Here is a 62,140-nt window from a genome sequence, read left to right on the forward strand (position 1 = left end):
TATCTCCAGCTGCGGGCAGCCGCGCTGGTTTCTCTTTGTTTACTGCTAGTAAAGAGCTAGCTAGCTCTAGCTTTAGCTGCTAGCATCTCCGGCTGCCTCCAGCTGGAGACGGCGTGGAGTGATATGAAGGCAGAGAAAACAGTGCCAAGCGTTTACAAGGTCTGACTTTTTCGTGGACAACGGTTTTGTGATGCAAATATATCACTCTTTCGAACACATATTGGTTTGAGAAGAAAAACGCTTTATTTTCGTGCCCCCAGCAAACGTGCCGGACTACTTTCCTCTGGACCCAAAACTCCGCTCACTGGGATGCCACACAGATTTATGTCAAAAATCCCCAACTATCGCCTTAAGTCAGAAATCAGAAAGATTTTATTGGCCAGGTTTGTCAAACTAGCAATTTGACTGCGGTTAGCCGCTCTCAGCTGGAGGATAAATACACCTTAACAATAAGAATAAACAAGTTCTTACAATAAAAACAGAAAACTGAAACCTCTTAAAAAAAAAAGAGATAAAACTAAAACCTCAAGAATATGTCACATTTATATGGCTGAAAGGTGCAAACGACAGGTTATGGAGAAGGTGTAGTGCAGTTGTTCTGAGACTCGGTCATGAAGTAAAGTCATTAAAAGGGTTAAAGTTACCTGTGGAGGGTCGAGCACGCGACACTGAGCTCAGCGCGCAGGTGGTGATGAGCAGGAGCGGATCCATGGTGTGGACACGAGAAGCATGGACGGACCTGTAGCGGCAGCACAGTCGCTCCTGACGGCGATGAATGAAGAGGAAGGAGGAACCGCAGGGTGAGGGGGACACCGGGTGAGGAAGGCCGGGCAGGCGGGACTCCTCCTACCGCCTCGACTGGTCCGTGTTGTCATTTTCTAACACCCCGGAGTCAGATGAGAAAAGTGAAAAGGCAAATAAAAACACACACGGTCATTATTCCAGGAGTTCAGTGGCTGATAACCTCCACATTGTTTCAGCATGTATCCAGACCGGGTATGTAGAACTATGTAGAACTACAGGACAGAAGCTGCGGGGAGTCCGGTTCAGTGAACTCAGCCAACAAGATCAGATTTTATTTAAAATCTACAACCTCTTAACGCAACCTGCATGTCTATTGAGGTAATCATTTTGAGACAGTCATTCTGCTCTTAGTCTCCCACAGTGTGATCTTTAGCCCCTTATTCTATTTTTAAAGATGACCAAATAATTCCCCAGGTCTGGGATAAAGAATATGTTTGTATTCTATTGTATTGTTAACTGGCTCAATAACAACAACCAAAATAATTAGTTTGAATTGACTGAAAGTCTTTTATTTGCCCCACAGAGGAAAAATGCAGTGTTCCAGCAGCACAGAGAAAAGAAATAGAAATAGAACAGAAATGTGAAAAATTTACAAAGCCCAACCATACATAGAAAATCAAATGGAATTTAAATACAAAATTAGAACAGATATAATTGAATAACGGATATAAACTGACAGAAATAAATATAATTTAAATATAAATGTAAAACAGATATAGATTAAGTATAATTTACAGATAAATCCAAGAGAGATAAATAAATAACAGATAGAAATGAAATATAATTTAAATATACATTTAAGACGGACGCATATGTACAATATAATAGAAAAATGTGAGAAACACAAAAGGATGTAGGCTACTTTATTGTGAAGCATAATATTTATTGTACCAGACGTATTTTAGTGCCACTTCTTCCATTAAGGAGTCTGGTTTTAGATGAGGAGTAAGTTTTCTCAGTGAACAGTTGTTTCGTTGATCGGTGTCCAGCCAGATGGGCTGTGAAAAGTGTCAGTGATTGGAACCTGCTCTCAAACTGCTGAAGTCATGAAGATTCTGGCGGTTTTTTACATACAGATGAGTTTACTGCTGGCTGCTGAACACAAACACGTCCTTACAGTTCGCTGCTTCATCACATTCAACCTCAAACAGCAGAAATATCAGGAGATGGAGATCAGAAAACCCGTAAAGGGACCAGAGAGAAGCTTGAGTGGCGTGCTGGCTCCTGTGGTCTGTTGTCGGGCTGGAGGAAGAGGTTATTGTCTTATCGCACAGCAAACGCCTCACCTTTCATTAAACCACGAGGACTGAAGGTTCAATATGGCAGGTCTACAGAGATATTGTTCATTTTTTACACACACACCCTGCACTGGTCTCACCAGCAGATCAGTTACCCAGTCAGTCAAACACAGGCCCAATAACACCAGGGAAGCCAGGACTCGTACTCGCAGTTGACTGAGCCTCAGTGTGAAACTGTAACAAATATAAAACACCAACGAACACAAACTAATCGTAAGCAGCGGTCCATATGGGCTCCATAACACAACGCTCCAGGCCAGGTCTTCCTCTGTCTTGCTGGATCCGTCTGTCAGAAAAGGGGATTAGTGCCTCAACAAGCAAAAATACAACCTGCAGAACTGTCAGTGTGTGCAGTGTTTTGTTATAAAATCATGCAGCGGTATTGTGTCTCCTTCAAGCTCGGGTACTCAAAAGTACTTTTAAGAGCAAAAAGTTTTTCAACGACTCACTTGCTGCAAAGCTGTTAAACTCAGAATCATTTATGTGGAATCTACTCCAACACAGAGAAACACTTCATCCTCACGTACTTCACTGTGGTCCCTCAGGAGTCGGACCGGACCCTCAAGGTTCAGACGTCACACTTCTCAGCTTGAATTTTAGACCAGGATTAACTTCTAAGCTACGCCGTCACAAATCCTGCTCGAAGGCCCGACTCGTAATCGATGCTTTTAATAGTTCTTTTTTAAAAAGCACATCAGGCAGCAAGAGCTTCTCCCTGTACAGGTGTTGAGTCACGGTGACACATCCAGGGAATACAGACGAAAGTAACTTAGCTCGTCCTTTAAGTCTCTGGCAGTTCAATGAATCTAAACAATGAAAAGACAAAAATCCGGACACGGTTCATTCAGTGAAGCTCAACGAAAAACCCTCCACATTAAAGACAGGATTCTTGTGCTCCTCGGATAAATAACTCATGTTTACACCGACACATTCAGTTTTCTCTCCTGTTTCTCTTCTGAGCTGCTGCTGACCCTTGACCCTTGACCCTTGACCCTGACCCTCGTTCTGCCATTAATCACAAGTCTAAAATGAATCAGACAGCCTTCTCTTAATTAATCATAATTAATGTGATTAAAACTGACAGCACTAATATATATGCAAAGAAAATATAGAAACTCGTTAACCTCCAGAAAAATGTGTTCAATGTGTTTTGTCAGAACAGAAGAACAAAAAAAGGCATTTCTTGTTTGTTTCAGTCTAAAAATGAGAAAGCCATCTGTTCTGAGGAATTCAATTATGTCGATTTAACAGAAAACACACTAAGAAAGGCACCTTGCTCCATGAAGAAAAGCTTCTGATGACAAATTCTGTTTCAATGGAACATTTTATTTTTTTCTTCAGTGACAACAGAACCGTCCCGTTTTAGCTTCATAATAACTTATAAAAGATGATTCCAGCTTTATTGTAACATCAGATTTCCAAGTCCATCAGAAGTACAAAAGCACAGCGAGGTGGTCAAGTTTGTTTCTCAAGCACATTTAAAAACGAGCCCAGTTGATCAAAACGCTGTGCAGAGCTGCATCATTGCCTGATATACACTGAATGGAAAAATCCATGTAACAGAAAATAAATACGAGGATAAAACAATAAAAGCAAGACAAAAGAGAAGGAGAGAGACACAGAAGCCCAGATTAGGTTTAAAGTGCTCAGCTGACTCCAGTCCGGACCGGCAGGCTGTTCAGTTCAGGAGCTGCTGCTGCAAAGGAAATGATCCAGAAATGACCAGCAGCCAGCGCGGCGGGCCGCTGCGTTCTGGACCACCTGGAGGGGGCGCACTGCAGCTTCACAGAGATCTGATGAAAACGGAGGAAGTGACCATCTGGAGCGAAGGAGCTTGAACAGTAGAGCAGTGAGCAAACAGCAGAGGCGAAGGTTTGATGCCAACTTTAAACTGATGGTTCAACGCAGCACTGCTGAGATATATCAGACTGAATTATTAATGCTCAGGAAGTTGAATAGAACTTCAATTTGATGGTTATGTTGGAGCCCGGACTTCCGTCCCGCTGACTCCACCCGGTTCTTTTATTCTATGCTTGGTATAAAGAATGCCAAAACAACTGACTTCAGATTGTTACCATTTATTTAAGTACAGCCAGATGTAATGCTCAGCTGGACCTTACAGGGAAAGATACAAAGTATTTCGCCCCGAAAGGATCCTGATTGTTGATGAATCAGAGTTTTTATTCCATGTTCTTCTGGGCTGGGCCCCGACAGATAGGTTGGACTTTGTTCGCAATTGGACAATTTGGTATTGATGTCAGCTGCCAACCGAGAGCTGACATCCTTATCCGGTATGTTCTGGAACACTAGTGAGTGTGTGTTGGTTTCTCCGGAACGTGTGGGTATGTTTACACCTTAGCAGAGCATCTTATAACCTTGGTGTACTTCTCTCAGGAAAGGCCTAATATACAGTTAATACAAATATTCCATAGTAGTAGTGCTAATTAAAGTATATCCCTAACAGTTCCCCCCTTTGATATGATTTCATCATATCACCAAAAAATGAACGTGTGTGATTGTGTGTGAGTGCGTATGTGTGTGTGTGAGTGGCAATGTGTAAGCCGAGGTAGGTAAAATAGCCTGTCATCAATCCTCTATGACGTAGCCCCGCCCCCTCTCGGTACATTCCGATCTCAGACAGGATCCTTCACCATCCCAAGACATCTGCGACTATGTGTAAGCGTGTTGAAAAGGCAGTTAAGAGCAGCAAGCGTTCTTCATTGCCGGATGCGTATGTAAATATGCATGTGTAGGGAAAGAAGATGAAAAGAGAAAAATTTAAAAGGACAAAAATAAGAAGGTAAAAATAAAAGAGAAAAAACAGCAAGCGTCCCTTCACTGATCTGGGCCTGTCTACCTCCGTACTGACGGAAAACCTTTCCTTCAGGAGCTTTGAACCCTTAATTACCACAGATCACAGCTCCAGCAATTTGCACAATTTTGTTTATATGAAACAATAAGCATGCAAGCTATTTTCTAATGTTAATATATAAAATTAAAACTTATATTAAAGACTTTAATGCTAATCATTTTTAATCATTACAAGTATCCAAAAATTATCTTATTCTTAACATTATCATATGTAGTTTCTCAATCATTCCAAGTAAGATCTGTTCTCTAATAACTATGAGATTTGTATTGCTATTATTTACTGATTCTACCGATCCGGTGGTTGATTTTTCCCATTTTATGATTATTATTATTATTATTTTTTTTATTTTTTTTTATTTTATTTTTTTTTTTAATCTCCCAGAAAACAAAATATATCTAATGATATAATTAATTTCCGTTTTAAACAGTGACTTTAATTTCAATATAAATGTAATTTTTCTGATTTTCTTTTCTAGTGATTATATCCTTTTTCGTAAATTAATATATGTACCACTAAATCAAACTTAATCTAATTGAAGGAGAAGAGAAAGAGAAAGAAAAAGAGAAGGTGTGTAACTGAATCAACCCATTAATCAACCTCTAAATCATCATAAAAATCATCCCATAATTTAATCATTTAAAAAGTAATTTAAAAATCATCCTAAAAAAAGGAAAAAAAATTTCTAACCTAAAAATCATCCTAAATAATCAAGCTCAAAAAAAAATCAAAGTTCCGGAGTTTCTACGTGTGTGCAGCGAGAATATATGTGGATATGTATTAGCAGTAGCAACGCAAATGTTATACTCAAATGGGGAGGGGCGGGGAGGTGATCTTCATCAGACGGTGTCGTCCTCTTCATCCTCTTCATCCTGATATCGCCATGGATCCTCCAGTATGCCCACTTGGTCCTCATCCTCGGGAGCGTATTCTTCAATGTCAGAACCTCCGGGCTCAGAGGCAGACATCGGTGGGGCAATTTCGGTCAATTGATAAGGTGGTGGTGGACCTCGAGAATGGCTTCCTGCTAAGGCCGAATCCATGCATCTAATGCAGAGAGCTCTGATACAAGGGATACAGCAGCACCCGCAAAGTGGCAGAACCACTATAATCACAAGAAGTGGCATCAGTACAATTTCAACATATTTCTGCCACTTTCCAAAAATGTTTCCAAACCATTCTGCCACAGGATTATGTATTCCAGAGTGTTCAGTCAATTCCTCTGACATGGCTCTCAGGCCTCCTAAGGCTCTAGTTAGAGAACCATCCGGCGCCGTATTATTCGGGATAAACGTGCAGCAAACAGTGCCAAACATGCTGCACACACCACCTTTGTCAGCCAATAGGAAATCCAGCGCCACTCTGTTTTGATATGATGTGAGGGAAGTCGCCCCCAGTTGTTCAGTAGTCGCTGCAGCAAAGTCTCTAGTGAAGTTGCTCAGTCTCTGGACATTGTAGTGCACGTAGTTAATTCTCTCTGCATTTTTTGGTGGCGTGATAAAGATCAGAATTGATTCAAAACCCGCAGCTACGTATTTCATTAACTAGTTTGTACTCGTTTGGTATCCCGCGAGGTATACCGATTGCGTCTATATAGACTGGGGAATCGGCCGGTTCTATTGATCTTTTCCTCCGTGTTTGTTCACCGGCCTGATAGTAAGGTGTGTATTTCCGGGATGCCTCATAAAGTGATTTTGCACTCGCGGGGAAAACTCTCACCGGGGAAATCAGTGACACTAGTCCGCATTTACCCTTCCAATTTGGTGCCAGGTACCCGTGGAGGGTCTTACGTCCACAATACCACCATACGTCCGCTCTGGCCACCGTTAGCCGGGTTGAATTTTTCCAGTCTGTTACATCAATCGTTCTTGCACACCAGGCACTATTGATCTGCCCGTAGTTTACTGAACCAGTCGAGCCGCGTCTTATGCATGTAACCTTAACCTGATTTGGTATAAATATCGGCGGCTTATCTTCTTTTGGGGCTATCGGGTATATATTGTCAAGAAATTTGCAGTCGGGACTCGGGTTATCTTTAGACATTATGTCCACGATGCAGTTGGTTAGAGTCCCATTAAATTCCATTGTCGTGGGTACCATTAACAAGTTTGGTCTGGCTTCAGCACACACTACGCAACTATCAGAAGTGGTTTGTTGTGCTTCAGCTCTCATTAAGTTTAACCACTCGTTGTTCTGTACAAACCCGGCTTCAAGCGCTGTTACTTTTGAGGGCGAGAGCTTCTCCGCATCGTATTCTATTATTTTGTCCGAGTAATCAATTATTGCTTTGTTTTCAGCTTTGTTTGCGGGCGGTTGGGTAATGTTTAACATAATAAGTCCGAGTGGGTCTGTACCAGCCACATCAACTCCTATGGTTAAGAAGAAGACGTTACTGATATTGATGCTTCTGTAGTATCTTCTCCACGGATTTTCCCACAAGTTTCTAACAGTTAGGATTAGGGGGTTGTGTTTGTGCCCAGTGTTATGCACCTGGCCTTTGATTAAGGTTAGTGAATCTTTTAGCCTATGAAATGCCCCGTCTCCGTCGCTGTGTGATTCGGCTGTCCAACCGTTTGGATTAGTATTCCAATACACGTGGTTCCACTCCGCACACAAATTTGGGCCAGATTGTTGAATGCACATATACACGTCGTATTTTGTCCATGTTTTCGGGGCATTGCCGCAGTTTATCACGTCGCATAGGTCGAATTGGAAGCTTTGAGTCGTATTTGGTTTTATCTTTATTTTGAGTGCCTGAGCAGATTTACTTTGGGTCTCAACGCGTTGTGGTTCCGCTGGTATGTCGTTAGCATTTCGTCTGAATCGGGGTGGGATTTGCTCTCCCTCTTCGGTTACCGTACCTGTCATGTTTTTGTGATCTATGTTTCCCTGGTTGTACCATTCCCACCAGAAAATCGGTCCGACGATTATTATGGTCAGTATAACGAGAATTATTGTTCCCTGAGACGTCGTACAGCCGAGTCGCGCAAAAGGTCCACTGCGGTTGCGATTGTCATTATTTGGAGGTTCAATGTCCAGTGACTCACGCCGTCTAGGTGGCAGCAGGTCAGCTGTAGGGTCGTCAGTCATTTTCGTGGTCAGAGTCAACTTCTGTCAGGTGTTGTCTGATGTCGGTCAGTGACCTCTCCGTGGGAGGGTCAGTTTTGGTGCACTGTGTCTTGTGCCACCAGTTGCTAAGTCTGTGAGAGTCCAGCCGGACTTTCACACTGTAGTCTGTTGTTTGCGCTACCTGGAACGGTCCCAGTCACGGCACCAATTGTTGGAGCCCGGACTTCCGTCCCGCTGACTCCACCCGGTTCTTTTATTCTATGCTTGGTATAAAGAATGCCAAAACAACTGACTTCAGATTATTACCATTTATTTAAGTACAGCCAAATGTAATGCTCAGCGCTGGACCTTACAGGGAAAGATACAAAGTATTTCGCCCCGAAAGGATCCTGATTGTTGATGAATCAGAGTTTTTATTCCATGTTCTTCTGGGCTGGGCCTGCCCCGACAGATAGGTTGGACTTTGTTCGCAATTGGACAATTTGGTATTGATGTCAGCTGCCAACCAAGAGCTGACATCCTTATCCGGTATGTTCTGGAACACTAGTGAGTGTGTGTTGGTTTCTCCGGAACGTGTGGGTATGTTTACACTTTAGCAGAACATCTTATAACCTTGGTGTACTTCTCTCAGGAAAGGCCTAATATACAGTTAATACAAATATTCCATAGTAGTAGTGCCAATTAAAGTATATCCCTAACAGTTCCCCCCTTTGATATGATTTCATCATATCACCAAAAAATGAACGTGTGTGATTGTGTGTGAGTGCGTATGTGTGTGTGTGAGTGGCAATGTGTAAGCCGAGGTAGGTAAAATAGCCTGTCATCAATCCTCTATGACGTAGTACCGCCCCCTCTCGGTACATTCCGATCTCAGACAGGATCCTTCACCTTCACAGGATCCTAAGAGCAGCAAGCGTTCTTCATTGCCGGATGCGTATGTAAATATGCATGTGTAGGAAAAGAAGATGAAAAGAGAAAAATTTAAAAGGACAAAAATAAGAAGGTAAAAGCTTTTATCATCTGGTCTCGCTCATCCCAGACCTGCGGTCCTCTGCAGACCACACTGAAGCTGGGACGTTTCCATTTGGGGAGCTGGGAGGGGTCGTCTGCTCATCTTCATCCTTCTCTCGGTCTTCATCTTCTTCACCTGCTGGGATGTTCAGGACGATCATTTCCTGGTTCTCTACTGGACTCTCCTCCTTTCTGGACTGGTTGAAAATCTCTGCAGGGAGAGAAACAAACACAGATTAAATCTCAGCGTCTGAGTTCTGCAGAGGAAGACGGCGACAGCATCGTGACAAGCGGCTGTAATCTCATGTCTGAACCCTCCAGGAGCTGCAGGCTGTGAGACGACAGAGCGAACCACTTCACCAATGCGCACACGCACATATAAACCAAACCAACAGGCAGCCTGGTTCTGCTGGTCATCATGTGAAGTCTGCAGAAGGCCTGACAGAGGTCAGAGGTCAAAGGCGGGGTGTGTACTCCTTCTTCTGCGATGCTCAAACAGGAAAACGTTTCTGTAGCATCAGGCTGCAGAGCTGACGGGTCTCCAGACCAGTCCAGGTCTCCGGTCCAGACCTTCTGGCTCAGTGAAGCTTTCAAACTGTGGTCAGACCCTTTCCTGGTCCCAGCAGGAGACGAAGGACGTTTAAGACAAAGAACGAGGAGCTGTGTTCGGGGGACTCGGCCGCAGAGAGCGGAGACGCTGCCGCTCCGATCAGCTGACCGTCAGAGAGTCCAGCTCAAACACCGACCGTCACGTTTCTGTTAGTGCTGTCAGTTTTAATCGTGATTAATCCATTGAGGTCTGCCGATTGGGTCAAAGAAAAGAACTGGAGGATAATAGTGTTTTTTCCTGACATTCGGACTGATTTATGAGGATTAGATTCTTCATTGCGATTAATCTCAACTTTAAAAAAGTTAATTGTTGACAGTTCTCCATGAATTAATCACGATTAATTGCGATCAATGCGATTAAAACTGACAGCACTAGTTTCTGTCTGAAGGTGAGAGGAAGCTGTCGGGTGTTGAACCACCCTGACGTGATGTTAAAGGGACTTTGGGCAACTTTACAAAATCTACCTCAGTGCGGCCGCGATAGGCGCTGCGGGGAACTGCGGCCACCAGCCGAGGCGGCGCGGGAGCGCCACAAACACTTCCGGTGCGCGTCAAGTTCTAGCGTAGGCGCTGCGTAGGGTGCTACGTACACGGCGTAGGAACGGCGTCGCTGCGACGGGGAAGCATGCTGAGGCTTTTACAGACTGTCCATCTTCACAGCACTGCACCAGCGATGCAGTGTTTGAGTCCGTGTCCTCGGCGGCCATGTTCTTCCTGTTCGGCAACGCGCATACAGCGTCAATTTACGTCACATCCCCACGATTGCGCGGGAAATTCGGACCCCGAACTGCAACAAATTATTTGGCACTCAGCCTGTATAAGGCAACAGACAGATACGTGGATCGGCCTGTTGTTTTAGGTTTTTAATGCTTCACGACCCGTTAGCATTGAATAAACTGGAAATACATGTGTAGTTTTTTTCAAAAATCTTGCCTTAAAGGTTGTATAGAAGATCTTTATTACTAACAAAAATGAATTAAAGCTAAAAAATGGCGTTACTAAGCTGCAGCAGCCTTGTTTTTATCATGATCAAAAAAAATAAAATAAAAATTACCGTATTGGCCCGAATATAAGACGATGTTTTTTTCCAGAAACTGCATCCTCAAAAGTGGGGTGGTGTTATAATCGCGGACTTACGGTAGATGATCAATACGCATCCGCGCCGCTAGATGGAGCCAAAGTATCACTGAGCAGAGAGCGAGTGGAGCGATGAAATGAGATCAAATGATCTGATGAAAAATGGCGGATCATCTGGAACAAAGGGGCTGAACGCTGGACAACTGAGCAACAACAGAGGAGAAGTTATGATACCAACTTTAAACTGATGGTGATCAACGCAGCAGAGTCATCAAACAACTGCCAAGCTGCAGGAGATCTGGTGGAGCAGAGCCTCGTTCTGATTGGAGAGCACAGAAAAAACACTACAGATGCTAACGCTATGAGAAAAGCTTTCCGTGGTCCTGAGAGACGCTTCAGAGAGACTGATAGAAGGATGAGAGAATACGTCTCTGAAAGACGGAAAGACGGAATGTCCACCACCAGAGCCTGATTCAGCTGAAGGCTCTGGAAAGTTATTTACATCATTTATGCAGTTTTGACCCCTTGAGGCTTCTTGTTGGTTGCTTATTGTTTCTTATTTTGAGAAAGAGAATATATTTTTTATTCAATACTGTATATTTTTTCATTTTATATCTCGTGAAATGTTATTTCAGTTGTGAGTTTTTTAGTTTAAAATAATTGTATAATAAAAAGTTGTTTTATGAGTGACCTTACTGTCTTCAGCATTTTTTTTTCCACAAAATGATCTTTGAAAAATAGGGGTCGTGTTATAATCGGAGTCGTCTTATATTCGGGCCAATACGGTAATCAACTCTGGAGGTTGTAAAATCAACATTACTTTAGCCATTCAATAACGAGGTAGCCTCGTTATCTATTGGTTTTCTAACGTGTCAATCAACCTCTCTACATTTTTAGCGTAACTGTCATGCTCCTACGCACTTTACGTACCCCCCCCCTCCTGTTGTCGGCACAACACTCCCCCATGCGCTCCACCCCACTCCCCCCATGCTAAGCTCTGCTGCCGCAATCAACACCTTTTCACATGTAGACTTGAGACAGTTTTTCTTAATCATAGCTACAACGTGCTGCCATTTGGCGAAAATGTATGTTTAATCTTAAAACAAGACTTGTATGAAAAAGTCCGGAGAGTGAGAGGAGGAGGGGGGGGTTTGTTCACGTCTGCAGGCTGCAGCGCACAGACAGACCAGCTGTGAGCTCCGAGCGTGAGTCTGCTCCAGTCCTGCAGCTCCACACAAACCTCCCCGTCCTCCTCTGATCCACCGAGAGCAGGGACGGCTCAGGGACAGGGTTTGGCGCAAGTGCAGGATTTTACTCATATTCGCTGTGTTTTGTGTTGTTCAAAAGGACAGAGAGAGCAGGGGAGGAGGGGTGTAGGTCACGCATGCGCAGCATTTCAAAAAGGACTAACTGTCACTGGATTTCTCCCTCCGTGGAAAATCCTCTATACAACCTTTAAGTCCCTTTAATAACAGATCCAAAGAGCAGGACTGGAGGGACGGGAGGCGGCGTAGTAAGATGCAGACGTGTCTCGTGCAGGCTCCGCTAAGGTCACATCTTTTCTTCGCAATTCAGGTTCTGCCCTTTCATACTCAGTCCAGCCTTTTTATACACTTCTTCTAGAAGCTATATTTTCTGTAAAGTGCGACAAAATGACGACGGCCGCAACCAGAAACCAAACATCGAAACAACGCAACACCAGCCAGGCTAGCTCTGCTACGTTAAACGCTAACTCAGGTGAACCCGAGGCCCGCACTGTGGACCTACTGACGGCAGATATGTGAGGGGACGCTTTGGGAGGCCAGCAGGAATTTATCTGTGGGGCTATTGTTAAGGAAATCAGTGACCTGAAGATGGACATAAAAAAGGACATTGACACGGCGAAGAACGAGCTAGCTTCCTCGGTTGCTAGCATACAGGCCTCGCTGACGTCACAGGAAAGCCGCATCACCGAGTTGGAGAAATGTGCAACATTTACAGGTGATACCGTCACTGAGTTGAGCGCCACAGTCGCGCAGCTTCGGAAAGAGATGAAGGAGCTGCAGACCAAAACAGAGGACCTCGAAGGAAGATCGAGACGAAACAACTTGCCCTTAGCCGGGATCGAGGAGTTGTTTGAGCAGGGCCAACCAGTGGCAAAGTTCGTGTCCGAGCTCTCGATGGAAATATTGTGTTTGGAGGAATCTCCGCTGTTGGACCGAGCGCACCGTTCTATCCACGCTAGACCAAAGCCCGGCGAGTCCCCACGGGTATTCGTCATGCGAGTTCACTATACCCAAGTACGAGACGAAATCCTCCGCAAATACAGTCAGAAACAACTCTTCTACAGGGGGAAAAAGGTCTATGTCTTTCCCAATTACACTTCTACGGTTTCCAGAAAGAGAGCAGCCTTTGAGGATGTGAAAAAGTGGCTGAGGACCAGTGAAGGCGTCAAGGTTGGTCTGCGCTTCCCTGCTGTCCTGCGCATTACATTCCCTGGGAAGAAGGAGCACCTGTTTGAAGACCCGGAGCAGACGGTGGACTATGTGAACAGCGTTCTGCAGGACACTGGAGCCACCGAGGATTAAAGAGTTTTTGATCATCATATCATGGACGTATTGTCTCAGTGGCTAAAGTGATACTTTCACATTAATCTTCTCTTGGACTGTTTCATATTGATCAGGCATGTCTAAGTTTCATTTTCCTTCATTATTCCTTTTTCAAATTGACATTCTGTTCTTATTTGTTATATTATGTGCCTGCTTTACTGCAGATGTTAATGCTCGTTTATAGACAGAATGTTCTACACTTTGCGTTTATAAATATAATGTGTGTACAGACATATGTAGCCTTCAGTTACGGACAGATAGGGCGAACCTTTCTTTCCGTTTTGTTTTGCATTGTTATCTTTATATTTTTGTTTGATTTCTCACTGACTTTTCCCCTTATGACAGTGTTTTCCTACATACGTCCATCTGGAATCCCACTGCAAAACGTTCTGTAGATTGTTTAGACCCATGTATTAATTTCCACTGCATTGTTAGTTTAGTTGTCTTGTCTTTCATTAGAAGCAGCCAGGATTTTTATGCATGTGCTCATTTTCTCTCACTTGTCCTACTGTATCACCAGTTGGGGACCGGCTGGAGAAACTGCAATTAAACTACTACAGTCTGTGTTTAAACAAGCCTAAAAGATCTTTGATAAGAAACATTTAAAGGACCTGTATCCTGCTTTTTTAGCTAGTCCAAACCCTAGAAATGGCTCTAACATGGTAACAGTTTATTTTTGGCTCTAAGGAAAAGTCATTTTGTGTGGAATAAAAGATTTTCTGGGGCTAATTCTGAAACCCGGAAGAGAAAACGCTCCGTTTCACTGAAAATCCCGCCTCTCCCCCTGTGGACTTTGACTGACAGCTACTTCAACCAATCAGAGCTTCAAAACAAATATGCTGGCTAGCTTTAGCTCTTTAGCTCTAGCTTCTCCACAGCCAAAGACACGCGAAAACATCTTTTCCTGTGAGAAACTCACCAAGCGCAGACCCTTCAGACCCTCCAGATCCTTCACACCCTCCAGACCCTCCAGACCCTCCAGACCCTCCAGACCCTCCAGACCCTCCAGACTCTTGCTCTTGCTTGACTGTTGCTTTCAGACGATGGTTAAAGTTTATCTCCGTAATCAGAGTTAGAATAAAGCAGCAACGCTGATCCCCGAGGGCCTGCGGGGGGGGGTGCTCAGAGGAGCATCTTCACAGTGTGACGTGAACGTGGGAAAACAGAGCGTTTTCACGGTGGGAGGGGCTGCCTCTCTGAGCAGCAGAAACACGAGGAAAGCTTAAACACACAGGCACAAAGGAAAAAACGCTTTGGGGCGTGTTTGGTGAGAACATAACTATATAACAAGGTTAAAACATACACAAAGTGAATTTTGCATGATACAGCCCTTTTAAGGTATCACCATTGTAATATCTTGGTAAGGCACAGTTTTCTGAGCTTTGAAAATTATCAAGTTTTTTCAAATTTATCTTTGATTTTCAAGATCTTGAATGGTTTGGCTCCTGGCTGCTTGCAAAACTTTGTCCAACAACGACCAGCGAGTTCTGTAAGATCTACTAGAATAGCTTCTTTTCATGATTGCATTATACCTTATCGTAAGTCTGCCTTTGCAACGTCAAGTAAGATAAATAACGAACTAATATGAAATGAATGTGATTTAGTGGTGTGTGTCAGAGAGAGAGAGAGAGAGAGAGAGAGAGAGAGAGAGAGAGAGAGAGAGAGAGAGAGAGAGAGAGAGAGAGAGAGAGAGAGACAGAGAGACAGAGAGAGAGACAGAGAGAGAGACAGAGAGAGAGAGACAGAGAGAGAGAGAGGGTAACCTACAGTATTTCACAGCATACTTCACAACTGTCCGCAATTTTACCGCATACAATGGCATAAAAAGCCCACATCAAGCATTTTAGCTCGCATAATCTGGGACTTAAGTACACATAATCAAGAATTTTTTCCTGCGTTTTTCTGGAGGGTCTAGTTAACATCTTTAAAATCCTTCAAGGGTATGATCTCAATTCTTTATGATGCCTTGTTTTCGTTGAATGATCCCTTTCTTGACATAATCAAAGTTAAATGGGAAAGGGATTTGGGGAAAATGGGATAAAATTTTGAATCAGGTTCATACCTCCTGAATTTGCGCTAAGCACGGACTTATTCAGTGCAAAATTGTACACAGAGTTCATTGGTCCAAAGATAGACTGGCAAAAAGATTCCCGGAAACTGACCCCAATTGCAACCGATGTAAGATAACACTAGGTACATACTTTCACACATTTTGGAGTTGCCCTAAGTTAACACCTGTGGACATGTGTTTTTAAGACGCTCTCAGATACTTTTGGGTTGACTTTTCAGCTCTTTTTGGTATAGCCCCAGACCTACAAAACCTAAATAAAAAACAGCAAGACTTTCTGGCCGATTGTCCACTCTTAGCTCGCAGATTACTGAACATTGCCTCCTTCGCACTCGCAGTGGATTACAGATATTTTCTTTTTCATGAGGATTGAAAAGATTTGTTACACACTTAAAGGGAGAAATTCAGCATTTTTGGATGCCTGGCAACCTGTTTTGAGATGTGCTGCAGAGAAGCTTGATCTGACTGTATGAATCTGATTTGTAGCATATATAATATACATCTATGCTCTTTTTTTCTTCTTCTTCTTCCATATGTGTGTGTTTCGTGTGTATGTTTGTTGCCGTTGCATATTCTTTTCTATAGGTGGGCTTATTTTTTTTTTTATTTTTGTTTGTTTCTGTTTTGTACTCTAAAACTGAAACTCAAACATAAAAGAAGTTTAAAAAAAAGAGCAGGACTGACCGAGACACGGCAGGCGGACGCCACGCTTCTTCAAGATGAAAACCAGGAAGCCTCCAGCGCCGAGCAGAGCAGCGCCGAGCAGAGCAGCGCCGAGCAGAGCAGCGCCGATGAGCCAGGGGTTTGGTCCTCCAGCAGCTGGAAGACATCACAACACACTGAACTCTAAGGAATCCTACAACAATGCAGAAACATGCTCCGGTCTCCTGAAACAGGACGCAGTTCGGCGGTCACGACAGGAAAGGAACATCAGTCATGTGATTGGTGTGTTTTGATTCACTGAGCTCATTTTCACCGGTTCACTCCTCTTTACATCACTCTGTACATCTCAGTCATTCCCTGAAACCCTGGACTCACTGGCTCGACTGTGCTCTCTAAGCTGTTGTGATCATTCAGTGGAGTTTTTATCAAGTGAGGGTTGTTCGACAGTCAAATGTCTCATTAATATGGTGACCGGTCTGGACTCAGGTCTGGGATGCTTTGGTCGATTATCACCCCTAAACATCTCATTTCCTTCACCCGCTCCACTTCTACACCCTCTATTATAACTCCAATGTCCTTGTTCCCTGACTGTTACCAAACAACACACATTTTGTTTTATCTAAATTCAGTGACACGTTTTGTATCAAACCATGTTTTATGTTGATCTCATTCTGAAGACAGTTCCTTTGTGAGTTGTTCTAGTTTCTCTCCTGTACTAAATACATTTGTATCATCAGCAAATAGAACAAAATGAAGAGTTGTGGAGATCTTACAGATGTCATTAATATACAGAATAAGTTATGGTCCCAATACACACCCCTGGGGGACGCCACACACGATGTCCACCATGACGACTGAAAATCCCCCATTTTAACAAACTGCTGTCTGCTGTGCTGGATTTATATGAAAGGTGTTCTATAAATAGGCTCTTATTTAACTTGATCTGTGTTTTATGTAGATTTATTTAAATTTGTGAAATACTTCATTACAAATCTAGAACACTGCTTTGATAGACGCCAGCTGGTGGCGTTACCTGACTGCCGTGTTGCAGTGTGTGTGGTGTTACAGCAGAGAGGAGAGATTTACCAGAAGCTGCTGGACTGGTGGTGCTGCTCGGAGGACCGGCGGTGCTGGGAACGTTCTGGATCGAACCCGTCTCTCTGCGCTCAACTACAGTTCAGACAAAAGAGAGAAAAATGTCTCAACAACCACCAACACACTGATGAGCTGTGAGGTGAGGGGAGAAGGTGTGTATGAGGAAACTCCTTCAGTTTTCTGAACGTCGTGAAGAAAATGGATTTCCTCTGATGTATTTTGTTAAGTTTAGAGAGTTTGACACAGAGTGCAGGAAGCTGCTGCTGCTTCAAGGTCAAAGGTCAGAACAGGATGGATCACTTACCGATGACATTAAACCAACAGCAGAGCTGGAGTGTTGGACTGCAGATTTGGTGTAGTCCGCTGTCAGACAGAGCAGCGTTGCTGATGTTTGCCGTCACCACACCACACCTCGGCTCATTCAGGCTGATAGAAGCTCTGGCATCGTGTTGCTCCAGCACATTCTGCTGCAAGATAACGAGATCTTCATAACATTTGGAGGTGCTGTCACATCTCCTGAGGTCCAGGGTCTGATCTTCAAGGTTGCTATTGGTTCCTGAGTCACAGCGAAGGATGATATCTCCACCCTCCTTCACCCTGACATCCTGGTTTGGTCTCCTGATCCATTCACCTGTGGAAGAGAACATATGAACTCTTTAGATCTGGTTGAGCTCTGAGCTCCACCACCAGCTTCACTCCTACAGCAGCTTTCAGAGCTCTGGCTGTGTTCTGGTTGGACCAGGTTCAAACTCTAACAACCTGTAGCTTTAATTCTAACTAGACTTGTAGTCAGGACCGCCTAAACCGAGACCAAGACACTACCGAGACCAGAGAGTCTCAAGACCAAGACTAGACCAGGACCGGTTCAGGTCAAGACCAAGACAAAAAAAAACATAGTTTTTTTCCATCCTGCATGAGTTAAAGAGCATCAGCTGCTCAGTTTAAATATGAGATTCACCACCATGACATAGATCTACATCAGTAGATGGAGAAACTCTTTCTACAGTTAGAAATTAAATGTGACTGGTGTCTTGTCTCGTATTATCTCACAGCAACGTTTGAATAATTCAGATTACTGGAGTGTTTCCTGTTTGTAACTTATTCTGTCAAGGGTTCATTTATTTAATTAATCATAGATTCAGGTTATTAGAATCAGAATCAGAATAGTCTTTATTGTCATCACAACAAGTTACCGAAGTTACAAGTTACAATAACTGAACATGTTATTAAAGTGTCATTCAGAGGAAATCCAAATTCTGTCACATAATTAAACACTTTTTTCTAGAGTAATGCAATAGTTACTTTGTCTAGTAATTAGTTACTTTAAAAATATCAGAACTCAGTTACTTTGTTGAACAGGTAATGGGTAACTATAACTAATCACTTTTTAATAGTAACTTGCCCAAGGCTGGAGATGATTTAAAGGTGCATTAAGGAGTTTTACAACCTCAAAAATACTTATTTTCCACCATAAATATGTTCCACATTTTTAATGATGTGTACAATGTGCCCTGACATATTCATTACAAGTATCTCTAACAGGCTAAATTGTCTCTAGAAAGGTGCAGTGCCGGTCCGGCACCAGCATTTTTTTAACTGTATGCAGTCATGTTATTAATAAACAACAGACAGAATTGAAATACTAAACACTCGTTTGTTGGTTTACACTCAAAAATTTAAGCAAAACCCAATATCCAATAAAAATTGTTGCACATATTACATCATCTCCATTCCATATAATATTAAAGGTGCCTTAAGGAGTTTGCACGTTTTATGCGAAACAGCGCCCCCTGCAGGCCTTGGGCGTAATGCAGCTTAGAGAAAAACTGGTCCCTGTGGCTCGCGTGCACGGAAGAGAGAAACTCCTTCCTCGCTCGTTTAGTAGCGCTCAGGTAAGATCATGATGATGATATGTACCGGATAATCTGTTCAGTCCGTCTGAAACCGCTGTGTGACCACACCGTGTGTGTCCTCCAACATGGCGATTGTTGTGGAAGGTCACGTGACCGTGACGTCTATTAGGAATACCCTATTTATCCTGCAGTATACATCCGGGAACTTCTTGCATACTCAAAATCGCATACTGCCAGTGTGAACGCACTGCATACTCAATAAGTTAGTATGAGTAGTAGGTAAGTATGCGGTTTCCAACACAGCCATACTGAAATTACCCAAGATGCAACGCAACGGACAACGGTTGCGCCAGACAGAGCTTGCGCCGCCTGGCAGCCGGCGGGTCTGGTGGGGCGGGGGGGGGGGGGGGGCCGGCTCGGGTTGGTGTTAGGGGGGGGCCTAGCTCTGCGCTCTGGGTGCTTCCCTGGAGGGTGTGAGAAACTCTGCGCTCGCCGGCAGTTCCGTCGCTGGGGTTTCGCGCCGCACCGGGGGGCCCTGGGGTCCGCTGACGGACCTCCAGAACCGACTCGGTGTGACGCCCGGGGCGGGCCCGCTCCGTAGGACCGCTGGGTGAGACCGCGCGTCACGGTCCCGCTGCCAAGCCGGTCGGCGTGGAGCTGGTCGGAGTGGCGGGCGCGGTCGCCAAAGCCCGACCGGGCCTGGAGGCTGGGCTGCTGGGTCGGTGAACCCGACTGGCACGGCCACGGCGCCGTGCTGGGCGGGGGGCCCCCCGTGGCGGGTCCGGGGTTCCTGTGTGCTCTGCTGACTCCTCCGTGCTGGAGCCGCTCACTGCGGCTGGCTTACATTTCGCTGAATTCGTCTGAACAAAATCCTAAACGGCTGGTATTCAGACAAATAAACGACACACTCGGACTCTAAACCACCACTTTGTCGCCTAATTTTTAAAAAAATCTCAAAGAAGTTATACATTTGAAGAGTTTAGAGCTAAAGTGAAATCAGCTTTAGCAGGTCGATTTCGGCTCGGGGAGGAATGCAATGCATTGTGGGTTATTATGTAGTATGCTGGAGTGTAAACGCTTTGCATACTGTCTGATGGACTGAGTAAGCAGGATGCAGGATGGACAGTATGGGTATAGAAGGATGTAGGAGGCAGTATGTGGTTTCGAACACAGCCCCGGTCTCTCCAAGACCTCCCCAAAAATCACAATTTCGGACATCTGAAGTTTGTCCAGAGTGCCGTCCAGGAGAAAATCGACCAGAGAAATAACTGGCAAGATCAAATAACGACAAGCAAACTCGGAGGAGAGAGCATGCTGCCAGCGGGTCGCCCTAAGAAATGGGTCGCCCCAAGAGTCAACAGCCAGATGATAACGGGGACATCAAGAAGTCGCTAAATTTCCTGACAGATGAGGTGTCAGCGGTTCTGACGCAGCAGCAAAAGCTGTTGACTCTCATGGAGGAGATCAAACAGTTGCGCATACAAAACGAGGCCAAAGACAGACGTATTGCGGATCTGGAACGGAGGGTGGATGATCTCGAGCAGTACTCCAGGATGAACGACCTGGTCATCACCGGTCTCCCTGTAAAGCCACGCTCGTATGCTCGTGCGGTGGTGGGAGCAACACCAGCGGAGGTGAGGCCGATGAGCTGGATACGCGCTCGGTGGAGCTGCAGGTGGAAACTTTTCTCCATAAAGGAGTTGAGCTGAACCTGAGCCATATTGAAGCTTGTCACCCTCTACCCAGGAAAGGTAATGCCACGCCCACAATAATTCTGCGATTTGCCAACAGGAAGAACAAAATAGCAGTGTTAAAGCAAGGGCGAAAGCTCAAGGGTACAAATGTCTATATGAACGACCATCTGACAAAGAAGAACGCGGATATCGCCAAAAGAGCAAGAGTCCTCAAGAAAAAGCAAAAGATTCAACAGACGTAGGTGGTAAACTGCAAAATTAAATGGGCCACCAGAGGAGGCAAAGGTTATTTCTGTTAAACACATGGATGAACTGGACAAGTATCAGTGAACTAATTACACCAGGATGGCTTCAGCGATCTATCAAGGACAAGGGAACATCTGGCACATCTTTTTTGCCATGAACTCTGATCTACACATGGAACACAACAATGAACTCTTACAAAAAATTGAAAATCTCCAACTGCTGGACTTGAATGCAGTTGAATACACTGAATACAGTAATCATGATACAGAGTCAGATATTGATCCAGATAATAACTTTCTTTCCTCCACTAACACTAATTGTGACTGTTATATCAATGAACAATATAATAATTTAGATACCTGTGATAAATTGTCAATTTTGCACTTGAACAGTAGAAGTATGTACAAACATTTTGATGAAATTCAGAACTATTTACAGACGTTTAAAAATCCTTTTAGTAATATTGCTGTATCAGAAACTTGGTTTGAAGAAGAAAAGGGAATTTGTTTTGACATAGACAATTACAACCTCAGCTGTATAAATAGACGTAATAAAACAGGTGGTGGCACATGTGCATAAAACTATCAACTACTCAATTATTCAGAGTTTATCAAAAGTAGTGGATAATGTAATTGAATGTGAACAATTGAGATTCAAATTGAGAAGAAAAAGAATCTTATTATTAGCTGTGTTTATAGGTCGCCTGGATCTAGTGTGAACATTTTCAGCGATTTAATGGAGATTTTTTGCCATGAGATTAACAATAAACCCATATTTATATGTGGGGATTTCAATATTGACCTTTTAAATCTAAAACATCACAAACCCACCAATGAATTCATTGACAGGATGTATAGTATGTCTTTCTTACCAACAATTACCAAGCCTAGTAGAATTACATCATGCAGAGCAAATTGACAATATTTTTACTAATAAATTGAAATATAACGCAGTCAATGGTCTGCTCATTTCTGATATTAGTGACCACTTACCAGTCTTTACAATATATGACTGTAATGTCTACAAATTGAAAAATCCATGTAAAGTAAGTTATAAACGGTTACGTAATGATGAGACCAATAATGCCTTAAATGAGTCACAAAACTGGAACACTATTTGTGGAGTAATAGATACAGAAAAAGCATACAATAGTTTTTTTTTTTAGAAACTTTCATGGCACTTTATAATAAGCACTGTCCCAATAGAGTAGCAAAATAAATATTTATAATGCCCCTGATCTCCAAAGGGCTGCAAAATGCTTGCAAAAAGAAGAATAACCTATATAAATCATTTCTTAGACTAAAAACTAAAGAAGCAGAGGATAAATACAAGTTGTATAAAAAAAAAGGTGACGGATAAAATAAGAAATCCTAAAAAGTTATATTATAAAAAACTGTTACTCAATAACAAATCAAACATGAAAAAGACATGGGACATATTGAACAATATTATTAAACAAGGAAAAGGAAAAGATAATTATCCAGATTATTTTGTTGATGCAAATGGAGAAAAATATGATATGAAAAAGTGTGGTTAATAACTTCAATAATTTCTTCACAAATATTGGCCTAGAATTGACTGGGGGGCGTGTGTGTGTGGGGGGGGGGGGGGGTGTTAAGCACATTTGTAGCATTTCTTTCAAGAACATTATTGTGCTATTATATGTTTAATCAGTGTTTATTTGCAGTAAAATGGTAGAAAACACTGACATATTAATATAAATCTCCCATGCATCGATTTGTGCCTCCCCACCTCACAGAACCTTTTCCCCACTAAATACAGCTGGATGTAGTGTTTTTTGTTGGTTATTGATTGTCAATATTTTATACAGTTTAACTGGTAATAAAGACTGATTAACCATATCACATATGGGGAGGGGGGGGGGGGGGGGGGGGTCGGTTGTTGTCGCCATTGTACAAAAACTCCAAATAAGGAATTTGAGTCATAATATGTTCTTCTTTTTTTATTTCTAATTAGACCTGGGCAAGATTACATTTCTTAATCGTAATTAATTGCACCCCAATCCTGGAGTTAATCGCGATTAATCGCGATTAAAACGGCTCATTTGAAGTCTGCCGATTCCATTTAAAATGTGTGTGTTACATAAATACATTTACAATTGATCAAAAATGATTTATAATGACTTAAAATACCAAGTCTTTACCAAGATTGCCCCCCAACGCACGCACACACCAATAGCAGAGCAGATGAAAAATGGAAGTTTCTTATGAGCACTCACTTCCTCAAACTTCATTCTATCTCCAAGACAGCCTAAATTCAGTCACGCCGAATTCTGCCTATACTTACCTTTATTAAACCAGATTGTGTGTTGAAGGGAAATGTACTTTATTTTGCGTGTTTTCAGCGCCTGAAAAACGCCCAGCTGGCCGAAACGCTGCACCGACAAAACTCGCGATTTAACTCGCGACTTTCATTTTCTTCATATTTGCACTCCTTATTTCAGTTTGTGCCTCATACCAGCATTTTCCTCGTGATTTTTCTGATAATTCGGCCGAGACTAGGGTTGCCAACTCCCAGAGATTGAAATAAGGAACGCCTCTCGCGGGCAGCTGAAAAAAACTGGGTTTTTGGGGGGTGAAGAACGCATATATAACAGCATTTTGCCACAGTTATACCTATTACAGACTATAAAAACACATTAGGCTACTGCATTACACCTACAATAACTCATGATCAGCTTGATCTGTTTGTATTTGAGGCCTACAGTGAGACAGTTATCATTCAAGTATCATCCATCATGGACAGCAGCTCTCAGCCACTGCAGCGGACGGCAGAGCAGCTCAGCAGCTCCTTCCGTGGCGACTGAGTCACCCTCAGTGCAGGAAGGAGCTACCACAGGTCTCTCATCCCCACCGCTGTCAGACTGTACAGTTCTACTGTGTAGAATATGAGCAATAATCCTGGACATTATAATATCCTGCCCCCCCCCCCTTTAAGAAATTCAGCAACACTTTATCATCCATTCACTCTGCTATATCCATTCACTCCAAGAAAACATATTGTACATATTATATCATACTGTATAGTTATATATTGCATCATATATTGCATATTGTATTGTATATATTGTATATTTCCTGTTATATTTTTAAGATTCAGGTTGTACATTCAGTTAGATCTTAATTGTCTTCAGCTTCTATTATCAATCCTACTATGATTTGCACTATTACTTGTTAATTATTGCATCATTCATTACTTTTGCACCCTGCTGTGGGTTCTATGAGCCTATACACCTGTACATTTCTCCACTGTGAGATTAATAAAGTCTTCTATTCCTATTCTATTCTATATTTATTGCTAAATGTGCAAAATAACATCAAACAGCTGGTGTCTCTTCTGGATTTTAACATGTTCTTTTTTTTATTTTAAACTAAAAAAAGTGCAAAATCAAAACTGAAAAACCTAAACAAAAAAACCAACAAGGTTCCGTTTCTAAACTGAAAACACACCACAGTCTGCAGCAGCAGACACAAATCAATGAACTAAACATGATATATCCGATATGGAAACGGCACAAACTGACATGTCTCTGGAAGCCATGCTGCGTTGCTGTAATGTTTTGATTTACTTCTTCCCATGCACTCTGTGACCAAACTGACTACTGGCCAATGAACTGCCGTAGCCTGCTAGGAACGGTCTTTTTTTGACCAATGAGATAAGAGCGATTCTGTGTTGTCAAGCCATCTCTGTCAGCTCATTGGTCACAGAACGTCAGAGAGCCGGTGAACAATTTACCGTAAGTTTACAAAAAAAGCGCATATTCCATTGCTCACGTTTTGACTCTCACAAAAATACGGAACAAAGTGCGTTCCTTTTCAACTCAATACGGAACGCACACTTTTACATCCAAATAAGGAACGATTCCGTTTTTCAAGGAACGGTTGGCAACTCTAGCCGAGACCCACACCGCTCCGTCCACACTTCAAATGAATCGCGCGTGTGCAAATACGCCGCTGCTCACTCGCTGACAAACCAAGAATCAACAGAAGAAAGTTCGTTTGTAGTTCTTTGTACTATTTGTAGTTTCATTTGTCCGCTCACCCGGTATATTATATATTTGCTCCCGGTCTGTGAATCGAAGCACAAGCACGAGCACGAGCATCCCCCCCCCCCCCCCCCCCCCCCCCCCCGCGCTCTTCATACAATCGGATAACTGCATCCACTCAAAGCCCACAAAAAACACCATGAAGGAAAAAAGGACTTCATCAGCGTTATCTCGTGAGTCACAAAAAGCCGGGCATTCACCCGAATAAATATTGGATCTGCGTTTGATTCATGGAGGGAACTTCAGCTGCATTTGGGAGTGAAAACGGATGCTGACAAAAATTATATAATATGTGCTGTGGTCCTGCAGTAATCCGCGACGTAGTGAACAGCATGAGCATCCCTGGTGCAGCGCTGTGAAGCCGGACAGTCTGTAAAATGTTTGTGCGCGCTCCCGTGCCGCCTTGGCTGGTGGCTGCAGTTCCCCGCAGCACCTATCGCGGCAGCACTGAGGTACATTTTGTAAAGTTGCCTTAAGTCCCTTTAAACTTCAAAGTCATGTGACAAAATCAAAACAAATCAATGAAATAATAAAGGTAATATCCAGAGATACAAAGAACAGGAGAAAGAGGTAAAAAAAGCTGTGTGGCTCCACTCCACTTGCCCAACTGTCTGTCTGATGCAGGACAGCTACACCCAAAACCAAAATTAATTTTTTTAAAAGGCAATTAAATTTGCAAACTTCCAGAAAACCTCAGTTTACTCCATAACACCCAACAAACCTTATCCATATGGATTTTAAACCTTAGCTTATTTATACACATATTTTCAAAAGTAATTAACCACAACATGAGCTGTACCTAATCACCTGTGAATATTTTAACCTGTAATTGAAATGGCAATTTTCACATTGATAAACTCAAACTGTATTTAAGCTCCTACATATGTTGGTGTGGATTTTGTCACAATCACTTCAGTACATGTAAAATGTTTCAGCAGGCTGAGTCCACATGAAAACACATCTCCAGCATTTATATAAAAACAAACAAGAAAAGGCCAGAGAACTTCAAAATAACACATATAGATCAATTACTACCACAACTTGAGTCACATCAGACCTCAGTTACACCTCTAGCAGGTGTAAAGCAGCCGAGGAGCTGTAATGTCATGAGCTGCTTTAACGACTTTTTCCTGCTGCCTCTGCAACCGATGATGTCATTAGGAACACCCTATTAAACTAATTATAGAGCACGTTTCATATTCATAAAAAAGCACCAAGTTCTAAACAGCAAAATCAGTCATAAAAAAAAATCGCACCATCAATCAGGGTCATACACACAAACAGACACATTACCATACAAAAGAGGAAGGCACTGCATCACAGGAAACACCCCCCACTGCGGCGCACCCAGGTCCAGGCTGCCGCAGCGGAGGCTCGGTGGTGAATGACAGAAGCCGCCTCAAGGAGAAAGGTTTCCGGTAAAATGCGGGCAGGTTGGCCTAAAAATAAAACTTTTGTTCAACAGACTGTCCTGCTGGAAGAGAACCACTGTGGAATTGAAGAACCACGAAGAACATCCGAGAACTTTATCCCCCAGCCGCAACTTAAAAACCCCTCCGAGACCTCAGACAGTCCGAGACGAGAGACCGACAGACCGGGAGACCGAGAGACCCAGACCAAGACGGACACTGAGACCACAGACTGTCGAAACCGAAACGAGACCCAGACCACCAGAACAGCATGAGAATAAAGACGAAAACCCAGAAAAGCCGCACCGCAAAGATTTTAACAGTGATCACAACAGGTGTGTTAACTCACCTGAAGTCAACTGGGGAAAAGTCAGAATAAACAGGCAGATTTTCAGCATTTTCCCACTCAGCTGTGGTCCTGAATTGTCTTCACTACTGGGACAAACTGACTGCTGCTCTCTGCCCAGAATCCCGCCAAACACTGTCCTCCATTTAATTGGTGGAGAGCGCAGTAATCCCGCCAATCAGAGAAGAAAGGACTCACACTCTCTCACACAGTATCTCTGCCTCTCTCTCTCTTTTTCTGTGTGCATGCTGGAAGTGAGCGGCAGCAGGAGTGTGTCAGAGCGTGTGGTGTGTGTCATGTGGCGTTGAGCTTGTTTTTTTCTGTTCACTTTCAATGCAGTTTATTAATCACAGAGCACATTTATTAGTTTATATTGGGTTTTTTTGTTGTTGTTGTCATTTGTTTTTTGTTTCTTGGTGGGTTCTGTGGTCTGTTTGGGGGAGACAGACCCGGCCCCATCCCCGGCGCCGTGGGCCAATGCCTGCACCCCCCCTGCCCTGCGCTGCATCGCATCCCCCCGCCCAGCCAGAGTGTGTTCGAAGATCAGCTGTCTCTCCACTCCCAGGGCCGGCCCCGATTTGGCCCGGGAACCGGTTTGGTGGAAAAGAGGCCTCTGTGAGCGGCCGACTGCGGCTCCTCGGACCTTCCCGAGGAGGAGATCTGTCGTGGCCCCACAGGAGAGCACCGAGCACAGGGGGAGGAGTGGAAACACACCGGGTGAAGCAGCGGGTGGAGGCAGGGGGGAGGAGAGCGAGTCTGCCGGGTGGAGGGACACTGACACTACTGTAAATAACACCGCGGAGGTGGAGGGAGAAAGGAGAAAAAACAGGAAAAAATAGTTGGTGAAGGAGGGGAGGAGAAGCAAGGTGAGGTGGAGGGACAGGTGGAGCGGGATCAGGGTGAGACAGTGGTGGAGGAGGAGCAGGTGGAGGAGGGACAGGGGGGGGAAGTAGTGGAGGAACAGGGGGAGGAGGAGCAGGTGGAGGAGGGACAGGAAGGGGAAGTAGTGGAGGAACAGGGGGAGGAGGAGCAGGTGGAGGAGGGACAGGAAGGGGAAGTAGTGGAGGAACAGGGGGAGGAGGAGCAGGTGGAGGAGGGACAGGAAGGGGAAGTAGTGGAGGAACAGGGGGAGGAGGAGCAGGCGGAAAGGGAGAAGGGAGGAGAAGCAGGCAGGAGCGCCTCCTGGGCTGAACAGGTGGAGGAGGAGGAGATGGAGGAGGACAGAGTGGACAGGGTGAAACCAGGGAAAAGAAAGATAAAAGGCAACAATGCAGACGCAAAGAAAAGCGGTGTGGAGGGGCGGGGTCAGAGGTCAGTGTGGAGGGGCGGGGTCAGACAGTGACAGTGAGTGTGTGTCAGACAGCAGCGACATTTCTTTCAGCAGCTCACAGAGAAACAGGTCACTATACAGCGCAGACAAAATAAAAACGTTCTTACAGCAGACCAAGAACCAGCACAGGGTGAAGGTGGGGATCATTTCCCTGATCTGAATGGTTTTATTTTCTCGGCCAGGCTCCATATGAGCAACAGACAGGAGTCTGGCCTCACTGAGCAAGAGTGTTATCGTTTAAAGAAACTGGTGCCAAAAGCCAAAAAACAATTAAATGATGAAGGTGGCAGCCAAGTGTGTTTTAATTAATGTATTTGTTCTTATCCTGGTTTTAGACATCTCATTTACCATGGATGTTTTTAAGATGGTGTTTTAAACATAAATGGAGCAGAGATCTGAGGAAGAGACAGTCGGTCTATGAGACAGCCACACTTAAAGGGATAGTTCGGGATTTTTGACATGAATCTGTGTGGCTTTCCCGTCAGCAGTGTTGTTCTTCACACAGACTGACCCCTGACAGCGTCCAGTGAGCGGAGATCCTGCCCGGTTTACGTCCAGAGGAAAGTAGTCCGGCAAGTTTTCTGGGGTCATGAAAATAAAGCGTTTTTCTTCTCAAACCAATATGTGTGCGAAAGAGTGATATATGCTGGAATCATTCTCCATACAGAATTGCTTCAGCAAGGGGCGGGTTGCTCAACTATACAAAATTTTGGTTAAAAACAACAAGGATAACTCTGACAGAAAGACATGAATGGTCACTAGATCTCAATGAAGAAATTTCCCAGGAAGAATGGAGTACAATATGCTCTAGGGCTCAATCTGAGACCATTAACACCCATTAACCCATTAACATCCATACAAGTGGATAATGAGACTTTACACTACTCCTGCAAAATTGAACAGATTTAACCCTAGCATTCCAGATCTTTGCTTTAAATGCAGTGAATATCAAGGCACTCTATACTATACTCTGTGGGAGTGTGAGATTATTCAAAGATTTTGGAGTTGGGTGACACAGTATATCTCCAAATGACCTCTACCTTGATTCCTCTGTCTGCTAAATGGTGTGTTCTGGGTATCCATCCTGTTAATTGCTCCCTACCATTTAATGAAAAAAAGATGGTAAGTTTATGTCTACAGGCTGGACGTTCAATCGCTCTGTGTTGGAAAAATGTAAATGGTCCTACCCTCGACTTCTGGCTGAGAAATTTAGTTCCAGGTCTGGCTTTAGAAAGACTCACCTATACTATCAGGAAGAAGACCTCTGAATTTAAAGACATCTGGGAAAGATTTTTAGGTTTTGTCAAGCACGGTGATACAGAAGATGCTTTGTGTTATTTTGTGGATGCAAAGTGATGTGAATCTTTAATGTATCATGGGATAAAAGAAAAGATCTAATGTTGTATGCTGCCATTTCAGATTGGGAAGGTTTAGGTATTTTATTTTATTTGATCTTTGTTGACTGCTATTCTGATTGTTACATTTTTTTCTTTTTTTAATTTGTTGATAATTCAAAAAAGAAAGGCTTAAAAAAAAAAGAAAAATCACGAGGAAAAGGCTGGTATAAGACAAACTGAAATTGGGAGCGCAAATATGAAAAAAAATTAAAATTAAACTTAAATCGCATGTTTTGTCGGTGCAACGTTTCGTCCCGCTGGGCAGTCTTCAGGCGCTGAACACATGAAAAATAAAGTACATTTCCCTTCAACCCACAATCTGGCTTAATAAATGTCAGTATGAGGCACAATTCAGCATGACTGAATTTATCCTGTCTTCTCTGTCTGAGGGTCGGAGAAAAAAACGAAGTTCGAGGAAGTGTGCGCTCATAAAAAATTTAAATTTTTCATCTGTTTATGACTTGGTTGTGACTTGGTTTATGACATCAACACAGAACTGTGTCAAATTTACTGTTGGTTACCTGTGATGCCTGATTACTCATGTCTAATTGAACAAACGGAAACTGTTCTTGAGGACTTGCCTCATTATTTATGTAACACACACACATTTTGAACGGCACTGGCAGATTTCAAACGAGACATTTTAATCGCGATTAAGAAATTTAATCGTTGTCCAGCTCTCATATATATATATATATATATCAGTGGCGATTGCTCTAAGACTGCAAGGGAAGCTCAACTTCCCCTAAAATGTCAAAAAATAAGTGGTCCAATATTTACTGTTGTGTGAACATTTCATTGACTAAATATGCGCTACAACACGTTCATCTTTTGTTCAGAATCGGCTACTTATCTCAAGTAATTGACTCGGCTTTTTTCTCACTCCTCCTCGTAGCGGCACGGCGCTTTAAACAGCCGGACGCTGAGCGTCTATGTGGAAGCTAGAGTGGGTTGTTCTGCTGCAGTGAAACTGGACGCTCATTGGATAAAATACTGGGCTGGTCCCGCCCACGGACGCTCAGCGTCTCTGGGGGTCTATGGAGAATTGAGCTGGCCTGGACGCTGAGCTTCTGCGTGGTGATTGGATGATCTGTGTGAAGCTTGATTGACAGCGAAATGAGCAAATCAGCGATCTTGAAGTAAAAAAAATGCACCGAAGCGCTTCTGAAGTTTTTCATTCTGTTGTTCTGAGTTGATTCGGAGGCTTTGCTGATCCCTGGAGACTTTGTGTTTGTGAAAAACGACTAGCGTTGTGTTTGGAGACTCGTTTCGGTCACTCTGTGGTTTCTGTCCTCGACCAGCAGCTGTGGAGCTTCTCCCCTTCTCTCACACAGCCTCCAGCCTCCAGCAGCTCCAGCTGCTCGCTAGCTGCACACAACGGCAGACAATGTGAATGTTGTGGACCGGATTTTGGTGAAGCCATTTGATAGTATTCCTTACGAAGAGAAAATTGGTGTTAAACTGCATAAAAGATCAACTCCTAAGATTGAGCTGGTGCCGAAAGGTGGGGAAAAGTAACAGGTCCTTTCAGCGGTCCTGGTCTGACCAGGTGAGCTGCTGACTGAAGCGCTGTCACCAATAAAATGTCCTGCTGGCCATGCCTCTGGATGAAACTATCTCAGGGAGGTGTTGTCTGGTCACAAGTGGGCTTTGAGGATCTGTCTAACTTTGACAGGGCGTACAAAAGGCATGAAAGCTAATAGAATTTACATACAAAAAACAGATTACACATATTACAATGTATGCTGAAAATGAGCTTCCCCTCTTTGGAAGACCAGCAGCCGCCACTGATATATATATATATGTGTGTGTGTGTGTGTGTGTGTGTGTGTGTGTGTGTGTGTGTGTGTGTGTGTGTGTGTGTGTGTGTGTGTGTATCAGTGGCAGCTGCTGGTCTTCCAAAGAGGGGAAGCTCATTTTCAGCAGACATTGTAATATGTGTCTGCTTATGTGTATGTAAATTCTACTAGTTTTCGTGCCTTCTGTACGTCCTAAAGTCAGACAGATCCCCAAAGCCCACTTAGACCAGACAACACGTCCCTGAGATGGTTTCATCAGAGGCATGGCCAGCAGGACAGTTTACTGGTGACAGCTCTTCCAGTCGGCAGCTCACCTGGTCAGACCAGGACCGCTGAACAGACCTGGTACTCCCCCCTGGTACTCCCCCCCCCCCCCCGCCCCCCCTGCACCAGCACAGTCTTAGGAGCTGGTCTGTCCTGCAGTTTAACGCCAATTTTCTCTTCGTAAGGAAGACGATCAAATGGCTTCACCGAAATCCAGTCTACAACATTCACACTGTCTGCCGCTGTGTGCAGCTGCTGGAGGCCAGAGAGACGGGAGAAGCTCCGCAGCTCCACCTGCTGGTCGAGGACAGAAACCACACAGAATCAGAATCAGAATCAGAATCGTCTTTATTCAAGTACGTTCAAGACATACAAGGAATTTCTTTCCAGCAGGTGGTATCGCGTCGTAAGAACTAAAGTAAAAACAAGTTAAAAACAATAGAACTCCCTATATACACTTAAACAGTGGAAAAGAAAATAAGTGCGAGTATGTGTAAGTATGTACATACTAGGGTTGCCAACTCCCAGGGATTGAAATAAGGAACGCCTCTCGCGGGCAGCTGAAAGAAACTGGATTTTTGGGGGGTCAAAAACGCATATCTAACAGCATTTTGCCGCAGTTATACCTATTACAGACTATAAAAACACATGAGGTTACTGCATCACACCTACAGTAGCAAGACTGTAATAACTCATGATCAGCTTGATCTGTTTGTATTTGAGGCCTACAGTGAGACAGTTATCATTCAAGTATCATCATCATCAAGGACAGCAGCTCTCAGCCACTGCACCGGACGGTAGAGCAGCTCAGCAGCTCCTTCAGAGGCCGACTGAGACCCTCAGTGCAGGAAGGAGCTACCACAGGTCTCTCATCCCCACCGCTGTCAGACTGTACAGTTCTACTGTGTGGAATATGTGCAATAATCCTGGACATTATAATATCCTGCACCCCCCCTTAAGAAATTCAGCGACACTTCATTATCCATTCACTCTGCTAAAGCATATTGTACATATTATATATCATACTGTATAGTTATATATTGCATCATATATTGCATATTGTATTGTATATATTGTATATATTATATATTTCCTGTTATATTTTTAAGATTCAGGTAGTACATACAGTTAGATATTCATTGTCTTTAGCTTCTATTATCAATCCTTTTATGATTTGCACTATAACTTGTTAATTATTGCATCATTCATTGCTTTTGCACCCTGCTGTGGGTTCCATGAGCCTATACGCCTGTAAATGTCTCCACTGTGAGATTAATAAAGTCTTCTATTCGATTATATTCTATATTTATTGCTAAATGTGCAAAATAACATCAAACAGCTGCTGTCTCTTCTGGATTTTAACATGTTCCTTTTTTTATTTTCAACTAAAAAAGTGCAAAATCAAAACTGAAACCCTTCTGAACAGAAAAACCAACAAGGTTCCGTTTCTAAACTGAAAACACACCACAGTCTGCAGCAGCAGACACAAATCAATAAACTAAACATGATATATCCGATATGGAAACGGCACAAACTTACATGTCTCTGGAAGCCATGCTGCGCTGCTTTAATGTTGTGATTTACTTCCTCCCATGCGCTCTGTGACGAACTGACTACTGGCCAATGAACTGCCGTAGCCTCCGAGGAACCGTCTTTTTTTGACCAATGAGATAAGAGCGATTCTGTGTTGTCAAGCCATCTCTGTCAGCTCATTGGTCACAGAATGTCAGAGAGCCGGTGAACAATTTACCGTAAGTTTTCAAAAAAAAGCGCAAGTTCCATTTCTCACGTTTTGACTCTCACAAAAATACGGAACAAAGTGCGTTCCTTTCCAGCTCAATACGGAACGCACACTTTTACGTCCAAATACGTAACGATTCTGTTTTTCAAGGAACGGTTGGCAACTCTAGTACATACTTTACTAAACATACAAGCCTAACTAAACTTTACTAAACATACTGAAGGATAAACTAAAAGCTTCCTGTACCATTGTGCTGTCGATCAGCAGTGCAAGTCAGTGCACAGATCAGTTTTTTAACAGGGATATGCCAGTGGGTAAAAAACTGTTTTTGAATCTTGAGGTTTTTGTACGCAGGGCTCTGTAGCGCCTGCCAGAGGAGAGGAGGGAGAACAGGTTATGTCCAGGGTGAGTGGGGTCTCTGATGATGTTCCTTGCCCTCTTACTGGTCCTGGAGGAGTACAGGTCCTGTATGGAGGGCAGGGGGGGGCTCCAGTGATTCTCTCAGCAGTCCTAACTGAGTGCTGCAGTCTCCGTCTGTCCTGCTGCTCCAAACCACACGGTGATTGAGCTGCACAGGACCGACAGGATGACAGCAGAGTAGAACTGGATGAGCATCTCCTGCGGCAGGCCGTGTCTCTTCAGCTGACGAAGGGAGAACATCCTGCTGGGCCTGTGTCAGGATGCAGTGGATGTTCCTCTCCCACCTCAGGTCCTGCGAGATGGTGGTTCCCAGGAACTTGAAGGACTCGACAGTTGAAACAGGGCTGTTATTGATGGTGAGGGGGGACAGTGATGAGGGCCGTCTCCTGAAGTCCAATGTCTCCACGGTTTTGAGCAAGTTCAGCTTCAGGTTGTTCCCGCTGCACCAGAACACCAACCGCTCCACCTCCGTCCTGGATCAGGAGCAGACCCCTCCCCGTCCTGGATCAGGAGCAGACCCCTCCCCGTCCTGGTGCAGTCGTTAGTGCAGAGGGAGAAGAGCAGTGGGGACAGGACATAGCCCTGGGGAGCGCCAGTGCTGACAGTCGGGTCGTAGAGGTGATGTCTCCCAGCCTCACCTGCTGTCTCCTGTCTGTCAGGAAGCTGGTGATCCACCAACAGATGGACGGAGACACGTTGAGATGGGAGAGTTTGGAGGAGAGGATGTCTGGGATGATGGTATTGAATGCCGAACTGAAGTCTACAAACAGGATCCTTGCATAGTTCCCAGAGCTGCCAAGATGCTGCAGGATGTAGTGCAGCTCCAAACTGACAGCATCGTCGACCGACCTGTTTGCCCAGTAGGCAAACTGCAGGGGGTCCAGCCGGGGTCCTGTTATAATCCTCAGGTGGTTCAGCACTGGTCTTTCAAAGGACTTCATGACCACAGACGTTAGAGCCACCTGCCTGTAGTCGTTCAGTCCTGTAATGGAGGATTTCTTGGGGACTGGAACGATGGTGGAGCGCTTGAAGATGGATGGAACTTCACACAGCTCCTGGGAGCGATTGAAGATCCTGGTGAAGACTGGAGCAGGCTGGTCAGCAGGCTTCAAGACAGGAGGGGGACACTCCATCTGGGCCTGGTGCTTTCCTGACCTTCTGTCTCTGAAACAGTCGGCTGAGCTCCTCTTCACACACTCTGAGGGGGGCGGGGGGCAGGTTGAAGTGCAGGTAGAGGTGTGGCAGTGGTTGTTGTGGACCGGGTGAGAGGTGGGCTTGGAAGGGTGAGAGGGGTAGAGCTGTCCCTCTCAAACCTACAGTAGAAGTAGAAGTACAGTCGTTGAGGTGGTTGGCCAGGTCTTTGTTTGCTGCCGTGCAGGGGGAGGGTTTCTTGTAGTTGGTGATGTCTCGCAGGCCTCTCCACACTGAAACAGGGTCATTTGCTGAAAACTGGTTCTTCAGTCTTTCTGAGTAGCTTCTCTTAGCTGCTGTAATCTCCTTGTTCAGTGTGTTTCTGGCCTGCTTATACAGGGCCCTGTCCCCACTCCTGTGAGCCTCCTCCTTGGCCTGGCGGAGCTGGCGCAGCCTGGTGTTGAACCATGGCTTATTATTTGGAAAAGTCCTATATGTTTTTGTTGGTACACACATGTCCTCACAAAAGCTGACATAGGCTGTCACAGTGTCTGTCAGGTCATCCAAGTTGTCATTTGCAGCTTCAAAGACACTCCAGTCAGTGCAGTCAAAGCAGGCCTGTAAGTCCTGCTTTGCCTCCCTGTTACATCTCCTCACAGTCTTCACTACAGGCTTTTCAGCTTTTAACTTTTGCCTATAAGTGGGGATGAGATGGACCAAGCAGTGGTCTGAGTGTCCCAAAGCTGCCCGGGGAACAGAGTGGTATGCTCCTTTAACCACAGTGTAGCAGTGGTCCAGTGTGTTGCTGCCTCTGGTGGGGCAGCTGATATGCTGTATATATTTTGGGAGTTCATGATTTAATCTCGCTCTGTTAAAGTCCCCCATGACTATAAAGAGAGAGTCAGGGTGTTTTGCTCCGAAGCCGTTTCGTTGTCCAGCGAGAGTCTGCAGCGCTTCATTCACGTTGGCTTGAGGAGAGAGATAAACTCCAGCCAGGATGGAGGAGGAAATCTGGTGCGGAGAGTAGAACGGCTTACAGTGTATTAAAAGTGACTCCAGATTTGGGCAGCAGTGTGTAGACAGCACTGTGGCAGATGAGCACCAGCCTTCGTTGATGTAGAAACATATTCCACCGCCCTTTGATTTCCCGGAGAGCTTCGTGACACGGTCTGCACGGAATTTAGTCAGTAGACCCTGCCTAAATGTAATTATAAAATAGAGAAAATCCCCCTGCGCTGCTCTCCTGGAGGCTTCGCACAACCAGCTGCTCTCTGGAACAATGAAAATATCACATACAAAAGCAAACCTTTATTTTTCAAAAGCTGGTTTGATAATGAAATTATCTGGGCAAATAGTCAATCAACGCAATAGGGGAAATAATCAGCTATAACGGATTAATCATCAAGTACAAAATCTCAAGTTCACAAATACGTTGTTTCAGTGATACCAAAAGGCTTGAATCATCTGTTAAATGGATCCAAATTCAACCCACAAACTCAGAAAATTGAAAATCAGATATTAATAAATGTAATGGATATAAATAAAAGTTCAAACAAATGGATCAGAAACGATATTCAGCCCACAGGTCGACCGGCAGCAACATCCTGCTGGAACTAACAGCCTGGAACCAGGCCGGGCTGGCTGGAGAACTGTTCTGCATCAATAACAAAATCAAAGAAATAACCTTTAAAATCCTTCACAATATCTATCCAGCCAAAAAACATTGCAAAGATTGAAGTTAAACATAGACTACAACTGCTGTTTCTGTGAAAAGGAGATGAAAACAATACAACACCTTTTCTCTCAGTGTAGTTTCAGTAAAACTTTCTGGATTAAAGCTGGAGTTGTTTTTTTTATCAAATAGAACCAAAGGAACCATCTGCCTCCAGGAGATCCAGATTCTTTTCAACATCAACTTCCACCAAAATAAAGAAACAACCTTAATGCAGGTAATGATAATGCTGGGGAGATTCCACATCCACTAAATTAAATGTGCGGAGAAGCAACAGGCTGGAACCTCTTACTAGAAGAACTAAAACTTGACATAAAAAGCTTTGCTGACATTTAAAACCTAAAGGCTGTAAAGACGACTGCTTTAATGGAGAAGTTCTGCTCCATCTGATGATCAGTAATTCCCTGGTTTGTTGTTTCCTTTGCTTGTTGTCTTTCTATTGTATTATGAACGTTGTTATTTTTGTTTAATATTTTCTCCCCTGGAGTTACAGTTGGATACTTCTTAAATGTGATAAAATGTGTGAATGGTGTGTGTCTGTCTAAATGTTTGAAGTTTGTTTGTAATGTATAATCTTAATTTAAAAAGTCAGCAGAGGCCCATCGGAGTCCGGCTGTATAAAGCGCCGTGCCGCTGCGCGGACAGAAAAAACCCGAGTCGGTGGCCTGAGATAAGCAGCTGATTCTAAGTTGAACACGTTGTAGCGCAGATTTAGTCAATGAAATGAACACACAGGGCCGGCCCGGGCTTCTCAGGCGCCCTGGACGAGCCAGAGACGGAGAAATGAGTCAAAGAAATGGAGAAAAAACTGCAATAAAAAGGTATAAACGCAACCCGAGTCCGCCTCCTTGTTATGTAAAGAAGAAAACCTGAGAACAGAACCCAGCGTGCGGTCCCTCCATGGATATCCCTTCATTAAACGTCGATGCTACAGTTAATCACGTCCATTACACCGCAGAGGTTCACGTTTTTCAGCAACAAGCAGCTTAAAAAAGGAGCAGACAGAGAAAGTTGACAGCAGGGTTCACTCACCAGCTGCGACAGCAAGGAGAGCAACAATAATCCACACAAACTTCAACATCGTGGAGCTGAAGGCGTAAAGAAGTCTGTAGAAAAGGGAAACTTCTCAGCTGTCCGCTATCAGTCTTCCGCACGTAAAACGCGACACGCTCCACCCATTCCATGTTGTCCAGACCGGATCAAGCCTGGTTTATTTCTCCCGCCACTGGACGCGTTTCTACGCATGACGTCACGGCCTGGGCGTAATGACGTTCTACAAAAGAATTCTAACTCCGCCCTTCTACAGTTCTGCGGCCCGCAGCTGTAGTGTAACGGGAACAGCTGCACTGCTGATTACAGAGTAACGACCGGAGCTGGCATTGATTCTGGGCGCTGAACTCACGGAGCATTTCGCGCCACTCCAGTCAGGACCGCTGCCAGTGCAAATCTTCTTTAATGAATTAATAAAAAATGTAATAATTGAAACATTCATATAAACTTAAGAGCTGCACAGAGAGCATTACATATTGTCAATCTAAGTGAGAAATACTGTATCTTGTAACGCAACAGCAACACAACAAACACTTTATCTTTACAGGCTGAGGGATCTTTGTTGATGCTGGTAAAGTCTTTTTTCTGAGAAGATCTCTCAGGGACCATCAGACAGCTCATTCGGGGTCTGTTTGGCTCACTGTGGATCTGGCTCTAATTTTCATAAGTCCAAGTGGTGAGACTGAGCTCCGGACTGACACAGTGAAGGCAAACAACACCTGGAAACACCTGGACTGCCCTGCTGCGGAGGTATTCTCCATTCAGTCACTGAACTGTCCACTCCATCAAGTACATCTTCCTCTGATCTATTAACGTTACAATTCATTGTTAAATTAATGTTTTAATGTTTAAATAACTTAAGATATTCTCTTATTCAGCTGGCTACACACACACATACACACACACACTTTGCCACCAGCATAGTGTATTTTACAAGCTTGAGTTGTTGAGTCAAGAAGGGTGTGATCTTCTTTCAAACTGACTGTGATCAATAATGGAGGGAAAACTGTCCCACAAAGTAATCAAACTGAAAAAAAAGTGTAAAACACCCAGTGAAACCCGCCTCAGGTAGTTTAGAGAATGAAAATCAAGAATAAGTTCTTACCTGCTCAGGAAAAGTAATATTTCAGTAAAATCCATTGATTGAAGAGAGAAGCGGCTCCACTGCCGTTCATGACACAGAGGGGGCGTGGCAACGAGGGCAGGTTTCCCGCCATTCTGACAATGTCCAGTCCCTCATTGGTGAATTCGCAGTGACGTAAACGTACGGTATGTGTTCGTGCGTTCGTGTGCTTGTGCATGTGTGCAGAAGCGCTGTTACCGTCTTGTCCCAACAGGAAGTGGTCTGACTGGCTTCAAGTCTTCAGCTGTTCATTAAGAAGATGCCTTCAGAAGGAAATGAGAACTAATGACAGATAAAACTGAAGATCAGGGACAGATGTCTCCGTCCTCTCTGGTTGCCTCGGTAACAGAAATGTCCAAACAAAGAAAGAGGCTTTTATTGTGGTAGTGACACTGAGACTGAAGGAGTGAGACACTCCTGTCAGGCCGAACAGAACAGAAGACATGAGGCAGAGCTGCAGAGCTGCTGTCTCTCCGTCCCGCTCAGCTGCTGTCATGGAATCTCTGTCTTCATCACTGACTGGACTTTGTGCTCTCTCAGATTTGTTGGGATTTTATTCCCCTTTAAATCACTGCCTGGCGCTGTTCCAGTCTGAGGTTCCAGCAGGTCAAACTGAGGCCGAGTGTTCATTCCATCACGTTCTCAGTGCAGCGGAAGAAGAAGCAGAGACGAGCCGCCGGACCCTTTTCCCCCCAAACAGGAATATATTTATTTGAAATTATGTCAAATGATAAAAAAAAAACAGGGCAGATTAACAGGAAGTGACCACAGGGTTTGTTCAGAGGGGTGAGAGCGTGAGGAGTGATGTTCATACGAGCAGGTGTCGGTCCGACTCCGTGTGTGTGTGTGTGTGTGTGTGTGTGTGAGTGTTGCTTTCCCTGGACCTAAACCACACACACACTCAGGATTTGGTGGATCCTGTCCGACACGCGTTCCGCTCCCCCCATCTGGACCATCATTAGAACTCTGAATCATGTCTCTCTCCTATATTACAAGCTTTATACAACATAAAAATAGATCAATAGCTATGATTACCGTGTTCCGTAGTGTAAATATACAATATTTATTGCATTTTCAAATAGACTCCTTTAAACTTGGCTGTCGTCACCGTCCCCTGATAAACACAAGCATCGATGCACAGGTACCGATTTCAGTAAGGCAGAGGCCAGCAGGGGGCGCTGCAGCACCGAGAATCCACAACCCCTCAATCAGCTTCTTCACTCCTACTTTTATTTTTATTGATTTATTTTCTTATTTTCCCTGCATGGCCTTAAAGCAGAACATGATAACATTAGTGTTTTAAAGAGAAGCTTAACGTTTTATCAAAAAGATTAAAGTAAAGAGCCTCCGTCTCTCCTCCTCCACACTTCTCTGGCACTTATGTGGTCCTTCTCTTCTCCTTTTGGTTCGCTGCGACCGGCTACCCGACAAACTGCTTCTTGCATAGAAACTCAACTCCCTCCACTCTCTGGTCACACTGGCTTCTTGTGTTTCTATAAACGCCCCGAACAGCGAAACGTAGAGGAGAGAAATCCGACAATTACTGAGCTTTAAGAGGAAAACCACGTTTTAAAAGCTCTGGCTCTGCGGCCCGGCCCGGCCCGGCGCTGGCTGTGTGAAGCAGTCCGCCACAAGCAGGACGGCGTGCGGACGAGCTGAGGAGGACCCGCTATGCTCAGGTTCGGGGCGCCGTGTTCGATTCCGCTGCAGCAGCTCGGAGGGTTTGTGACTCCGCCCCTTTAAGACGCCCGGATGCTGGAGTGAGGGAGTCCTGGAGGAACCGGACCGGTTCCACATGTGAGACCGAACGGAGCATAGCGGGTCCTCTTCACACACACACACACACACACACACACGCACGCACGCACGCACGCACGCACGCACGCACACATACACACCCCAACATTCTGCACAGTGTCTCGGTTTAGCTCAATATCAGCTGACGGAAACAACACCTCCGTACCACAGAGGGGCGTGGCTGGGGGCGGGGCCAGGGAGCAGGACACACCTCCCGTCCTCTGAGAGGAGTGAAGGTGGAGGAGAGTGAGGCGTCATGTGACTCCGCCCCCGTTTGGCACACAGACAGAGACGTGATGGCTGGAGCTGCATCCTCGCCTGGCACTGCTGGAATGGCTGCTGAAGACAAAAACCAAGCTCACGAAGGGAACGGCCGCCGGCGAGCCCCAGGTGGGCGACGGCGCCCGCTACGGGGGGGCGGGGCTTCCAGGTTCCCCTCACAAAGGAATGATGACACCACGAGTATCAAAAAGAAGCAAAAGAAAAGACGGTCCTGAAAACAGAAGCTGGAATGCAGAGGCGTGGTGGGCGTGGCGGGGGCGGGGCTTGGTCCTGATAAGTAGTGCGCTCTGTCGGGAGTCTTCCTCTCGCCTCTCAGCGGGTTTGTCCTTCGTCTGTCGTGCGGAAGACGGAAGGTGACCGCCGAGCAGTGCGGGAAAGTTCACCACGGTGCTTCTGGCTGCTGGTTTAGTGTTAGAGAGAGTGTGTGTGTGTGTGTGTGTGTGTGTGTGTGTGTGTGTGTGTGTGTGTGAGAAAGTGTGTGTGAGAGAGTGTGTTGTGATTCGAGTGCTTCTTCGCCGCCTGTCCAGTCCAGCCACAGAGTTCATGTCCTGAGCCGAGAGCCGCTCACCTGCCGACGGGCGGCGCCGGAGGAGCTCCTCTCACCGTGGCTGTGGAGGGGGGGGGGGACGGGGGGGGGGGGGGGGGGGGGGGGGGGACAGGGGGGGTTAGTCCAACCAGCAGGAAGTCAACATGGAGACATGAACGTCAACATCCTGTCTGCAAAATACTGAGGAGAAGAAACAGCGACGCGTCAGGCTGAAGGGGAGGGCGGCAGCGCCGAGGATGAAAACTGGATTAACCCTGACCCCTACCTAACCCGCAGCCCTCCCCGACCCCCCCTGACCCCTGACCCCCCAGCTGAGTGTGGCGCGGCGGCTCTCGTACCCTTGTTGTTCCTGCTGGGGTAGACCTTGCTGAACGGCCGGTACTCCTCTGGGGGGGGGAGATCCTCCACCGGGTGGAAGTTAAACTTCGATTCAAAATCATCTGGAGGAAGAAAAAACAAGAACAGCTTCAACAAGAAGAGCCGAGCCGGCCGGGTCAGAGACCATCCTGAGCTCAGGACTGACGGGGAGCAGGTCTGGAAACCCTGCCGAGGGTATGGGGGGGCAGGACGGGGGGGCATGGAGGACTCACCCATGATGACGGACCTGGAGGAGGAGCTGGAGGTGTGGCCGTTGCGGATGGGCGGGGGCGGAGGAGGAGGTCCGGCCGGGGTTCGGGAGGAGGAGGAGGAGGAGAGGGAGGCGGAGGACAGAGGGGGGGGCGGCTTGCCCGCCCGGCTCAGGGGCTCGGACCCGGCGGAGCTGTGGCCGCGGTACGGGGGCGGGGGAGGGGGGGCGTCGCGGCCCCCGTTGCGAGAGCCCAGAGAAGGCGCCTGAGGAGCTGCAAGGGACACACACACACAAACACACACACGGACACACGATCAGCTCCACATCTTCACCGAGTGAAGCGAGGAGAAACAGCCGGCGGCGGACTCCAACAGGTCGGAGGTCAGGCCGTGGTCTGACGGAGCTGCTGTGATTTGACCTGTGCTCAGAATCCAGACCGCGACCTTTCACCCTGAGCTGCTCCAAGCAGACAGAGTCCAGCTTTTCCCGCTTTTTTAAATTTTCAGGTCACAAAACAAGCATCTTCTGCAGCTCAAACCCAAAGTGACTGATCAGCACTCGCAGGTCCTCATCCAAGATGGCGGCCATGCTGACACACCGTGAAGGCGCTACTTCAGGGGTGCCCAGGAGTGTCCCCAGGTGGACCGCGAGGGGCAGGGGAAAGAAAAAGTTTGTGCGGTTAAAGAAAAGAAAGAAGAAAGCAACAAGTGTGTGCGCGCGTGCGAGCGAGTGTGCGTGCGTGTGTGGCACACACACACGCTCCAAGCATGACAACCACGCCTGATACACACTGAATGCGGTCCGGCTGCGAAACGGAATCACTGCATCGCCGCCTGCGGTGCCTCTGCAGTCCGCCGGAGGAGGTTGCCAGATCTGTCGTTAACCCCCGTAAACAATATGAAACCTGTTTTACTCGATAGAAAGCAGCTCAAGCCGCCGTGTCGGTTGAAAACGCACGTTAAACCGTACGTGTATCATAAAAACCTCGTCATAAACACACAATCACTTCATCAACACGTCCAACAATTTTGAAATCGTTTGACTTTCCTGCAGTGATGAAGAACAAAACCGTTCGTTCTTCTAAAGTGTGTAATGACTTCATCACGTTGTTTGTTCTGTTTTCTACCAGAAGAAGGTCTGACTACTTGAAAAGTGGATCTTGGCCCAAAACAGGCTGGACACCCCTGATCTCCTGGTTCATGTCTGAGTTCGCCTGACGTACAATCAGAGCCAGACTCTTCCACTCGCTCTCGACTCATGACAGATTCACAGTCGGACCGGACTCCCGTCTTCTCCACTTGCCCTGATCCTCCTGGCGAGGAGTGAAGCGTGAGCGGCAGGAATGAGGGGAAGCCAGAGGGAAGGCTGGAATATTCCGCCAGGTGTCAGGAATGCAGAGGAACCAGGAGACCCGGGAGCCAATCGCAGCGCGGCGCCCCAGCTGAACCGGTGCTTTCCTGTTCTGTCAGATGACCATGAATCTGAACGCCGGAGCTGCAGAGAGAAACCCAGAGGCTCGTCTGGAGGGCAGGAGACAGGAGGAAGCCCCGCCCCCCCCCGCCTCCAGGGCTGTGAGCGTGGAGGAAACGGCTCAGCACATCCCGCCGCTTCCAGGCTGATAACAAGTGGAAACCTGCTCTGCTCTCAGAACATTCCTCCAGCCAGAGGGGGGGGGGGGTGATCTTCATCACTGCTCCATCTCAACAGCTTCCTGCGGTTTTCACAAAGCTGTACAGCTTCCAGCTCTTCACCTGAACCCCGGAGAGCTCGTCAAGATCACCGGGTAGTTTTCCCAAGAAAGGAAAACCAGTTCAAGGAAGGATGAACAACTCTGTGACTTCATGAAACGCTGCTCTGCTGTCGGGACGAGCATCAGCTTCACAGGTCTGCAGCCTCCGCCTGCTCACTTCAGGGTTTTGGTCGTTTTTCCTCAATCTGTGCTCCACAGTCCTGGAAGTTTCCACCAGGAATGGTTCAACGTTTAAATAATGAAGTGAACAGAATCACAGCGAGGGAATCCTTCATTCACAGCAGTTCGGCTTTCTGTGATAAACACACTGAAAATGTTGACATTCGAAGTTTCTCTCATTTCTACAAAGAGCCTCGACTCTCCCTTCAGGAAAGTCAAACTTTCAGTCAAACTTCCAGAACTCTAACAGAGTGAGCGCTCTGTCTACGAAAAACAAAGCTTTTCCTCTGAAATCTTCAGGAACCAGAGATCCGGCTGGACTCTGTTCATGGGGAGGGCGTATTGCTGTGTTAGTGTAGCACGCCCCCCGGTTGAAGGATGACACTTTTAACTGATGAAAACTCCGGATTTAATGGCAATAACTCTTCATCTTCACCGTAAGAGCTTGTGCCTCACTAGGGGGCTGCTAATTACAAAAATACAATGAAATAACAAAATACAAAACTGATTTCTCCGTTCCTTTTCAAACTCCGCTCTATTCATTCAACCGTTGTCAAGCAACCTCACCGAAAAACGTCTTTTAAGGAAACAGTGCTATCAAAATAAAAGCATCATATATCAAAACCGGAAGTTCATCTCCGCTGACAGCAAACAAACATTGGTCATACAGCTCAACAAAATAAAAGACAGGAATCATGTGAATCGAACATTGAAATGAAATTATGGTTATTTACACTCCCACCAAAATTATGTGTGTTGATTTACATCACAGCAACAACAAATAATTTTCTTAAAGCATATAAGATATTTCATATAACATGTAACACAACAAACTAGTACCTTAACAACTTTCTAACAACAATACCAGTTTTTGCACAGGACGCTCTACAACTGATAACTTAGTAGAGCGTTGACCTTTGTGATTTAGTTTACTGTCTCCAAGTGCGAGCTTCACTTTACGCACAAGTCCATCTTTTCCACAGACAGTCTCTAAAACTCGTGCAAGTCTCCATTCTCCTCTGGGCACTTGTTCATCCATGTCCAACACAACATCACCCACTTTCAGATTCCTCTTTGGTGAGTGCCACTTTTGCCTGGAAATGATGTTGAGAACATATTCTCGTCTCCAGCGGCTCCAGAACTGTTCTGCAAGGAATTGCACGCGGCGCCATCTTCTTTTGCCATACAAGTCCTCCTTTGGAAAGGTGCCAGGTGGTGGTAATGATGCATTGGACTTCATGTGGAGCAGATGATTGGGAGTTAGTGGTTCTAAGCTGTCAGGGTTATTCAAGGTTTCAACCGTCAGGGGTCGATTGTTGACTATAACCATAGCTTCATAGAATAAAGTCCGTAATGAAGCATCATTGAGTCTCCCATGAGCAAGTGACAGAGTAGTATTCAGAACACTTCTGACAGTTCTTATCTGACGTTCCCACACTCCTCCTGCATGACTGGAGTGGGGTGCATTCATTACAAAGTCACATTGTCTTTCACACAAAAAGGTATTTAGTCTCTGAGTGTCTAGTTCATTTAAGGCTGCTCTAAATTCATTTTGAGCACCAACAAAGTTTGTTCCCTGGTCACATTGGATTTGTCGGACTGCACCTCTGATCGAAATAAAACATCTCAAAGCGTTAATAAATGCATCTGTTGACAAGTCCTCCAAAAATTCTATGTGTACAGCACGAGAACAAAAGCAGGTGAACAAGAGTCCATAACGTTTGTGTTGTTTCCTTCCTTCTGTTGTCATAAATGGACCAAAACAGTCCATGCCGCAGTATGTGAAGGGAGGAGAGGGCTCTAAACGTTTAGGAGGTAAGTCACTCATTCTCTGACCTTCTGGAGCTTTGCGGAGTCTGCGACAGGTCACACACTGACGGATAAAAGAAGCAACAGTTTTACTCATTCCAGGAATCCAGTATCCATTTGATCTGATTTCATTTATGGTGAATCCTTTTCCTTGGTGTTTTACTTTGTCATGACAGTGGGATATTATTAGTTTGGCTGCATAATGATCCCTTGGGATCACAATGGGGTGCTTGAAAGAGTCACTTGTTGGTGAATGTTGAAGTCTCCCTCCCACCTTGAGGAGACCATCTGTGTCGACAAAAACATCCAGTTTAAACAGTTTGTGGCGATGTGGAAGCTGTTTTCCCTTACTCAACAGTTTTATTTCTTGTTCAGATGTTTGACTCTGCACATCATGAATGATCACATATTCAGCTTTTTCCTTTTCACTCACTGTAGCTGGTGCATTTGATTTGATTTGTTTAGCTCTTCTTATAAGATGTGCTACAGCTTTGACTGCTTTGGACCATGACGAGAACTTACTCAGACGTTCTGCAAGACTTGCAGTGTCTGTGACTTTAGTAAACATTGTCTGTACTTTTCTGACTTCTGGATCTCCAACAGCCAGCTCCAGCTCAACAGTTTGTGGTGTGGGTAGTTCATTTTTCCACAAAAAGGAGGGGCCAGTGAACCAGCTAGACTTAATTAATTCATTGACTGTTGTGCCCCTTGATGCACTGTCAGCTGGGTTCACTTCTGATGGCACATAAAACCACTGTGTTGGGTTTGTACTTTGTCTGATTCTTTGGACCCTGTTAGCTACAAAGGTGTGAAAACGGCGTGACTCATTGTTTATATAGCCCAATACCACCTTTGAGTCAGTCCAAAAATATTCTTTCACATCATGACAGAGTTCTGCCCTTAACATATTACTGACTGAGACAGAAACTGCGGCTGCTGTTAGTTCAAGTCTGGGGATTGTGGTTAGCTTAGTTGGAGAAACTCGAGCTTTTGCTATTACCAGAGAGCAGTGAATTTCATCTTTAGCATTTTTGGCTCTCAGATAACTACATTGTCCATAACCACTTGAGCTCGCATCTGAAAAATGATGCAGTTCTATTTCCTTCGGCTCACCAAAACTAACAGGTAAGTAACAGCGAGGTATATTTAGCTTTTCTACATTTACAAAGTCAGTTAGCCAGTTCTCCCACCTAGGTTTTAGTGTGTCTGGCAGAGGTTCGTCCCAACCAATACCATGTTGGCACATTTCTTGTAAGATTCTCTTTCCATTCAGTATATACGGTGCTAAGAATCTGAGTGGATCATAGATTGATGCAACAGTGGATAGGATGCCTCTGCGTGTGGCTGGCTGGACTTTTAGTGTGTTGTCAAATCTCAAACAGTCCATTTCAATATTCCATTGGATGCCTAGAGCTCTTTCTTGTGGCAGATCTTTGAAGGTTAGATTCTTTGTGTTTGTTCTTACAGCACATTCTGATGAAGGGATGCTTTGCAAAACAGTGGGATCATTAGAAATGAACTTGTGGAGACGGAGGTTACCTTTACTGCATATTTCTCTGGCCTCCTGTGCCAACTGGATTGCTTCCTCCACTGTGTTTGTGCTTGTAACTCCATCATCAACATAAAAATCCTTTTCCATGAACTTTGAACCTGTTGGGTGCGACTTGCTGTGTTCTTTGGCCAAATATTTCAGTCCATAATTTGCGCAGCCTGGAGACGATGCTGCACCGAAAAGGTGGACTTTCATTCTGTAGGTTTGAGGTTGTGTGTTTGTATCATCGTTTTTCCACCAGAGTAAGCGCAAATAGTCCCTGTCCCTTTCATCAACATGAAACTGATGGAACATCTTTTCTATATCGCACATCATAGCAATAGGACGCTGCCTGAACCTTAGGAGAATACCAGTCAGATTGTTTATTAAGTCTGGTCCTTGGAGAAGATGATCATTGAGGCTTGTTCCATTGTATTTGGCTGAACAATCAAATACGACACGCAGTTTTGTTGGCTTTTTTGGGTGATAAATCCCATGGTGGGGAATGTACCATTGTTCACCTATTGTTGCCTCATTTTGTATTTCTTCAACATCTCCTCTTTCAATTGTGTCATTCATGTATGCCACATAGTCTCTTTTGTAATTCTTATCTTTGTTAAACCTTCGCTTTAAGTGTTCGAGTCTGATTTCTGCAAGCCTTTTGTTGTCTGGTAATTTTGGCCTTTGTTTGAATGGGAGAGGCATCTCACAGTGTCCTCGTTCATTTTTCCTTATTCCATCCTTGAGTTTGTCCAAAAAAATAAGATCCTCTTGTGAGACTGTTTTGTCACTTGCTTTTGTGTCCTTAAAATCTGACTCAAGAACATTGATCACATCTATAGGTGTCACTGCAGGTAATTCTTTTACTGTAACTCTATGGCACATACTTGTTTCAGTTTCTTTATGCTCTGAGGTGGAGCCACCAACAATGCTCCACCCGAGATCTGTCAATATTGCAAATGGCTCATTGTCATTTCCGAGAAGAACCTGTTTTGGAGCTAGAGTTCTGGGACAGTTAAATCCAATGAGTAATCCCACATCACAGTTCATTAATGGTGGTATTTTGTCAACAATCTCTGACAGATGGGGCCATTGCTTTGCAGTTTCATTTGTGGGTATGTTGTTATAGTTAAAAGGGATAAAGTCCTTTGTATAAGAGGGTGGAAGGTCAATGTGAACATCTGAGTTGTAACCTCTCACACGTAACCCTGAGACTCTCTGACTTTTAACCATCGCATGAACTCCCAGCATTGTGGTTAGCTTTAACTTAACTGGATGGGAGTCTGCTTGTAACTGGTTCAGTACCTCTTCACTGACAAATGTGCTGTCACTTTGGGTGTCTAATAAAGCGTACACTAACTGCTCTTTAGATGAACTCTGGGCAGTGGAAACCCACACAGGGACAATCATGGAGGTACTACCTGACTGACCCACCTTTGTGACGTTCAGAGCTGTGGCTGCTGTAGTATTAATTTCTGTGGCTGAAGAAACATTTACAGAGCTCTGAGGTCTTTCATTTCTCTTGTAATTTTCATTGTGCAAACAGGTGGGATGTCGTCCTTTGCAAGTGTCACATGTGTGTCGATGACGACAGTCTTTGGCATTGTGGCCCACCTTTAAGCAGCCGTAACACAGTTTATTGTCCTTAATAAATGAATGTTTTTCATCCAGTGACTTTTCTGTGAAGCTTGGACATTTTGGTAATGGGTGCTTTTCATCTTTGCAGAACATGCAAGCTACCTTAAACTTTGGGTTGTTTGAATTTATTTATCAGCTTGCACAGAAGTTTGTGTTGTAAAGACTTGAGAAGCGGATCTATTTGGTTTAATCTCTTTTGAGTGTCCCTTTTCCAGAGGTGAACTACACGAATGGAGTGCATATAAAGAGGTCACAGGGTTACAGGCAATTTCCGCCTCAAGTGCTATGAACTCTGTAAAATCCTTAAAAGAAGGAAAATTTCCACTTTCCATGAGAGCAACTGTGACCTGACGATTCCAACGTGTTGCAAGCCATTCTGGGACCTTTTGTAATAACTTTTGGTTCTCCTCACAGTCACTTAGTATCTCCAAGCCCTTTACATGAGGTGTTGCTTGCAGACAAGCTGTGAGAAAGTCAGAAAATGTCCGTAAACCTTCTGCATCTTTTGGATGGATTTTAGGCCACTTTGAGAGTTTGTCTCTGAATGCCTTTTGAATGACAAAGGGCTGACCATAGTGTTGGTCAAGTTTTTTCCATGCATCTCTGTATGCGTCTTCATCACTCCGGTAAAATGTGCCCTCAAGACATTTAAGTGCTGGACCAGTGACATACCTTTTTAACAAGTGCAGCTTGTCAGCAGCAGATATACCTTTGGAGTCCACAAGTGAAACAAATGATGACTTCCATTCAATGTAGCTGATTGGATCTCCGCTGAACACCATGGGCATCGGCACCGGGATTCTGCTTGCAGCTATGCTGTCTTGGATAGCTTTAGCCAGCTGGGAAATGTCTGTTGGAGGTAATGGAGCGATAACATGAGGAAGAAGTTGTTCAACAGGATTATCAACAGGAATGGATGCGTATTGCTGCATGGGCAGGTGACATGAACCTGCAGATGGTAGCGGAACTTGTGCAAAGTTCTGGTTGACAGGAGAAGCCACATGTAACATAAACTGACTGTCCATATCAACTTTCAATTCCTTGTCATAAATCTCTAATTTTGCACGTGCAGCTTGCCTTTCCTTTTCTGCTTGTAAACGCTCAAGTTCAGATTTCTGTGCATCTAATTCCTTCCTGTGTTTTTCTTCCATATCTCTTATCTTTTCTCTTTGTTTGATTTCCTCTTGTGTTATTTTATACTGAGCTTCCTTAGCAGCTAATTCTGCAGCTGCATCAATTCTTTTGACAGCAATACTTGCTTCAGAGTGATAACTTGACTGTGATGCAGTACCAAATATGGATTTCGCATGTTCATAAGCTAAGAGTTGATGGAGGCGATGTCTTTCCCTCTTTTCATCATACTCATCAACTGCTGCCAAACGCTCAGAAATGATTTTCATAATGTCCTTTGTCATCGATTCACAAGAGTCCATTTTGCGCCGTATGACATGAGATGGTGCATTAAGCTCTCTCAGTTCATTGTATAATTTCATCATGTCATTTACAGTCTTTTCTATATCATCGGCCATTTCTGCTAATTGTGAATCTGACAGATCACTTTTCAAGTCTTCTCTGTATACTCGGACCTGGCCTTTCCAGTGTTCATAAATAGTTAACAGTTTTCTCTCCCTTTTATCCTGCTCTTCCTTTCGGTATAAAAACATTTTCTCTGTGGGCACACTGCGCCGTTGTGATCGCCTCGTTAACGTTTCATTAACTGCCCCGTCCATTTCCTCCAGTTGATCTCTCTGACTTATCTGATCCTCCATGTTTTCCATTGTGAGAGTAATAGCTTGTCCCGTATCTGTAGATCCTTGCTGCAGGTCGCTGCTCCGCGGCGTTCCGTTCCGTTCCTTGAGATCGCAAGCAGCTCCTTGTAGCACATCTGGGTTGACAAGCTGTCACTCTTCTCGGAGGTAAGCTCTTACTGTAGCACGCCCCCCGGTTGAAGGATGACACTTTTAACTGATGAAAACTCCGGATTTAATGGCAATAAATCTTCATCTTCACCGTAAGAGCTTGTGCCTCACTAGGGGGCTGCTAATTACAAAAATACAATGAAATAACAAAATACAAAACTGATTTCTCCGTTCCTTTTCAAACTCCGCTCCATTCATTCAACCGTTGTCAAGCAACCTCACCGAAAAACGTCTTTTAAGGAAACAGTGCTATCAAAATAAAAGCAACATATATCAAAACCGGAAGTTCATCTCCGCTGACAGCAAACAAACATTGGTCATACAGCTCAACAAAATAAAAGACAGGAATCATGTGAATCGAACATTGAAATGAAATTATGGTTATTTACAGTTAGTTTTGTTAATCCTTATTTATTTGATCCTTTGTGGGTGACCTCTGACCTCTGCTGTGAGCTCAGGTGTGGAGACTGTCTCCAAACACACTTCTGAAGCGTCATGAATGATTCGTCCAGCAGCTGCTGGAATCGATGGATGTTTAAATCCGAGGTGGTTGTGTGTGTGTGTGTGTGTGTGTGTGTGTGTGTGTGTGTGTGTGTGTGTGTGTGTGTGTGTGTTTGTGTGTGTGTTTGTGTGCGTGTGTGTACCTGCTCGGCGTCCGGGCGGCTCCCTGGCGGGCGGCGGCGGCCGGCTGCCCTGCTGGGCGGAGGGGGGCGGGGGGGCGTGGCTGCGCCCCGGGCCGGCGGAGTTCTGCTTCTTGTGCAGGGAGTTGTGGCGCTGCGGCAGCTCCGGCGCTCCGTCCACGTGGGACGGCCCGTTGGAGACCCCCCCCACCGAGTGCGGCCTGTAGGGCGGCGGCGGCGGCGGCGGAGGGGGGGCGGCGGAGCCTCCGGTCGGGGGCCTGCTGGAAGACGGCGGCGGCGGCTTGGCGGCGGCGGGGGGGGGGGCGGGGTTCCGGCCCGGCATGGGCAGGAAGGGCTTCTCCCTGCCCTGAGAGGGGGGGGCCGGGGGGGCGTTGCTCCGCCCGCCCCGGTTGAAGGGCGGAGGGGGCGGCGGCGCCGAGGTGCTGTGCTTCATGCCGCCGCCGCCGGAGGAGCCGCCGCCGCCGGAGGGAGGGGGGCGGGAGATGTCGGGCAGCGAGGGCCGGTGGGAGCGCTGGTGCTCGGGCGGCGAGGGCTTGCTGGCTGGGGTGGGGGACGGGGAGCGGCCCACCGGGGGGCGGGGGGCCGCCGACCGGGACCCGGGGGGCCGCAGGGCCGACCGGCCCACCGAGCCGCCCGCTGATCCATCTGGGTGGAGGACAGAGAGCCGGTGTTAGGGGGGGCAGAACCGGAACCGGAACCAGAACCAGACTCAACATTCAAGATCAAAACAGGATCTGCCAATCCGGCGAGCCGGACCGCTTCACAAGAGAGAAATGAGCTGAAACCTCCAAGATTCAACACCGAGGTCCCCACGGATCCCCACAGATCTATACTGATCCCCACAGATCCATATCGATCCCCACTGACCAACACTGATCCCCACTGACCTTTACTGACTAGGGCTGGGCGGTAATAAGATATACCTGCAGTGTCTTTCAAAAGCAACAGTATCAGTTTCAATACCGTCATTGAAAAAAATTGCAATGTACTTATATAGAAGGATTAAATATAAAATATAATTTATTCAAGGCCTAAAAATGATTCTTCATCCAGCAGCTCTTATATGTGGTTGAATATTCAGTTTTACTTTCACAGTAGTTTGATTTTGGAGACTTTTGATGAAGTTTATGAACATGACGTCATTACGTGACAGCGAGAGAGAGAGACAGAGAGAGAGACAGAGAGAGAGACAGCGAGAGAGAGAGCAGGAGAAACATGGCGAGTCACTCAAACCCCCAACGTGCCAATAAACATTAGGATTAGGTTCACTCTAAACAAAATGCTGAACTGTGCTGTTCACAAATACAAAATTTGTCTTTTTAATGCACAGTACAGACACTTCCATAAGGTGGTCCTGTTGCCTGAGGACTGCCCCCCTCTGGCAGCAGGTCCATATAACACCATGCTTAAATTAAAGTTAAATATAAACAATTAGCACCATTGATTACAATTACAATGCCCAGTGTGGGGAATTTTGTGTTAGTTATTGTAAAATATATTTTGTGTTGCTTTTCCTGTACCTCGAATAAATGTATTCATTCATTCAAAATAAATCTAAACAAATACTGTAAAGTTCTGCTCAGTGCAACACCGCCACCTGCTGGATTCCAGTCCACAAACCTCTGAGCACAAAGTTGGATCCTGGGATTGTTTATTGAGTCCAGGTCTGTTGATTAGTCCAGATTTTGTCACAGGACCAGTTGATGGGGACATGTTCACACATGAAGGCGTGTCTCTCCAAATCGTCCACCGACAGAGAGCCAGCACCGAACTATTCAGCACGACCCCTTGACCCCTGACCTCTGCAGCAACGAGGACAGGTCGTCTGTGACAGCTGGAGAGGAGACTTCTATAATTACAGAACAATGAAATGTTCAAATAAATTTCAGAATCTAAATCAATCAACCAGTGCAGTTAGGAGTCTGAAATCTATTTAAATCACACCTCCATGAAAGATAAAATCACTCTTTATTTATAACCTGCTTTTCATGTAAATACAAAGCGTCACTCGGCAGAAAGTTAACCATCGTTAAAAATCGAACAAAATCATAAACGGCTGGTATTCAGACAAATAATCGTTTTTTTAATTAAAAAGGAAAACAAACACATACAAACTCTCGCGGGGGCAAACAGTCAGGCAATCAAGAAAATAACACAAGCAAAATGATAAAAGTTACAAGGGGGGGTCAAACAATCAAACATGGCACAAACAAATCAACACAAGTTAACATCAACTAAATACACAGTGGTCTGGGTCTGCTATCAAACCAAAAGAAAACGGGACATATCACAGCATACTGTTTTGGGAACAACGCCTGACATTCTATTCAGAGACAGAAAGTAAAGGTCAAACTGATTTTTGAATTAATTAAAGGAGGGTTTTTTTGTTCTTCCATTTCTTGCAATGTGATGAGAAGAAGACGGCCACTGTCTTCTTCTCCAGGTTTTGCTGACGGAAGTACCGGCACTAATCACTCACTTTTGAGATCACTACGCCCAGACGCCCTATTTAGTAAGTAGTTCCGTCTTAGCACTCAATCTGGTAATTTTGCATTGATATTCCACAGCGTAGTGAATGTGTGGATTATAACGTGTCCACCAAAGTGTTCTGGGGTTGTTGGATTGTGTATTTGATGAGTTTGACGAGGGGGAACAAAAATACCGTCCACTTCCATTGTGTCCGCCGTGAAGCTCTCCTCAGACCCACCTCAAAATAAACAACAGCTCGCCTCCACAAAAAAAGTAAGTACGCTGTTCAAAATGACTAAGGAATTGCGCTGAATGGGCCAATTTGCCAGAATGTTGAAGTATCGCTTTAAGAAGGTTCAGAGGCCTGAAATCTATGAAAGAAGACTCCAAGAAGGGAAGACAGGCTCGATGCTGGTGAAACACTGCTCTCCATCCCCAACAACACCTGGAACCCCCGCAGAGCGTCACACTTCTCTGCTGCAGTCATGTCCACAGCCACGTCTGTCTTTTACCCTTCCTCAAACTGTTTATTTTATTTTTTTATTTTGTTTTTACTCTACTGAAAGGCTTCACGGCAGCCTGTGTCTACTTTATCTACTGCATCACTGGAACAGTTGAACAAATCAGGAGCAAAATACAAATAAAAGCATGAACACTAACAGCTACAAGTTGAGTTTGTTGACCATTTTTAAAGTTTTGCTTCATTTTCCTCCTGAAATCCAACTTGAAATCCTCCGATTGGATTTGGTTACATGATCTAATCTCATTTCTGAATCCTCCTTTCCCTTTTGAACAACCCTGAGCTGTTCAGCTGCTGCTGTCCTTCACCTGTGGACTCTGATCCAGGAGCTGCTGGGCTTCAGCACCAGAGGAGGACGGCTCGTCTCCTGGACGACTCAGACGTTCCCTCTCAGGACCCATTTCCACGTCGTCCTCTGGCTGGTTCCTCTTCTTCAGACTCCCTGCTGTGAGAAGCACAACACTGATCACCCTGAGGAGGTTTCTGTCTGCAGCTCAGTCCTGCTGTGGATGGAGTCTGAATTCTGACCACAGTAATGAGAGAAACAAACTCAGTTTCACTCATTTTCAATCTTGGAAGCTTCTGTTAGAACTTACTGATCTTTTCTTTATACGAGTATTTAACTACGATGATGATGATGATGATGAGGAGGAGGAGGATGAAGACACCGACACAAGAACCGACAATGGTGAAGATCATCCCCGGTTGTGTTCCATCTGCAAGAGTGAAGACAGGCGGAGAGTTTATCGTTCAGCAGACGCTACAGGCCAGTGTCCAGGAGCCACAGCCGGACTGTTTGAAGTGAAGGTGGAGTTTTCTTCAGGCCGCTGCCTCTTCACTGAAGAGTTTCATTCACCAGACGGACGGACAAGAAATGAGCCTCAAATGAGCATCAGAGCTGCTCCTGCAGAAAGAACCGCTTCCAGCCGAGACTCTGAGTCCAGCTCAACTCTGATCAGCCACTGCTCTCTACCCTCCACTTCCTCTGCTGTGATAGGTCCAGCTGCCTGACGCTCGAAAACACAGAGGAGAGATTTACCAGGAGCAGGAGGACGGACGGTGCCGTTCAGAGGACGGACGGTGCCGCTCAGAGGACTGACGGTGCCGCTCAGAGGACTGATGGAGCTGGGAATGTTCTCGGTCAAATCTGTCAGTCCATATTCAGTCACTGTTCAGACAAAGAAGAAGGTGTGTATGAGGCAAATCAGTCAGTTTTCTGAACGTCGTGAAGAAAATGGATTTCTTCTGATGTATTTTGTTAAGTTTAGAAAGTTTGACACAGAGTGCAAGGAGCTGCTGCTGCTTCAAGGTCAAAGGTCAGAACAGGATGGATCGCTTACCGTTGAAATCAACCCAATGCACCAACTCGTTTTGTAGCAAAATGTAGATTCTGTACAGTCCGAAGTCAGATGCAGAAGCTGAGGTGATGATTAGTTTCACCACACCAGACCTCAGGCCATCCAGGCTGATACACACACTGATTCCCTCCGTATCCAAATGATTGTTGTCCCAAGTGGCGACATCTTCACACTTTGTGGAGATTGAATTACATCTCCTGATGTTCACAGCCTCATTCTCTAGGTTCCTCCCGGTTCTTGTGTCCCATCGGATGGTAATATTTTGAACTTCGCTGGAGTTCTGGACCCGTTCAGTGGCCTGTGGACCTGGAAAGAGGACACATGAACTGTCTCAACAGTTTGGTTCAATCTCAATCTGCCAGTTGCTCAAAAGACGTAATCTGGATCAAAATGATCCGGATTTGGAAATCCTCTGTTCTGCTGTCCAGGTTCAGGTAATTCATCTTTTACGCCGGTTGTTCAAAGCAGTGCTGGATTAAATCATCCTGATCCAGATACACAGTGTTCAAGATGACCAAATCCAGATTGGCTGAGTTCTAAATGGAACACATCCCAAAGTGGAGAGCAACAGGTAGAAGAACCAACATGGGCTCACTTCCAGACAAACACTGAGGGATCAGAACATCACTTCTATTGATCACTTCGGTGATCAGCTACCGAGCCTCAACTAGTAACTAATGTCTGCTGAATGACAAACACACGCCTCTCCTTCACTTCCTCCTTTGAGGAGTCGTTCAGAGGCGTCATTATTCCCGCTCAAGACACTTCAGCCTCTTCTGAGCTCCTGGGACTGCCGGCTCTACCAGAGGATCCAGGCTGTTCTTCAGGAACAGGGAAGAGATCCAGAACCAGGAGGAACCAGATCCCTTTCCTCTCCATCAGCAACAGCTGGATCCCTGCAGAGCTCCAGTCCTGAACAGAAGCACATCTGTCTGTTCGCCTTCCTTAAAGGCTTTCCGGCCTGTTTGGGGTTTATTTCATGAGGACAAGATCATTTTTATTTGATTTGATTTTACTTTACTGGGCTGAAAGGCTTCAGTCTCAGCCTGCCTCTACTTCGTCTCCTGCCTCACTGGAACAGAACAACAAATCAAGACCAAAATACAAATAGGAGCAGAAACACGAAATGACACTAATGGACGTTTTTGGACCAATTTTAAAGTTTTACTTCATTTTCTTCCTGAAATCCACCTTGAGACCCCCCTGCTGGGATCAGGATGGTCCTTTTTTTACGATCAAACTTATTCAGATGCTGCTGGGATGTTCTGAAGAACCCAAACTGAAGGTTTGATCCAGATCAGAACTCGGACTGGATTACGTGATCTGATCTGATTCCTGAATCCCTCTTTCTCTTTTGAACAAAGATTTGATCCGATCCAAGGACCAGAATCTGCTCAGATTACCTCTAGAGTCCAGGGTGTCACTCTCCAGGTTCCTCTTGGTTCTTGTGTGACATTGATACGTGACCTTGTGACCCTCCTCCTCCCCGACATCCTGGTCTGGTCCAGTGACCTGTTGACCTGTGGAAGAGAACATATGAACTCTTCAGATCTGGTTGAGCTCTGAGCTCCACCACCAGCTTCACTCCTACAGCAGCTTTCAGAGCTCTGGCTGTGTTCTGGTTGGACCAGGTTCAAACTCTAACAACCTGTAGCTTTAATTCTAACTAGACTTGTAGTCAGGACCGCCTAAACCGAGACCAAGACAGTACCGAGACCAGAGAGTCTCAAGACCAAGACTAGACCAGGACCGGTTCAGGTCAAGACCAAGACCAAAAAAACAGTTTTTTTCCATCCTGCATGAGTTAAAGAGCATCAGCTGCTCAGTTTAAATACGAGATTCACCACCATGACATAGATCTACGTCAGTAGATGGAGAAACTCTTTCTACAGTTAGAAATTAAATGTGACTGGTGTCTTGTCTCGTATTATCTCACAGCAACGTTTGAATAATTCAGATTACTGGAGTGTTTCCTGTTTGTAACTTATTCTGTCAAGGGTTCATTTATTTCATAAATCATAGATTCAGTTTTATTATCAATAACTCAACATGTTACTGAAGTTCCAAATTCTTTCACAAATTTAAGCACCTTTTTCCAAAGTAATGCAATAGTTACTTTGCCAAGTAATTAGGTACTTTTAAAATATTGTAACTGAGTTACTCAGTTACTTTTTTGAAAAAGTAACTGATAAATATAACTGATAAATATAACTAATTACTTTTTAACAGTAACAGGCCCAATATTGGACATATATAAACATGATTGAAGCGTGAAGTCAGTGTTGTTAGTAGTTGTATCATAGAGTTACTACTACTACGAAATTACTCTGCAAGCATCCCAGTGAGGAATGCATGTCAGACATCCTAGGACAGGAGAAGTCCCATGTTACCACCCAGGGTGACTTGATGCTGCCCAGGACCAGATTAAATGCACAACACGTCTCATTCCAGGTTTGACATGAAAAGTAACTAAACTGTTTACATTGACTGAACAACAAGAACACACAAAGACACAACTACCAATAACACGATTACACATCAGAACGTCGAAATAAACCACAAAAACAATGTTTAAATCTTCAATATCTCATCCCAAACTCCCATGATGCATTGCGGCACTACCATCATCACGCCCACCACTAAAAACCCCTGGTCAAACACATTCATTTTGAGTTGAAGGGAGTCCAGGGGCCCCAATGAATTACTACTAGGTCACATTTGTGAAACATATTTAGGTTTTGTTGGACATAAAATGCTTTAATTAGGAAAGCAAAGCGTTAATGTGTCAACTCTAAGAGGGACTTGAATCAGTGTTATGAGTGTGACAGATGTGGACAGTTACATACATTTTAAGTTATTTGTTGCCAATAAAAGGAAAAACAACAGTGTCCGAATATGTTTCATATTTCATAAGGTTCATATATACTTCACTTTGTTCCCTGTCATTTCTTCATTTCTGTAAACATTGGGAATTTCCAATAGTCTGAACGCCTCACTGCGGTCCAGGCTGCCGTAACGTTACTGCAGATCAGCAGACTGGTGAGAGGAGCCGCCGGGGAGAACGTTTTCCGGTTAAATGTTGGCAGGTTGGCCTAAAGACCGTCCTGCTGAAAGAGCTGCGACAGAACCGCTCTGAAAGTGAAGAACGATGAAGGACACCTGAGAAATTTAACACCAGCCGCAGCTTGCAAATCCCTCCGAGACCTCAGACCGGGACACGGGAGACCGACAGACCCGAGACCCAGACCACAAAAAAGACCGGTCTCGAGAAGTACAAGTCAAGTCTACCATCCACACAGCGTGACCGTTCATCCACACCTGAGTCCCACCGCCCGCGGGGTTCATTAAATCTCCGTTTTAAAGCGACGAACGGCATGAGAAGGACGAAAACCGGAGAAAAGCCGCACCGCAAAAGATTTGAACAGTGATCAGAACAGTTGTGTCAACTCACCTGAAGTCAACAGGGCAACAGTAAGAATAAACAGCCTGAGCATTGTCCAGCTGAAGTCATAAAACAAAGTGAAAAGAAGAACTCTAGACTCTTCAGATTGCTCCAATTTGAGACTCAGGCTCCCGCTGAAGTGCGTGTCGCGCCACAACACTGTTCTCCGATCTGATTGGTGGTCTGAGAATTTTCAGTTTACCGCGTAATTGCGCCAGCCAATCACAAGTGGATAGCTGAATCCCCGCCCCCACCGGCACGACATGAGAAAGCCAGAGACAGACCTTTAAGACTTTTGAGCCGCCCGCCCAGATGTGGCCCGGCGTCACTGATACGTAGGACCTACGTAGGGCATCGAAAACTCGCGAGACCCAAACGAGATCGGTCACAGAGGTAGTCGCGTGAGCTGCAGCCCGGGCTCCAGCCCAGTGTGTGTGTGTGTGTGTGTGTGTGTGTGTGTGGGGGGGGGGGGGGGGGGGGGGGGGGGGGGGGGGGGGGGACGCATAGGTGGCAAAAAAGTAACGGAGCAACACAAAAACAACATCCACAGATCAGAGGTCTGTTCTACCATGTCCACCAACGTATGATCATTAATCACATTGCTAAAAAGCACAAATAGTAAAAATAACAAATGATAAAATCAGCAGCTCTCACCTTCAGCAGAGCTGCAGTCTCCTCTTTTTTTGACTTTTGAATAGCACAACACTTCATATTGATCTGACCCAGCCAGCCGAGTTCGCTGTTGTTTTTTAAGGACATAATAGACTGAAAACTTAATGTTTTTAATGAAATACTATATTTTGACTGAGGGGTGAGGCAGTCTGCCCCCCCTTGACGCCTGGTCCGCACTTGCAGCAGTGCACCGTCACATGACAGAAGTCGAAACGTCACTTAAAATTATTTTGTGTTTTTAAATTTTATTTATTTCAGTTAACGGAATATGAATTAACACAATGTGACACACGAAAGAAATTATGAGGGGGACAAACGGGACTGGACCCAACTAACAGTAAGTTGTCCAGTCAGTACACTGTGGAACTCTGACAACGGAGCCCCGGACAGGACATGGTAAAAAGAACAATTTAATCGTGGCCACGAATCAGGAACATCATTCATTCACTGAACAGTCCAGTAAAGTAGCAGCATGTTGACAGATGCGGACTTTCGGTCTCAGTAATTCTTTAACTAAACGTCAGTAACACAGGGCGCCTCCATCCCGTCGCTGTGAGCTGGACCAGATGCTACGAGCTCATTTTTATTAAAAGTATCTGTCTATCAAGCGGCAGAAACAATACTGAGCAGCCGCAGTGCTGCGGGGTTAAAGGACCGTCTACAATTTACAAGACGCTGCAACAGTGAAGACAAATATCCCAAAAAACAAAGCAAAACGTAATACCACCACTGCGATTCACTGCATATATTATATTATATTATCTTTTAATTTTCTCTTTTACCATTAAAATACTGAGAAGGGACGAGGCAGCGGACACAGCAGGACACTGCGCTGCCCCGCCCACATCTGGAGGCCCGGTCTGACTGGGCCTCCGATGAGGGCGGGGCTCTCTCTCTTTATGTCGCTATTAAATGTTCTAACACGAATACAAAATGAACTAAATTTTCATAGTTTATCTGATTTATATAACGAGCCGTGTTTTTGTCAAGATTCAAGAGTTTTACTGTCACACACAGTAAAAAACACACAGGCTTAATGCCACGCAGTGAAATTCTTCGATCGCAAGCTTCCTGGCAGCAGAAGAAAAAAAAAAGAGAAGTAACAGTAACTAAGATATTTAAAAGAAAAAGCAAAAAGAAAAATAGCGCAAGGATTTTAATAAAGTTCAATGTCAGAAACTTCATTTCTGTAATGTGTTTCTTGTGCCATACAATCGGTTGCGTGGAAGCATAAGAGAGGCAATTCTCCGGGCTCACGTTAGGGGGCGCTAAAGACGCCAGGCGGTGGCAGTGGAATAAGACGTTTACGCAGGCAGCGTGTCGAGTGCTGAGTCGTCAGTGTCTTCTTCTCGCCTTGTCATACATTCGGAATGGAGGATTATATTCAGAAGCTAAAACAGTAGGTGCGTTCGACATGAGAAAGCCAGAGACAGACCTTTAAGACTTTTGAGCCGCCCCGCCCAGATGTGGCCCGGCGTCACTGACACGTAGGACCTACGTAGGGCATCGAAAACTCGCGAGACCCAAACGAGATCGGTCACTGAGGTAGCCGCGTGAGCTGCTCGAGAGCAACTCACTGCTACCTGGCCCACCCCTGGACCGCCTGGCGGCGGCTACAAAGGGGGGGGGGGGGGGGTGGGGGGGGTGCGCAAAGGTGGCGAAAAAGTAACGGAGCAACACAAAAACAGAATCCAGAGATCAGAGGCCTGTTCTACCATGTCCAACAATGTTTGATCATTAATCACACTGCTAAAAAGCACAAATAGTAATAAAACAAATGATAAAATAACCAGCCCTCACCTTTAGTAGAGCTGGAGTCTCCACTTTTTTTTTTCTGGAATTTTCAATAGCACAACACTTCATATTGATTTGACCAAGCCAGCGGAGTTTGCTGTTGTTTTTTAAGCACAAAATAGACTGAAAACTTATTTAATTTTTTGGACTGAGGGGGCGAGGCAGTCTGCCCCCCTTGATGCCTGGTCGCACTTGCAGCAGCACGCACGCTTCACATAACAGAAGCCAAAACGTAACTTAAAATTATTTTGTTTTTTAAATTTTATTTATTTCAGTTAACTGAATATGAATTAACACAATGTGACACACAAAAGAAATTATGAATTCTTTTGTTTTTAATAAGAAAAACAAAATTACCCCTTTGACAGCGGGGGGGGGGGGCGGGGGGGGGCGGGGGGGCGGCAAGGGGGGGCGGGGGGGGGGGGGGGGGGGGGGGGGGGGGGGGGGGTGGGGGGGGGGGGGGGGGGGGGGGGGGGGGGGGGGGGGGGGGGG

The 62,140-nt window shown here is 45.2% G+C and overlaps 2 protein-coding genes across 2 annotated transcripts in view; both read right to left on the reverse strand.

Annotated features, from left to right (window-relative positions):
• LOC115390774 (uncharacterized) overlaps positions 1 to 767 on the reverse strand; it is a 15,614-nt gene extending 14,847 nt beyond the window's left edge. Inside the window, exon 1 of the mRNA XM_030094772.1 lies at positions 645 to 767. Within this exon, the coding sequence (XP_029950632.1) occupies positions 645 to 711 (67 nt within the window). The 5' untranslated portion in view covers positions 712 to 767. The remainder of the gene's footprint in view (positions 1 to 644) is intronic.
• A 38,723-nt stretch (positions 768 to 39,490) lies between these two features.
• On the reverse strand, positions 39,491 to 55,956 carry LOC115389497 (WAS/WASL-interacting protein family member 2-like). The gene is made up of 9 exons (XM_030092896.1): positions 55,949 to 55,956; positions 55,723 to 55,847; positions 55,422 to 55,550; positions 54,979 to 55,098; positions 54,729 to 54,827; positions 51,397 to 52,038; positions 41,969 to 42,217; positions 41,717 to 41,818; positions 39,491 to 41,439 (listed from the first exon to the last, which is right to left on the reverse strand). The coding sequence occupies exons 1-9, from the start codon at positions 55,954 to 55,956 to the stop codon at positions 41,396 to 41,398; spliced, it is 1,518 nt and encodes a 505-aa protein (XP_029948756.1). The 3' UTR covers positions 39,491 to 41,395.
• Positions 55,957 to 62,140: the final 6,184 nt, after the last annotated feature.

The sequence above is a fragment of the Salarias fasciatus genome, chromosome 6, assembly GCF_902148845.1.
Source record: "Salarias fasciatus chromosome 6, fSalaFa1.1, whole genome shotgun sequence".
Taxonomy (NCBI): Eukaryota; Metazoa; Chordata; class Actinopteri; order Blenniiformes; family Blenniidae; genus Salarias; species Salarias fasciatus.

What these genes read in the sequence shown, in the direction of transcription:
- LOC115389497 (XM_030092896.1), bottom strand. An exon ending in GCATTGGGTTGATTTCAACG is followed by an intron (nt 55,551 to 55,722) that starts GTAAGCGATCCA and finishes TTGTCTGAACAG; the next exon opens with TGACTGAATATGGACTGACA. An exon ending in AGACGAGCCGTCCTCCTCTG is followed by an intron (nt 52,039 to 54,728) that starts GTGCTGAAGCCC and finishes TCCTCCACCCAG; the next exon opens with ATGGATCAGCGGGCGGCTCG.